Here is a 72089-nt window from a genome sequence, read left to right on the forward strand (position 1 = left end):
TTGTAAACTTACTTTTGCCCCATCCTATAAATGAAGTAAACATTGAGAGACTGAGGGAGAAATAGATTGAAACAAAATAATAGTAGGAGACTTTAATACTTCACTTTGAATAATAGAACAACCAGAAAGAAGATTAATAAGGAAAGAGAACTTCAAAACCACTATAAATCAAATGAACCTAATAGACACAACAGACCATTTCATCTAACAGCAGCAGAACATGTATACATTTTCTCATGTACACATGAGAATAATCTCAGGGTACATCACATGTGAGAATTTAAAACATAAGAAAAAAGGTAATAAAAAAAACCCCCACTGGGTTGTTTTGAAAAGATACACAAAATTAACAACCCCTTCCCTAGCTGGTTTTGCTCAATGGATAGAGCATAAACCTGCAGACTGAAGGGTCCTGGGTTCGATTCCAGTCAAGGGCACATGCCCAGATTGCTGGCTCGATCCCCAGTAGGGGGCATGTAGGATGCAGCCAATCAATAATTCTCTGTCATCATTGATGTTTCTATCTCTCTCCTTCTCCCTTCCTCTCTGAAATCAATAAAAATATCTATACTAATAATAGGGGAATATGCAAATTGTCCAGGACACCATCACAGTAACAGTAATGATCAAACAGCAGGCTGCATAGGACAACAAGGCCGGCAGGGGGGTTAGTGAGGGACGACCAAGCAACTGAAGAGCAGGCTGTGTGGGGTGACCAGCCGTCAGGGGGGTTAGTGAGGGATGACCAAACAACTGAACAGTAGGCTGTGTGGGGCGACCAGGCCAGTGGGGGTGCAGTTGGGGGTGACCAGGCTGGCAGGGGGGCAGGTGGGAGTAATCAGGCTGGCAAGGGGGGGCAGTTAGGGGAGACCAGGCCAGCGGGGGTGGGGCAGTTTGGGGCGACCAGGACGGCAGGCAGAGGTGGTTAGGGGTTATCAGGCTGGCAGGGGGTCAGTTAGGGGGCGATCAGGCAGGCAAGCAGGTGAGCAGTTAGGAGCCAGCGGTTCCAGATTGTGAGAGGGATGTCCGACTGCCAGTTTAGGGATTGGGCCTAAACTGGCAGTCAGACATTCCCTGAGGGGTCCCAGATTGGAGAAAGTGCGGGCTGGACTGAGGCACCCCCCTACCCCCATGCATGAATTTTGGGCCTCTAGTATAAATAATAAAATAAAATAAAAGAATAAAAAATAAAAAGTGATGAAGCCAATAGATTTGGCTCTCAGTTTAAAACAAAAAATTAACAAACCCTTAGCTAGAATAAGAAAAAAGAGAGAAGACAAAAAGTCTTCTTCATAAAAAATGAATGAGGGGACATTACAACATATGTTATGGGAATAAAAAGATATGAATATGAGACTATTATGAACAATCATATACTAACAAATAGTATAACAGAAAAAAATGAATACATTTCTATAAATATAAGTTATCAAGACTAAATCACAAAAAAATAAAATATCTAAGCAGACTTATAACTAATCAGTAATTAAAAAACTCTCTACTATATATGTAGTACTTTTTAAAAAAATATTTTTACTGATTTCAGAGAAGAAGGGAGAGGGAGAGAGAGATAGAAACATCAATGATGAGAGAGAATCATTCATTGGCTGCCTCCTGCATGCCCCACACTGGGGATAGAGCCCTCAACCTGGGCATGTGCCCTGACTGGGAATCAAACCCGTGACCTCCTGGTTCATAGGTAGATGCTCAATGGTTAGGCTTATATGCATGCATACAAGTTCTTTAGTTGATCTTTCCCCCTTACCCCCACCCTCCCCTACCTTCCCTCTGAGGTTTGATGTTCTGATCAATGATTCTCTGTCTCTGGATCTGTTTTTGTTCATCAGTTTATGTTGTTCATTATATTCCATAAATGAGTGAGATCATGTGATATTTATCTTTCTCTGATGGGCTTATTTCACTTAGCACAATGCTCTCCAGTTCCATCCATGCTGTTGCAAATGGTAAGAATTCCTTCTTTTTTACCACAGCGTAGTGTTCCATTGTGTAGATGTACCACAGTTTTTTAATCCATTCATCTGCTGATGAGCACTTAGGCTGTTTCCAAATCTTAGCTATGGTGAATTGTGCTGCTATGAACATAGGGGTGCATATATCCTTTCTGATTGGTGTTTCTAGTTTCTTGGGATATAGTCCTAGAAGTAGGATCACTGGGTCAAATGGGAGTTCCATTTTTAGCTTTTTGAGGAAACTCCATACAGTTCTCCACAGTGGCTGCACCAGTCTGCATTCCCACCAGCAGTGCACGAGGGTTCATTTTTCTCCACATCCTTGCTAGCACTTGTCGTTTAATAAACTTAACCAAGGAGGCAAAAGACTTGTATACAGAAAAATTAAATTATTGCTGAAGAAAATTAAAGAAGATATAAATAAATGAAAAGATAACCCATCTTCATGTATTGGAAGAGTTAATATTATTAAAATGTTCACCACTACCCCAAAGAATCTATATAGATTCAAAGAAATCCTTATCAAAATCCCAATGACATATTATATAAGAATAGAAAAAAAAATCCCATGTTGAATCTCAAGGGACCCCAAATATCCAATACTATTGAGAAAACCAACAAAGTTGGAGATCTTACACTTCATGATTTCAAAACATATTATAAAACAACAGTAATCAAAAAAGTATGGTAAAAATGGAATATTATTCAGCCATAAAAAGAGAAAATATTTCCATTTACAACAACATGGATTGACCTTGAAGGCATTATGCTAAATGAAGTCAGACAGAAAAAGCCAAATTCTGTAGGATCTGACCTACATATAGAATCTAAAGAGAGAGAGAGAAAAAGAACTACACTCATAGGGGAAAAGATCACATTTGTCATTGCTAGAGGTGGGTGGGAAATTATATAAATATAGTCAAAAAGTAAACATTTCTAGTTATAGGATGAATAAGTACTCAGGATGTAATGTGCAGCATCATGACTATAGTTAACACAGCTGCATGATATAGGGCAGTGATGGCAAACCTTTTGAGCTCGGCGTGTCAACATTTTGAAAAACCCTAACTTAACTCTGGTGCCGTGTCACATATAGAAATTTTTTGATATTTGCAACCATAGTAAAACAAAGATTTATGTTTTTGATATTTATTTTATATATTTAAATGCCATTTAACAAAGAAAAATCAACCAAAAAAATGGGTTCGTGTGTCACCTCTGACACGCGTGTCATAGGTTCGCCATCACTGATATAGGCTGCGGCAAAATTACGTTTACAGTTGTGAGTATGCAAAACACAGAGTTTATTTGTGTTATTATCTATTAATTATCACATTATTTTCTGTACAAACAACTATAAATCTTATTTTGCCATACCTTATATATCTGAAAGTTGTTAAGAAAGTTAATCCTAACCATTCTCTTTATAAGAAAAAAAGGTTTTTCCTTTTATTTTGCATCTATATGAGATAATTAATGTTGAATAAACATACTGTGGTAATCATTTCATATGTCAGTCAAATCATTTTGCTGTATTCCTTAAACTTATACAGTACTGTATGTCAACTGTATCTCAATAAAACGGGGGGAAAAACCAGTATGGTATTAATGCAATAGAATAGAGAGCCCAGAAATAAACCTTTATGTATAAAGTTAAATGATCTTCTACAAGGATGCCCCGACTCTATACAATAAGGAACGAATTGTCACTTCAACAAACTGTGTTCATAAAACTGAATATCTCTATGCAAAAGAATTAAGATGGACCCTTATTTTTCACCATATAAAAATTAACTCAAAATGGATTAAAGTCTAAAACATAAGAACCTGAAACTGGAGAAACCAAGATGGCGGCATAGGTTAACACCGGAGACTGCTGCCTCGAACAACCACTTCAGAGATATAACTAAAGGACAGAACGAACATCATCCAGAACCACAGGAAGGCTGGCTGAGTGGAAATTCTACAACTAGGAGGAAAGAGAATATCATACCCAGACTCAGAGGAGGAGCAGTGCTGAAGTGAAATACTCAGGTGCGGAGTGCGCGCGCAGAGCGGGCTGGCGGCGGAGGGGGAGGTTGTTGTTTTCAATCGGGAGGGAGTTTCAGACTCTGAGCTCCAGATCCGGGCCAGTCTTTAGGGACCCAGACTCAAACGGGAGAAGCGGGACTGTCTGGCTTCGGTCGGAACTCGAAGGCAGCTTTCTCTCCGAGGTTTGCAGCGGTTGCTGGGACTCTGAGAGGCAGAGCCTCTGCGGACTGGACTGAGAGCAGCCATAACTGCTTGTTCCGCCCACCTTGTAGATCCCCAGGGACCCGCCCCGCCCAAGCCCTGCGCAGAGCCATTTGCCGGATAGCCTCAGGCAAAGGCTAGATTAGCACCGCCCTAGAGATCCAGCACAGAAGCTCTCTCACTGCAGACACAGCTGACTCTCATAGCCAGTTAGCCTGGAGGTCAAATCACCCCTGGTATTACCGACAACAATCAAGGCTTAACTACAACAAGACTGCCCACAAAGACCACTAGGGGGTGCACCAAGAAAAGTTAAAAAAATGCGGAGACAAAGAAACAGGATGCAAATGTCAGAAATGGAAGATATAGAGCTCAAAACCACACTTTTAAGGTCTCTCAAGAACTGTCTAGAATCTGCCGATAAACTTAGTAAGGCCCTCGAAAAGACTGGTGAGACCGCCGATAAATGTAGTGAGATCCTCAAGAAATCTAATGAGACCCTCGATGTTGTGATAAAGAACCAACTAGAAATTAAGCAGACACTGACTGAAATAAAGAATATTATACAGACACCCAACAGCAGACCAGAGGAGCGCAAGAATCAAGTCAAAGATTTGAAATGTGAAGAAGCAAAAAACACCCAACCAGAAAACCAAAATGAAAAAAGAATCCGAAAATACGAAGATAGTGTAAGGAGCCTCTGGGACAACTTCAAGCGTACCAACATCAGAATTATAGGGGTGCCAGAAGAAGAGAGAGAGAAAGATATTGAAAACCTATTTGAAGAAATAATGACAGAAAACTTCCCCCACCTGGTGAAAGAAATAGACTTACAGGTCCAGGAAGCGCAGAGAACCCCAAACAAAAGGAATCCAAAGAGGACCACACCAAGACACATCATAATTAAAATGCCAAGAGCAAAAGACAAAGAGAGAATCTTAAAAGCAGCAAGAGAAAGAAACCCAGTTACCTACAAGGGAATACCCATACGACTGTCAGCTGATTTCTCAACAGAAACTTTGCAGGCCAGAAGGGAGTGGCAAGAAATATTCAAAGTGATGAATACCAAGAACCTACAACCAAGATTACTTTATCCAGCAAAGCTATCATTCAGAACTGAAGGTCAGATAAAGAGCTTCACAGATAAGGAAAAGCTAAAGGAGTTCATCACCACCAAACCAGGATTATATGAAATGCTGAAAGGTATCCTTTAAGAAGAGGAAGAAGAAGAAAAAGGTAAAGATACATATTATGAACAACAAATATGCATCTATCAACAAGTGAATCTAAGAATCAAGTGAATAAATAATCTGGTGATCATAATAGAATCAGGGACATAGAAAGGGAATGGACTGACTATTCTTGGGGGGGAAAGGGGTGTGGCAGATGCAGGAAGAGACTGGACAAAAATCGTGCACCTATGGATGAGGACAGTAGGTGGGGAGTGAGGGCGGAGGGTGGGGAGGGAACTGGGAGGAGGGGAGTTATGGGGGGAAAAAAGAGGAACAAATGTAATAATCTGAACAATAAAGATTTAATTTAAAAAAAAAAAAGAACCTGAAACTATAAAACTCTTAGAAGAAAGCATAGGGGGAAATCTTCATGACATTGGAGTTTGGCGATGATTTCTTAGGTATGATACCATAAACACAGGCAACAAAAGCGAAAATAGGCAAGTAAGACCATATCAAACTTAAAAAATTTTGATGAAGCAAAGAAACGACAGTAAAAAATCAACCTATGGAATGGGAGAAAATATTTGTAAAACATCTAGCAGATATGGGTTAGTATTCAGAATATATAAGAATTCCCACAACTCAATGAAAAAAATAAAGTAAAATAACCCAATTAAAAATGGGCATGAGCCCTAGCTGGTTTGGCTCAGTGGACAGAGCATCGGTCTGCGGACTCAAGGGTCCCAGGTTCGATTCCGGTCAAGGGCATGTACCTTGGTTGCGGGCACATACCCAGTGGGGAGTGTGCAGGAGGTAGCTGATCGATGTTTCTCTCTCATTGATGTTTCTAACTCTTTATCCCTCTCACTTCCTCTCTGTAAAAAATCAATAAAATATATATTTAAAAAAATGGGCATGAACTTGAGTAAACATTTCTCCAAAGATATAAAAACGGCCAATAAGCATATGAGAAAATTTCAACATCACCACTTACCAGGAAAATGCAAACCAAAACCACAGTGAAATATCACCTTATAGCAATTAGGATGATCATTTTTTTAAAATAGAGAGAGAAATATCAAGTGTTGGGGAGGATGTGGAGTAATTATAACCCTTGCAGACTGTTAGTGAGATTGTAAAATAGCACAGTGTCTATGTCAAACAGTATGGAATTTACTCAAAAAAATTAAAAATGGAACTACCATATGACGCAACAAGACCACCTCTTGATATATATCCAATGTAATTGAAATACTGATCTTGAACAGTATCTTTTCCACAGCCATGATCACTGAAGCATTATTCATAATAGCCACTATGTAGAAACAATATAATGTCCATCAATAGATGAATGAATAAAGAAAATGTAACATACAATACAAAAAATGAAATGTTATTCAGCCTTTAAAAAGAATATCCTGTCATATACTACAATATGGATGAAACTTGAAGACATCATGCTAAGTGAATGAAGGCAAACACAAAAGGCAAGTACTACATGATTGCACTTATATGAGATATGTAAAATAATCAAACTCAAAGAAACAGAAAGTAGGTTGGTAGTTGCTAGGGGTAGGGGAAAATGGGGAGTTAGTGTTCAGTGGGTTTCGGTCATACTGGGAAGAAAAGTTCTAGAGATCTGCGTGCATAGAACAATGTGCACATAGTTAGCAATACTGTAATGTATACTTAAAAATTTTTGAGGGTAAAAAAGGTTTTAATAATGTTGAAAATTAAATAAAAACTTGTTGATACCCACAAAAAAAGAGTAAAAAACACTGCTGTAAATATTTAGCCTTGTAAACCATTAAAAATTATTTTTCCTTAAAAATCCATAAAATATGAATTAATTTTGAGAAATTCTTGGCTTAGTTGCTTCAGAATCCTTCCTAATCACATGTTTAAGTGTTGCAAAGCAATTGATTATGATAAACAAAACTCATCCAATTTGTTAACATATGGGCCCTACATTTGTGTTCCTAAGACAGAGGGCTTTAATTTTCTTGGCACTTGTTGCTCTTTAGCTAGCAGTTCACACTGCCAGAGCTGTGTGAACATTTTCTAGGCTCTGCTGAAATAGAATTAGATAGCACTAACTTTACAAAATCCTTCTTTATTACATTCACCACAGTGAACACATATAATTGTTGCACCTTATTATACACTTCTTACTGTCTCTTATCAATTAAAGAAATTTCAATCCAGGCACTAGTTAAAAATACACTATTTTTTCCAGAGAAGGTATATGCAAATGAAGTGTCACTAAATCTAAAGTGTAATATTTAATAGACAAAACAATGAAATAGATGTATTATAGGAATAATCTCCCCTATATTCCATGACTTAAAATCATGATTACTTTCTATGTCCTTATAGTTTTATGATAGAAGTCAGACATGATGCCAAAACAACATTGAGACTAAAATATTTGATTCTGTCCCGAAGTCCATGGAAAATAGACCACTTGGGGCTGTCAAATAGGGCCCTTGAAATATCCCTTCAAGGGAATGTTCAGCAAGATATATGTTTACTCTCTATCTTCATAAACAGCAATCTATAAATATAAAAGGCTAAATGACTGGCCAAGTGGCCAGTAGGTATGATGCGCACTGACCACCAGGGGGCAGATGCTGAATGCGGGAGCTGCCAAGTGACAGCAACTTTGCAGAGTGCCCTCTCGCACTCCAGGACCCCTTGGGGGATGTTGGACTGCCGGTTTTGGCCCAATCGCTACAAGCCAGGCCGAGGGACCCTACCTGCTAGAGGGACCCCACTCACTCCACAGATGCCCTTTGAGCCCTGATGCCACCCCAGGTGTAGCTGGCCTAGGGGGGATTGCAGGAGGTTGGCTCCAGGGCATGTCCAGCTAATCTCACCCAGTCCCATCTCAACCAGTCCCACCCTGTTGGCCACCTTCTAATTAATTTACTTTCAATGTGCACGAATCTGTGCACTGGGCCTCTAGTTATAAAATAGATTGCTGTTTGAGATCCTAAGGTCAGGAGAAAAAAGATGCTGTGTACATTCCTTTGGCAAAATTACACATCTTTGATACCACTTGGCAAAAATGTTACTCTTCACACACACAGAAAAAAATTAAATTTAGAATCATGTAATAACTGCAACACTGTAGATGTTTAGCTTTGATGCAAAAGCTTCTGCAATTTTATCCTAACTACTAACTGCCATCCTTCCCAGATGCCATGCTATTCCATGATTCCTTTTAACGACTCCAAATTAACAGTCTACTACTTCACAATGCTGCTCAAAGATTCCTCCTCCATAGCTTTGTAAACTGATTTATGCCCCTTGACAGTGCTTTTCATTCAAAAATTCTTTCTCTTTCCTTCATCCCATCCCATTTAAATCCCCATTATCCTAGGTTGCAATCCCATCTAACAATGAGAAAAGCATTCCATTTTGCTAGTTCATCGAGAACGTGACCTTTCAGAATTGGGGAAGACAAAATACTTGGGAGGCCTTTTGGTGGTGACCTAAATTCAAATAATGCCACATCAGAGAGGCCTGCTACTATGATGAGCTTTGATAGTAAAATTAAGGGCTGATTCATAGCATCTATCAATTTAAGTCTCAAGGATTTGGACCTTTCTAGCTACAAACCTCTAGCTTTCTCTGGGCCTCAAATAGAACATGGCCATCCCCAATTTAATAGGAGATGAGCCATTCAATCAGTTTAACTAGTACCATAGGTCTAATAACTATGTCCTTTTGTCCTCAGTACTATACATCTCATCTGGAACTCTTGTGATTCCAAAGTTCAGAATTCAAACATGCATCAAAAAATTATTTAAGAAATCCACTCTACTGTTTTAATCATTAAATGCTGTGTTATACTGAATAACCATACTCTAAATAGAGCTGAAAGATCAAGAAGAGCTAAATCACTTACCTACTAATAATATTCATGCTTTTAGTTTGGGAGATATTATTGTCTCCTTTTACTGATGGTTCTTAAGTTGTCTATTACGTTAAGCATGTCAACCATCACCCCTAAAAACTCAGGATTGGAGTTTCTTTACTAGGTGATAAGTCTAAGGAAAACAGTCTTTTTCTTATACCAGAATTCCATTATTTGGCAATAAGGCATTGATTACAATAGAGTCTAATTTTTCTCCAAAGAGGAGTCTAGAGTACATGGTGAGGTAGATTCAGAGATATTACTGTTATAATACAAAAGAAGAAAGAAAAAAATGAATGGATATGTCAACAGATTTCTATTTTTGGTAGTAAAGAAGAAGTTACACAAACATAGGAACTGAACAAACCAGTCATTTACTGTTTAGTAGTTAATTCTAGAACCCTCCTCTGTATACAAGAGCTTTCTATGATAGCATGCTATATTCCAAATTCTATAATGATGATAACGATGCCTGTCTTTTACATTCCTAAAGAATTACATGGTGCCCGGCATATAGTAGGTGTTCAATAAATATGTATATAATGATGAAACTGAGACATAATATAATTATTTTCTTGGCATGTTCACCTCTCTTTCCAGACTCTCTGTACCAAAGGGCAATGTCTATATTCCCAGAATCCCGAAAAGTATCTGACACATGATTATTTTTTGCCCAATCAATGAACAAATGGACTTAATCACATATCCCTTGTACCTATTCAGATCCAACTCTAACTTGTTATCCAAAGTACCTATCATCCTGAATTCCATTCTGTTTTTTTTGTTTTATTTTGTTTTGTTTAATTTATTATTAATAGTACTAAAGGCCCAATGCACGAAGATTCATGCAAGAATAGGACTTCCTTCCCCTGGCTGCCCCCACCACCTTTGCTCCAGCTGGAGCCGCCTTTCTGCCTTCACTCAGGCCGGAGCTGCCTTTCCGCCTTCCCAGGCTGCCCAGAGGCCCAGAGCAGCTGGGGGCGGGATCAAACACCTGTGTCGTCGCCATGGCAATGACGCAAGTGTCTGGCCCCGCCCCCAGCCGCTCGGCATCTGCGCACATGCGTGCTTCCCACAGGCCTGCCATCTTTGTTGGGTTAATTTGCATACTCACTCCTGATTGGCTGTGGGTGTCATGAAGGGATGGTCAATTTGCATATTTGTTGTTATTAGTATAGATTACAGATCTCCCCCTTTGGCTTATTTCCCTTCTACCGCACACTTGCTCTTCCCAGGCCTTCGCCACACTATTGTCTGTATTCATGGGCTATCCACTTTGTTTTCATCTGCAGCCTTCATCAGAGCTTTGCAAGTCTTTGGTCTCTAAAGTAATAAATACCTTCAGCAAAAATATGTGGTTTTGTTTTCTTGTTGCCTCAATTTATGGAAAAAAAAATTGATTCTCTGAAGGCCCTTTCCCAGGCTTGTGTGATTCTCTGACTTTTAGACAAAGCAATACCGTGAATTCGTATTTATACTGCTTCAACTTATTTTTCAGCTAAACTCATTGCCACTTTGTCTCTTTATTAAGTTACATGTTGTTTTCTTTCTTTTCCAAGATATCTAATTCACATTTAAAAAATATATATATTTGTCTGGTTTTGCTCTGGTCTCTGTCGGGTTAGTCCCTGGCTCCTTGGCTTACCTAGTTTAGCACTCTAGAAAATGCATTTAAAAAAATATGTTTTTACTGATTTTAGACAGAGAGGAAAGGAGAGGGAGAGAAACATGGATGGCATGTTTCTTGCACGTCCCCTACAGGTGATTGAGCCTCCAACCTGAGCATGTGCTCCAATCAGGAATCAAACAGAGGACCTCTCATTGGACAGGACAATGCCCAACAAACTGAGTTACTTAGGCAGGGAGAGAAAATGCATTTTTACAGAATGTATACAATAACATAAAGTAGTCAACTTTTCTACATTTAAATTATCACCAATTATTACTTAGTTCAAATGATGCACAGCAGAATCATGGGGGAAAAAAGTGGTTCCAGATAATTTTAAGACACTTCTGATCAGTCGCTCTGAATGTGAGTGGTAGACTCATTGGCAGTGGTAGAGTGGATTAAGGAGATAAGAAGAATCCTATATAATAAAAGCCTAATATTCAAATTGACCGAATGGCAGAATGACTGGTAGCTATGACACTCACTGACCACCAGGGGGCAGACGCTCAATGCAGGAGCTACGCCCTGGTAGTCAGTGCACTCCCACTCAGCCAGAAGCTGGGCTGACGGTTGGCAAGCACAGTGGTGGTGGCGGGAGCAGTGAACCGAGCAGTAAGGAGAAGTGAGGAGGCGTGCAGTAAGGAGCGAGGGGTCCCGGACTGTGAGAGGGTGCAGGCCAAGCTGAGGGACCCTCACCCCAGTGCACAAATGTTGTGCACCGTGCCTGTAGTCTATAATAATAAAAGGGTAATATGCTAATTAGACTGGAAGTCTTGTGGACATCATTCCAGATGTCCTTCCTGACAAAGCTTGGACTGGAGGGAAGCCAGCCCAGGTCCCGGGTGCCAGAGGGAAGCCGGTGCAGGCAGCCAGGGAAAGGAAGGCCTACTCTTGCACAAATTTTCATGCACCGGGCCTCCAGTAAATCTATATGGGGCTTACAAATGCCTAGGAAATCCTAACAGCTCTAACTGGTTTGGCTCAGTGGATAGAGCATTTACCTGTGGACTGAAAGGCCCCAGGTTCAATTCTGGTCAAGGGCATGTACCTTGGCTGTGGGCAAATCCCCAGTAGGAGGTGTGCAGGAGGTAGCTGATCAATGTTTCTCTCTCATTGATGTTTCTAACTCTCTATCCCTCTCCCTTCCTCTTTGTAAAAAATCAATAAAATATATATATATATTTTTAAAAGGAAACCAAACATTGTCTGTAAATGAAATTTGTGACATGACATGGCTGGTTTCCTCATTCTGCTTCCTCATCTCACATCTGCCAAGACTTCCTCCAAACCCTTTCCTATTAAAATGGATAATTGATACACTGCTGGTAGGAGTGTGGAGTGGTACAGCAACTATGAAAAACGGTGGGGAGCTTCCTCAAAAATTTAAAAATGGAACTTCCATTTAACCCAGCAATCCCACTTCTGGGAATATATCCTAAGAAACCCAAAACACCAATCAGAAGGAACATATGCACCCTTATGTTCATAGCAGTGTTATTTACAATAGCCAAGATCTGGAAACAGCCCAAGTGCCCATAAGTAGATGAGTGGATAAAAAGCTGTGGTACATTAACACAATGGAATACTATTCAACTGTAATAAAGAAAGATCTCTTACCCTTTGCAACAGGATGTATGGACCTGGAGATTATTATGATGAGTGAAAATAAGCAAGTAAGAGAAAGACAAATATTACATGATCTCACTTATATGTGGAATCTAATGAACAAAATAAACTGACAGACAAAATAGTTCCAGAGGCATGGAGACCTGGAACAGACTGACAGATCTCAGAGGAGGTGTGGGGGGGACTGGAAGAGATTAATCAGGGAACTTAGAAGCATATATGCATAGCACATGGATATAATCATGTGGTGAAGGCCTGGGGTAGGTTGGGGGTTGGGAGGAGCAGGGAAAAGTGGGAAAAAACTGGGGGAGGGAGACATATGTAATACTGTCAACAATAAATAATAATAAAATTTTAAAAATAGCTAATTGATGAAAAGTTGAGATGTATCAACCGAAAGGATTTAGAAAGGTAGGCTATTTATTAGACTATAATCATGCCCATACATTTTAATCAGACAGGAGTCGAGGAGGCATGTCAAGATTTTACAGGACAAGCAGGATAAAGTTAGGATACCATTTAAAGGCAGATATTAGTGCTCTTCTTCAGGAGAAACTTCACTAATGGCCTTTCTGTTGGCTTATTCTACACAACCCAGAGTTCATATGGTCCTGCTTTCTCAATTGTTCATAATTTAGATTTGATTCCTAAGATCTCTGGAGAACATACTTTTATTCAGTAGTTCCCTACTGTCACTCTGAGTCCCATTCAACAATCAATGTGAGTACGCTGAATAAATATATAAGCCATTTCTATGTATTAACTGTGTTTAAAATATACGCTTTCATAGTAAATAAAACAAATTTCTTTACAAGGTTTACTAAGGTCACTACAGTTATTCATCATTGTGTATTTAGTCAATTGACATACACAAAAGCTCAATTACTATTGTGAGCTTATGAATATTTATAGTAAAAGGTGACCTAAGAAGGGAAAACAGTAGGCAATGCCTATTTTAAATTATTTCTATAGGCACAAATGAGATGTAGACCACAAATAAAAATCCCCATACTCCATTAATGCTCTACCTACGATAATAGTATTTCATACAAGCACACTCCATACAAACCATTGAACCATTCTTCATTGTTTGATATTGTAATATTTGAGCTTCATATTCAAAGAAACCAAGTATCAAGTATACAGGATATATATACTAGAGGCCCGGTGCACAAAAATTTGTGCACTCGGGGAGGGGGGGGGTAGGGGGGTTCCCTCAGCCCTGCCTGTGCCCTCTCGCAGTCTGGGACCCCTCGGGAGATAACGACCTGCTGGCTTAGGCCTGCTCCCCGGTGGCAGAGGGCAGGCCCAATCCCTAGGTGCAATCCCTGACCTCCCCTGGTCAGGCTCAGAGCAGGGCCGATTGGGGAGTTGGGGCACCGCCCCCGTCATGCACAGAGCAGGGTAGATTGGGAGGTTGTGATGCCACCCTCAGTCACGCTCAGGGTAGGGCCAATTGGGGGGTTGGGGCACCATCCCCTGTCACACTCAAGGCAGGGTCGATGGGGAGGTTGCGGCGCCACCCCCTGTCATGCACAGAGCAGGGCCAATCAGGGGGTTGGGGCGCTGCCCCCGTCACACACAGAGCAGGGCCCATCAGGGGGTTGGGGTGCTGCCCCCCGTCACACACAGAGCAGGGCCGATCAGGGGGTTGGGGCGCCGCCACTCTCACACTCAGGGCAGGGCCGATGGGGAGGTTATGGCTCTACCCCATCACACACAGAGCAGGGCCCGTGGGGGGGGGGGGGTTGGGGAGCTCCCCCCTATCAGGCACAGAGCAGGGCTGCTCAGGGGGTTGGGGCCCCACCCCCTGTCACACACAGAGCCGCAGGGCGATCAGGGGGTTTGGGCGCTGCCCCCTGTCACGCTGATCCCGGTGCCGGGAGGCATATTACCCTTTTACTATATAGGGTAGAGGCCTGGTGCATGGGTGGGGCTGGCTGGTTTGCCCTGAAGGGTGTCCTGGATCATTGTCGGGGTCCCCACTGGGGTGCCTGGCCAGTTTGGGTGAGGGGCTGAGGGCTGTTTTCAGGCTGGGAGTGACTGAAGTTCCCAACCGCTCCTTTTTTTCTTTTTTCTTTTTTTATTCTGGGCCAGCTTTACCTTGAGGTTTGGCTCCAGCTCTTAGGCCTCCGCGTGGCTGAAAGTAGGTTTCTGGCCTTTGCTTACAATGTTGCGAATCTGCTGGCTGAAGTCCTGCGGTATTTGTTACAATGTTTCTTAAACTGCCCGCTCAGAGGCCTGCAGCTGCAGGTGGGGAACGTTGGTTTCCTCCAACGATCCTCTGTCACTGAGACAAGCAAGCCTCATGTTAGTTTCAAGCTGCCTGGCCGCCGGCCGCCATCTTGGCTGACAGTTAATTTGCATATTGCCCTGATTAGCCAATGAAAAGGGTAGCGGTCGTACGCCAATTACCATGTTTCTCTTTTATTAGTGTAGATATATATCCCGGTGCATGAAATTAGTGCATGGAAGGTGGAGTTCCCTCATCCCAGCCTGCATCCACTCCAATCGGGGACCCCTTGGGGGATATCCAACTGCCAGTTTAAACCAGCGATCAGACACACCTCTCATAATCTGGGACCACTGGCTCCTAACCACTCACCTGCCTCTTTACCTGATTGTCCCTAACCCCTCTGCCTGCCTGATTGCCCCTAATTGCCTCTGCCTGCCTGCCTGTTCACCCCTAACCTCTCTGCCCGCCTGCCTGATTGCCACTAACTGCCTCTACCTTCCTGATTGCCCCTAACTGCTCTCCCCTGCTGGCCTGATCACCGCTGCCTCTGCCTGCCTGATCACCCATAACTGCCCTCCTCTGCAGGCCTGATCTCGCTCCCAACTGCCCTCCCTTGCAGGCCTGATCTCACCCCCAACTGCCATCCTCTGCTGGTCAATTTAGTTCTGATTGGTCAGTTTCTATGCCAGTCAGTGTCAAAAGCTCCGCCCCCTAGGCAGCAATTGGCTCTTCACAGTTGACCAAGATTTGGTTCTGATTGTTCAGTTTCTATGCCAGTCAGCAACAAAAGCTCTGCCTCCTAGGCAGCCATTGGCTCCTTACAGTCACCCAAATTTGGTTCTGATTAGTCAGTATCTATGCCAGTCAGTGTCAAAAGCTCCGCCCCTAGGCAGAAATTGGCTCCTCACAGTTGACCCAGATTTGGCTCTGATTGGTCAGTTTCTATGCCAGTCAGCGTCAAAAGCTCCGCCTCCTAGGCATCCATTGGCTCCTTACATTCACCCAGGTTTGGTTCTGATTGGTCAGTTTCTATGCCAGTCAGCGTCAAAAGCTCCGCCCCCTCGGCAGCCATTGGCTCCTTACATTCACCCAGGTTTGGTTCTGATTGGTCAGTTTCTATGCTAGTCAGCATCTCTGAGCCTATCAATGGGGCCTGATCAGAAGGGTGGAGCTGATCAGCAGCCCCAGTGGAGGCCTGGAGAGAAATAGAGACAGGGCTGCAGGCCAGGCCGGGAGAGAAAGAGAGGAAGTTCTGATCAATGGCTGCCACAGAGGCTATGGATCAGACCCTGCCTCTCACTCTGCAGGCCTCTCTACATGCCTGATTCGCAGCCCCCAAGGCAGTCAGTGATGGGTCAGGGTGCCCTCAGAGCCCCAGTCAGTGCTGGGTCGCCCAGCAACCCAGTACTGACTTCTGGTCTGGTTGAGCCTTTGGTGGTAACAGTCCTTACAACCATGGCTCTTTATTATATAGACTAGAGGCCTGGTGCACAATTATTTGTGCAGTCGGCAGGGGGGTTCCCTCAGCCCGTCCTGTGCCCTATCGCAGTCTGGGACCCCTTGGGGGATGACCACCTGCTGGCTTAAGCCCACTCCCTGGGGGATTGGGCCTAAGCTGGCAATCAGACATCCCTTTGGCAGCCTGGGAGCCCTCAGGGACTGTCCACTTGCCAGCAGGGAGAAGGCCTAAGCTGCAGTCGGACATCCTTAGCGCTGCTGAGGAGGTAGGAGAGGCTCCCACCACCACTGCTGTACTGGCAGCCGTCAGCCTGGCTCATGGCTGAGCAGAGCTCCCCCTGTGGGAGAGCACTGATCACCAGGGGGTAGCTTCTGCATTGAGCATCTGCCCCCTGGTGGTCAGTGTGTGTCAGAGTGACCAGTCATTTCCAGTTGTTCTGCTGTTAGGGTCAGTTTGCATATTACCCTTTTATTATATAGGATAGAGGCCTGGTGCACAGGTAGGGACGGCTGGTTTGCCCTGAAGGGTGTCCCAGATCAGGGTGGGGGTCCTGCTGGGGTGCCTGGCCAGCCTGGGTGAGGGGCTGATGGCTGTTTGCAGGCTGGTCACACCCCCTTCATGGTGGGGGTCCCCACTGGGGTGCCTGGCCACCCTGGGTGAGGGGCTGATGGCTGTTTGCAGGCTGGTCACACGCCCTTCATGGTGGGGGTCGCTACTGGGGTGCCTGGCCAGCCTGGGTGAGGGGCTGAATACTGTTTGCAGACTGGTCAAGCCCCCTCCAGTGGGAACCCTCACCCCATGGAAGTTTGGCCAGCCAGTGTGAAAGGCTGATGGCTGTTTTCAGGCTGGCCACACCCCCTTTCGGGTAGGGGTGGGGTCCCCACTGGGGTGCCTGGACAGTCTGGGTGAGGGGCTGAGGGCCGTTTTCAGGCTGGCCAAGCCCCCCAGTGACGGAAGCTCCAGCCTCTCTTTTTTTCTTTTTTATTCCGGGATTTATTTACCTTCTATAATTGAAACTTTGTTGCCTCCAGTGGAGCTCAGAGCTGGCCGTGGCAGGCAGGGAACCTTAGCTTCCTCCATCACTGGAGCAACCAAGCCTCCTGCTCGCTCCAGCTCGGTGGCTGCTGGCCGCCATCTTGGTTGGGTTAATTTGCATATAATCGCTCTGATTGGTGGTGGGCATGGCTTAAGGCGTAGCAAAGTTACAGTCAATTTGCATGTTTGTCTTTTATTAGATTAGATTCTATAGGCTTACTTTTTAAAAAAAATATGTTTTATTGATTTTACAGAGAGGAAGGGAGAGAGATAGTTAGAAACATCGATGAGAGAGAAACATCGATCAACTGCCTCCTGCACACCTCCTACTGGGGATGTGTCTGCAACCAAGGTACATGCCCTTGACCAGAATCGAACCTGGGACCCTTCATTCCACAGGCCAATGCTCTATCCAGTGAGCCAAACTGGTTATGGCAAGGCTTACTTTTACGTTATGAATGTTATAAACTAACAAACCTCTTTTGCCAAAATAATAGAATGTGCCAGTCTAGTAACTGCAAATAAATTTCATTTTGTTTGCTAACTCTAATCAAAGGCCATTTCCTACTTGGAATATCTCTCAGATGTTGACTATTTCACAGCCTATGAGATATGCAAATTATTCAAGTTAGTTTACAGTGCCACCAGAATTTGAGCTCATCCTATATATCTAATCTTGTTATCACTTCACTAGCTCATATCTTTATTCACTTATTAAAATATGTTTTATTGATTTTAGAGAGAGTGAGAGGAACATTGACCAGCCACCTGCCACACACAAACACTGACCAGGGATCCAGCCCACAACCTGAACATGTTCCCTGACCAGGAATCGAACCAGTGAGCTTTCAGTGCACCGGACAATGCTCAACTAACTGATCCACCCTGTCCAGGGCTCCAACTCATATCTTTAACATTTAGCAGTGTGATCATGAGCCTCTCTAACACATTATACTCATTATTCCCTCCATGCACTGGCTTATGCTGTTCCCTCCCATTTGGAATGAATGTCCTGTTCTCTCTATTCAACCCAATCTAATATTTCTATTCTAATTAGATCATTTATGTGGCAAAAAAAATAGCTTTTCAATTAATATCCATAAAGCATCGGGGAAAATTATTTTAAGAAAATATATCTTCCTATCTAATAATAGACAAACATGGTAATTAACCATACCTCTGACATGCTTCCCATTGGCTAATCAGGGCAATATGCAAATTAACTGCCAACCAAGATGGCGGTCGGCAGCCAGGCAGCTGAAGCGAACAGGAGACTTGCTTGCTCCAGTGATGGAGGAAGCCAAGGTTCCCCGCCTGCCGCTGCCGGCCTCTGAGCTGCACTCTAAGAAACAGTGTTGCAATTATAGAAGCTAAACAAACCCCAGAAACCTGCTTTCAGCCAGCCGGGCCTCAGAGCTGGAGCTGCAACAGTGTTTCAATTATAGAAGCCAAACAAACCCCAGAAACCTGCTTTCAGCCAGCCGGGCCTCAGAGCTGGAGCTGCAACAGTGTTTCAATTATAGAAGCCAGACAAACCCAGATACCTACTTTCAGCAGCCGAGGTCCTAGAGCTGGAGCCAAGCCTCAGAGCTAAAGCCAGCTCTCAGCTCCAGTGACAGCCATAGAAGGTAAATAAATCCCAGAATAAAAAAAGAAAAGAAAAAAAGGAGAGGTTGGGAGCTTCAGACACCCGCCAGCCTGAAAACAGCCCTCAGCCCCTCACCCAGGCTGGCCAGGCACCCCAGTGGGGACCCCCACCCTGATCTGGGACACCTTTCAGGGCAAACCAGCTGGCCCCCACCCGTGCACCAGGCCTCTATTCTATATAGTAAAAGGGTAATATGCAAACTGACCCTAAAAGCAGAAAGACTGGGAATGACTGGTCACTATGACACACACTGACCACCAGGGGGCAGATGCTCAATGCAGGAGCTGCCCTCTGGTGGTCAGGGCGCTCTCACATGGGAGGAGCTCTGCTCAGCCACAAGCCAGAATGATGGCTGCCAGTACAGTGGTGGTGGTAGGAGCCTTTCCTGCCTCCTCAGTAGCGTTAAGGATGTTTGACTGCAGTTTAGGCCTGCTCCCCGCTGCAAGTGGACATCCCCCGAGGGCTGCTGGGCTGCCAGAGCGATGTCTGATTGCCAGCTTATGCCCAATCCCCCGTGGGGCGGGCCTAAGCCAGCAGGTGGTCATCCCCTGAAGTGTCCCAGACTGTGAGAGGGCACAGGTCCTGAGGGACCCCCCCGAGTGCACAAGTTTTTGTGGACCGGGCCTCTAGTATATAATAAAAGCCTAATATGTAAATCAACCAAACGGTGGAATGACTGGCAGAATGATAGGTTGCTGTGATGTGCATTGACCACCAAGGGGCAGATGCTCAATGCAGGAGCTGCCCCCAGCCCACAGGCCCCAGGCCAGCCAAGGCTAGTGCCAGTGGGGGCTCCCCAATCTCTCCGCCAGTTGCTTTGCAGAGGGAGGCGACCTGCAGCAGCGGCGGGGGTGGAGGGTGGGGTGGAAGAGCTGGTGAGCAGGCAGCACCAGGCCAGCCAAGGTGAATGCCAGTAGGGGGCTCCCTCCATCGCCCTGCACAGTCGCCCCGCAAATTGGCCCTGATTGCCGGCCAGGCCTAGGGACCCTACCCATGCACAAATTTCGTGCATTGGGCCTCTAGTCCTATCTAATAATAGGCAAACAGGGTAATTGACCATACCTTTGCTTCACCTCCCATTGGCTAATCAGCAGGATGTGCAAATTAACCGCCAACAAAGATGGCGGTTAATTTGCATACGGCGCGAAGCAGCGGAGCGAAGACTGAAGGTGGCTCCGGCTGGAGCAGCGAAGGCTATGAAGGTGGCTCCGACCAGAGCAGCGAGGGCTTTGAAGGCAGCTCCAGCCGGAGCGAAGGCCTGGGTCCCGGGTGTTGGAGGAAAACCGGTGCCGGCAGCCAGGGGAAGGGAAGGCCTATTGCACGAATCTTTTCGTGCAACAGGCCTCTAGTATTATATAATTAAAAGCTGGCCCTCTGAAACTAAAACTAAAATTATACTTGGAAGCTACCAGTAACTGAGACAGCTCTAGAAATTGGCCATTCTCTTCATTTATCTTTTTTTTTTAAAAAAAAAAATCTTTATTTGCAGACTTCGATAACACAGATTTTCTTCCATATGTGTGTAGTACTCACCAAATTAGTTGAACACCTTAATAGAACAGACTGCCATTTGACTCAGATTACAACTTTCCCTGGGTCTCTAGTCTGCCAGCCTACCCTGCAGATTTTGGTTATCTCATTGGTTCCGTTTCTCTGAACAACCCTGACTGACACAGCAGGCAGAGTAAAATAAACAGTAACTAAGGTCTATGTTAGGATGAGAAGAATGCATTAGAGTAGGTTTTTTCACCCCTCAGAATTACATAAGTCTGACATTTGTTTTAGTTTTTTAATATACATCAGTTGCTATGTAATAAAATCATATAATCTTATGAGATTTAATGTTCAAACCAAAGAATACAACTTTATTAATGTTATATACCCCTGACATAACAAAAATGACCATATTTTCTGACTTTTACTAAGCTTACATGCAATTCCCTCAGACGTTTTCTGAGTCTTATACCATTTTCTCTGTCAATCCCAATGTGGACACATGGGGAAAGAGAAAGGACAGCAGAAAGAAGCAGCATTTGTTTTCATACATTTGTAATGCTATGTAGCCCAACTGTTTCTGAGCTTCGGGTTCAGATGTTCTTAGGTTTACATGTAATCTTTCCTTATCTATCTAATTACTCAATATCTCTGGTCAGTTCAAGTACCCAGACCATTTTCATACCTGCTACTTTTTAACTGCCATACTCATTCTATACTTGAACAGCTGTGATTGAGAAACAAATTGACGATCTTTACAAAATTGAGGATAGTTTCTAAATTTTATTTTGATAGTTTCAGTCCATGATTCTAAACTCTCATGACCTCTTGAGATCCTGAATCTTAGCTGCTACCCCTTTACATAATTGGCTACCTTGTCATGAATATCCCCCTCTAAATAATTGAGAAAAACTGCATGGAACAGAATCAATAATAGAGCCATCTTAAAGAAACTTCTCACTGTCTATGTTAATATCAACTATTTAATTAGCTTTCTTCAAAGCTAGCATTCAACTAGTTATAGACCCGCTTAAGTTACATTTTCATCTATTTCCAATACCTCCTTCCTATCCAAAAGTCTACCCAGGAAGTCTAACCAATTCTTTGCAATATTACATTTACTTATTTCTCTATACAATTATGTGAATTGTATAGAAATATATATGATACCTTGTACTAGCCTCTATTAATTCATTTCTCTTTTTCAATCAATAAATGCCATATCAATACACTGGTAAGAGAAGGAAAATCTTCACTTTAAACTCTTAAAAATAAACTAGCAACAATACTACCACTTCATATTGCAAGAGATTACAGTGCGTTGATTGAGGGAGAGGAGGTGGCAGAGGGCATAGAAGGGATAAATGGTGATAAAAAAAATAAATAAAAATTTCACTTATTTTTATGATTGTCATGATTATAATTATCTCCATTTGACACACAAATTGACACACATTTTGTTATTATTCCCATTTTCACAAAAGAGTAAACTGAAGCTCTGAACAGTAGTTGATTTATCCAGAGTCACAATGCTAATAAGTGGGGGATATAAAAACAGAGCACAGACCATCTGGCTTAGAGTTTTATTTTTATAGTATAATAAACTGCCTGACTAGACAAAAAATTTTCCAGGTGAATACATAAGAAGATTAAGAATTTAAAATGGAGACTTGACTTGTGGGTGAACACACAATACAGTGTTCAGATGATGTGTTGTGGAATCATGTACCTGAAACCTGTATAATTTTGTTAACCAGTGTCACCCCAATAAACTCAAAAAAAGGAAAAAAAAATTAAATGACAGATTAAGATGACATCAAACCATTCAAAACTAATGTACCTTTTTCAGAACTTTTACAAAACAAGGTTGACATGTATCCATTAACTCCAAAAGTTATATTAAGAAAATAGTGGTTTCCTTCAGTAGAAGAAAAACATATCAGCTGTTATTTTTGTATAAACTGGCATTATTGTGGTAAAAAAGAAGGACACATTTATTTAAAATCTTTAGAAATAATTAGCCAATGAATATCTCAATCTTGCTTTGGAGGTTAAGCTACTAAAACTTCTTATTTATTTTATTTCTCGAATTTATTTTTTTAAAATGTATCTTTATTGCTTAAAGTATTACAGATGTCACCCTTTTTTCCCCCACTGACCCTCTCCACCCAGCACCAGCCCCTCCCAAGTGTTCACCACACTATTGTCTGTATCCATGGGCTATGCATACATGCATGTTAAGTTCCCTGGTTAATCTCTCCCCACCCCCTGACCCCTGCTTTCCCTCTGAGATTCAACAGTCTGTTCCATGCTTCTATGTCTCTGGATCTATTTTATTCATCAGGTTATTTTGTTCATTAGATTCCACATATGAGTGAGATCATGTGATACTTTCTCTGATTGGCTTATTTCTCTTAGCACAATATTCTCCAGGTCCTTCCATGCTGTCTCAAAGGGTAAGAGATCCTTCTTTTTTATAGCTGCATAGTATTCCATGGTGGGAATGTACCACAGCTTTTATATGCACTCACCCAAAATATATAAGGAACTCATACAAGTCAACAAAAGGAAGACAAATAATCCAATTAAAACCTGGGCACTATAGGACTGACATAATATATTAAAAAATGCTCAAAGTCACTAATCATCAGAGAGATGCAAATTAAAACAATAATGAAGTATCACCTCATACCTATCAGAATGGCTACCATCAACAAATCAACAAATGGCAAGTGCTGGTGAGGAAGTGGAGAAAAGGGAACCCTAGTACACTGCTGGTAGGAATGCAGACTGGTGCAGCCATTATGGAAAGTAGTATGGAGTTTCCTCAAAAAATTAAAAATGAAACTGCCATTTGATCCAGTGATTCCACTTCTAATAATATATCCTAAGAAACCTGAAACACCAATCAGAAAGAATATATGCACCCCCATGTTCACAGTAGCACAATTTATAATAGCTAAGATCTAAAATGTCTTCTTAAAGACAAAAATCAATAGTTAGCAAAAAAGATTTTATATTTTTAAGGTCCAAGTGTCAACATGTGTCCTTTAGGTATGAGTCCTTAATCCAGTGATTAACTGAATTTTAATCACTGGATTAACTGAATTTTCCTTTACATTTCTGATATCAATTTAGAAATGGCCTAAGTATCACTTCTCTAATTGCTGATTGATATATTTTCAATTATCACTACTGTCATATACTAAATTATAGATCCCAGGCTCAGAATACAATTCAGGTATCTAGATCATATATCAAAAATATGGGTAATTTGGACTCCCAGGGATTGATTCATTTAAAATAATAATTTTTCTTCTGTTTGACACAGCATAGAAATAACCTTGGTTATGCCTAGAGACCAATGCCAAATCATACCACACTTTATTTCACCAAATTAGGTGAAAGCAAATGTATATGTGTCACACAGGTAAGCTTGCCAGTTCTCTGATGAGTCAAAAATCAGAGGTCTTGCCACTTTGGACTCTCCCTGAACTCTGCAAGGAAGATGGCTTGTTAAGTACGCATGAATATGCTGAGGTTAATCTGAAATGCAAAGTCAAGTTAGATAAAATGACTCCATCAAAACCACTACTATTTAAACAATAAAATAAAATAAATAAATAAATAAATAAATAAATAAATAAATAAATAAATAAAATAATAAATAAAATAAAAACACTACTACCAGCACCTTCTACTAGACCTTATTTTCTATGTTGATAATCTGTTTCTCTAATTTTCCCTCCTCCTCATTTAGGATTCCTACCTGTCTTAACTTCAATTTGGGAACATGCCTCTAACATCCTTATTTCCTGCTTACTATACTTGGATTTCTAACTTCTAAATAAGTTGGCATTTCTACTCAATACTTGATTATACTTTTTTAAAAATATTTTTTATTGATTTCAGAGAGGAAAAGAGAAGGAAAGAGATAGAAACATCAGTGAGAGAAAATCATTGATCAGCTGCCTTCTCTAGGCCCCCTGGCAGAAATGGAACCCGCAACCCAGGCATGTGCCCTGATCAGGAATCAAACTGTGACCTCCTGGATCATAGGTCAATGCTCAACCACTGAGCATCACAGAACGGGCACTTGATTACACATTTTGTTTTGTGGTTTGATCTTGATGTTCTTTATCCTAGACTAGATAGTGAGATTATGATGACTCTGCCATAGTGCCTTGGCAGAAGAATCTTACTGTGAGAGCCTGTTGTTGTGTCATGCTCTCTTGAAACTAACTGATGTTTATTAAGTAAAAAGTACATTTACCCCAGCTTGTCCAGAAAGAGGGTTGGATCGCTTGAGGGTTGCAAACTCTAACATCAGCTTCCATAATCTGGGATTGCTGCCTGTTAGCACTCTACTTTATCCCATTTACTTCAACACATGCTGTCGCAATATGAGATAAAAACATTTGAATTTGCATGCTTTATTTATCTATATAATTGATGAAGTCACCAACAAATGTTAGGCACAGAGAACAAAAGTTAATTGCAGGAAATTATTTATTGAATAGCTTTAAAATAGTTAAAGATTTATTCATCTTTTGAATAAGTATGAACTATATAGCTAGAGCAGCCGTGGGAAAACTACGGCCCGTGGGCTGGATCCGGCCCGTTTGAAATGAATAAAACTATTGAAATAAGAGACCGTACCCTTTTATGTAATGATGTTTACTTTGAATTTATATTAATTCACACAAACACTCCATCCATGCTTTTGTTCCGGCCCTCCGGTCCAGTTTAAGAACCCATTGTGGCCCTCGAGTCAAAAAGTTTGCCCACCCCTGAGCTAGAGTGAATTTACAGCATTCCAAATTTCCTTCTAGCCTTCTGGTTCTATTGTCCTATTTGCTTTGTCAATGGAAACAGTCTAGTGAATATAAATCAGATTGCCAATGCTGTCCATTTTGGTGTAACATAAGCATTATAATTCATTTATCATCAAAAATTGAAGGTGTATAGAAAAATAAAAGCAATGAAAAAAACATTCAAGCAGATCTTTCTGCTTACAGCAAGGTAAACAACCATTGTTACAAAAAACAATTTGTACCCAAGGGATTCATGCAACAAAACATAGCCAGAGTAAACTTTGGATTTTTATCGAAAACCATATGAAGTATTATCTCTATCTTCCACAGAGATAGAAAAAAATATGTTGTTTTTTTAAAAAATATAGAGTTTCTGAGACAAATATCTGATAAATGTGTCAAAGACAACTTCCTGGTCATTTTTAACTTAGCTATCTTGGGTTTTTGTCCTTTTTGTCTATTTTCAAAAATAAAATTTCTTGCATATGAATTACAATTATCTCTGTGTATAAGGCTTAAAAGTTCAAGAGCAAATAATGGTGTCATATTCATCTCTATTTTATATTATATTAAATATATGACTTAATAAATGTAATGTTTGTTGAATAAGTAATCATCCAGCTGATAAAAAATAAATTATAATCAAATCATTAATGAACTACTATATCCTCATTCCATTAGGAATCCTGGGCACTATCAAAACACTGAAAATGCTACCACCACTAAGAACTTTTCCTAGTAAGGAGGACACCTCTGTTCAGATGGGAAACTTCTATTTATCTCTGTCCATCATCAGCATTGTCTCCCTGCATTTATAGTTATTTATAGTTAGTCCTAATTTTTAAGTTTAGTCCACAATGACTCTTAATATATTTCTTTCACCCCTACTTGAGTCTACTTGGTTCTTACTTTGGCATGTTCTCTTTCACCTCATTCTAACCTAGCCATTGCTATCCTGCAGCTATGGAAGACTAAGCAGTTTTACAGCTACTGAAATTTATGAATTTTTATTGGGATTATCTTGATGTCAAGCTATGTTTCAGAAATGCATTCCTAAAGCTTAAAGTCTGTTGTGTGCTACCTTAAAGGGATCTTTCTTTCTTAAATTAGTAGGCCTATCCTTCCCTTAATTCTTCATTTGAATCCCAGTTATTTTGTTTGGTTCCTGCTTATAGATTCTGAATATCCATGTGAGATACAACCTTTCTGGGGTTTTCTAATATTTCTCTAAACCCTACCATTGACCAGCTGGCTACTTTTCCTGTCCTTTGGAAATCTCTGCCAATAATCCCCTATTCCATTTTCTTCTACCGACTCTTCTTCCTCCACAAAGAATATAAGATGGGTAGTTGTAATTGAATTTGGTCAGGACTTCTTTCCTCTCACCTGAAAGCAGGGGATTGACCTTTCCCACTCTAAAATCTATCTCTAAGCTTGTGATTCCTTCATGTATCCTTTCAGTCTTTGTGACAGTTGAAAACCGTCATATTTTTCAGGAAAACTGCAAAAGGAATGACAAAATGATGGTTACTAGGAGATGCAAATGGCTGCTTTTTCAACTCTCCTGCTTTGGAGTTTTTATCATGAGGCTAAAAGCCATAAAGACAAAGAGGACATTAATTGCACATAAAATGAGAGACATAAAAGCCAGGCTGAACTATATCTTCCAGTTCCCCCTGACCTTAGTTATGCAACATACACTTGATGCAACTGGGCTCTGTGAGCCAGAAATTAAGACAAATGTCCTGTCAAGGAGTTGGAATATTTGAAACCTTAACTGCCCCTGAAAATCCAACTCCATGAAGAATATAGGACAGGTATTATTTTCTCTATTTGTCAGGTAAGAAAATGGAAGCCTAGAAAGATTCATTGGAGGAATCCAAGGGAAAGCGTACCCCAGGTGATAGAGCCCACATGTCCTGTTTCCTAGGCTAGTGTTCTTTCAACTACACGTTCAGTCTCTGTCACCTCTGAACGGGCCTTGAAAACTGCACAGCTGATGAACTTCCAAGTCACATCTCTCCTTCAAGTGTTCATTACATTTCTAAATCAAAATGCATAATTATATTATAGAAATAATTAACATTATGTGGAAAAAATCATTACTCTCAAAGTTTCAATCAGCAGTAAATTGTGCCTCAGATAAACTTCATGAGCTGTGATATTGCTACTATACAAAGATATATTAAAAGTTGATGCAAAAGAAAAAGTTGATATAAAAATCATTTGAATAGGAAAAATTTGTGAATGGCATTTTAATATGGCAATTTATTACTTCCACCACTTTTGTACAATGTTTCACGGCCTGAATTAACTTTTTTAAAAGCTGACTTTCCTAGTTCCACTTGATGAAATTTCTTGCACCACGATAATCATCTCTACTTAACCTTATTGTGACATTTGAAAACACACACATTCTGACTATGTGAATTCCTTGCGAATTACCTTGTTGCCTAGGCAGGAGTGTGAACTGTCACGTTTTTTAAAAAGGAAGGGAGTGTTCTTGTGCAAAAGCAGTACTAATCCATCTGCAGTGCTTGACAGGACTGAACTACTAAGTGTTGACAAGGAGTCAAATGGCCAGCAAATCCTGCTGATGGTTACTTTTGATTTTGAGTGTGTGTTTTCTTGCAGTTTGTAATGGTCCAACAGTATACCCACACTCAGCCTCTGAGACAGTTATAGATTTCTCCAAGGCATCTGTAGCTGGAGTCTGGAGTGTTACTTATGGCAGTAGCACAAGGAGAAGCTAAGTGGAGCACTTCTATGAGCTTGGCCTTATTGGTACCTTGTGCCTGTGCTTACATATTATAAATGCATAGTAATCAGTATATCAGTAAAGAAGAAGAAGAACAAAGTATTCATATATATATATATATATATATGTTGATTTCAGAGAGGAAGGGAGAGGGAGAGAAAGAGACAGAAACATCAATGATGAGAGATAATCACTGATTGGCTGCCTCCTGCAAGTCCCACACTGGGGACCGAGCATGCAACCCGGGTATATGCCCTGACCGGTAATCGAACTGAGACCTAGTGATTTATAGGTTGACATTCAACTACTGAGCCATGCTGGCTGGGCCAAAGTCAATTATTTATACTGTACTTTTGTATCACATTCAGATTACAAATGACAGATGATGAAATGGTGTTAGATTAAGTAGTAACAGTAAGTGTTGATTACTATTTGGAGAAATTTATTACTGAAAGGAAGGACAATAGAAGGCAAATATTTTAAGGGAGAAGCAGAGTTCAGGGAAGATGAGGAGAATTAGGGTGGGAAACACTTAGGCATGCGTAGAGGCTAATAATGCTAATAATGGAAAGAAATCAGAGAAGTTAAAATTACAAGAGAGACAGAAATTGATAATGTCTAAGATTTTACACTTATTTTATTCTTCCAGTCTCTTCCTCTCTCCCCGTTCACTCTCATGCCACTATCTTTCCCAGCTCATAAAATTCCATCCCTCCAGCCCTAGTGGGTTTGGCTTAGTGGATAAAGCATGGGCTTGGGGACTGAAGGGTTCCGGGGTCGATTCCTGTCAAGGGCACATACTCAGGTTGTGGGCTCCATCCCCAGTGGGTGTGTGCAGGAGGCAGCCTATCAATGATGCTCTTTTATCATTGATGTTTGTATATATATATATATCTCTCCCTTCCTCTTTAAACAATAAAAATATAAATAAATAAGTAAATAAATAAATAAAATTCCATCCCTTCAGTTTCTCAAGTCAAAAATCTAGAAGTCTTGAAACCCATTAGCAAAACCTGTCAATCCATATCCACAGTAAAATCCAAAGTCAACCACTATATATGGCTACTTCCTTGCATCCAGGCTACCCACATCTCACATTTGCAATATCCTCCTAATTGGGCTATGTGTTTTTACTTCTGCATTCCTTCATAATTCATTTTCCACACTGGAACTAAAACTCTCTTTTAAAAATTACATAACTCCCATGCCTACTATTTAAAGCACTACAATGGAACTCATAGCCTATAGTCTGCAGGGCCCTGTCTGTTACAATCATTACTTACCTCTTCAACCTCATCTTACATGAGTCTCCCAAGTGTTCGCTAGACTTGAACACACTGACCTTACTTCCGTTCATGGAGTGTCAAGCTCATTTCTACTCCTGACGCATGCATCTGTGATTCCCTCAGCTTTTCCCATATCTAGCTCCTTGGGTCTCAGCTCAAATGCCATTACCAAAGACAGACCTTTCTGGACCCACATGTCTAAAATAGTCCATCACACCCAAATCACTTTCTTGTATGTCTCCTTATTTCATTTCCTTGATGATACATACCACCTCCATTAGATGGTAAGTTCCATGAGACATTGATTTTTGTGTATCTCCTTTGCTAATGTAATCTCAGCTCCTAAAACAGTGCCTAGCAACTATAAATGTCTATTGAATAAATCAGTGAATGGGAGAATAAGTGCATAAAACAAGTTAGTTGAGGAAGCCAAGACTATATCATCGATAAAATAGGAAGAATAATATCATATCTTCTGAAACATAAGAAAAAGAAGTTAGCCCTAACCAGTTTGGCTCAGTGGATAGAGCGTCAGCCTGCTGACTGAAAGGTCCCAGGTTTGATTCCGGTCAAGGGCATGTACCTTGGTTGCGGGCGCATCCCAGTAGTGGGTGTGCAAGAGGCAGCTGATGGATGTTTCTCTCCCATCGATATTTCTAACTCTCTATCCCTCTCCCTTCCTCTCTGTAAAAAATCAATAAAATATTTTTTAAAAAATGAAGTTAGTGAGCAGAGGGAAAATGAATAGGTGGAGCACAGAGGATTTTTTAGGGCCATGAAACTACGGCCCTAAAAAAATGATATGATATGAAAATGGTGGATACTTGTCATTATACATTTGTCAAAACCCATAGAAAGTGCAACAAGAGTGAACCTCGTGTAAACTATAAACTTTAGGTAATAATGGCATCTCGATGTAGGTTCATTGATTGTAACAAATATCTCACTCCGGTGAGGGATGTTGATAATGGGGAGGCTGTCTGTGGGAGGGATCAGGAGGTTATATGGGAAATCTCTGTACTTTCTGCTCAATTTTGCTGTGAATCTAAAATTATTCTAAAAATAGTCTATTTTGAAAGTTTTAGTAACTCAAAAAAGAGAGAGAGAGAGAAAAGAAATATAAGTTAGTAAGAATAAGAATAGATTTAGAGGTAGGAGATTCATACAAGTTATTTGAAGATCAGCCAAGTAGGGTACTCTGTCAATTAATTCCTTTTTGTACAGCAATACATAATATGTTCAACATTTCTCTGATTTATATTTTCTGACACAACTAATGTTGCCATCAAGTTTAACTCTAGATTCTCTTATATGAGGTTTTCCTTACCTATTAGTTACTCCATCTATCTAATATATGTGACATACTTTACACTTTGAAGAACATTCGCTTTAATGAAAAAGGTGAAAATAAGAGAGATGACATAACAGATCCTTTCTGTTATCTGCTAACATCATACCATGTCCCCCTTTTCATCTTGCATCTGTAAACAGAGGTGAGAAAACTATAAGCTTGGACTTATTTGGTACTTAACTCTCATGAAAAACCTATGCACTCATTAAACACATCCTTGATTAGATGTTACCACCATCAACTTCACCCCACATGTTCCCTTCATGTTCTCTTAATCTAAATTCCAGCATTCTCCTTTCCTCTTATTTTTCCTTGTCAATGTAAGAAACATCCAAACTGCAGAAAATTTTTATAGGCATTTATTTGAGCCAAAACTGATGACAATTGCAAGAAAGCAAGATCTCAAATGCTCCAGAGAATGAGTTTTTGACGTTTCTCTTGTGCATTTGAAATTACAGTGGGAACATAAGGAAGGTTATATGAAGGTAGGAGAAAGCAAGGTGGGGATTGGATTACAGGACTGTTAACAATATTATGTGCTCTCTTGAAGATATATTAATCTAAATGCACAGAAATAATGGCAGGGCTTGCTTAAGGCAAAGATAAGCCTTTTACTAAAGTAGTTATATGCCTGGGGTGTGACTAACCACCATGAACTGCCCAGTAAGGAATTTATGATCAGATCACTGAGAGGTTAATTTCCATAGAATCCCATTTTCTATCCAGATTTCCTTCACAAAATTTACAGTTTTCAGAATATGATACCCCATTTGAGCCATATTCCATTTTCACAGTTTCTGACCATGAGATCATACTTATCTTTTCTCTAAACTTTCTGAAAATTGCTTTGATAAATGAATAAGGCAGTATCTGAACATGGCCTATCTATCTTTTGCTTTTTATTTCAATCCTTCTATACCCAGTTTCTATCTATCACTTACACGATACTAAAATCCAGGTTTCCAGACTTCTAGTCCATTACTGTTATCATTATACCACACTTGGCAAAGCAGATTAATAGTTGTTTGAGCCCCCTCCTCTTAGATTTTCAATCTTTTGAGCATCTGTAAGAAAACTAGTTACCACATCACCACACTGTGAGTTCTCTTGGCATAAGAGAGAAAAATATATATGTATGTATAGATAGATGATAGATAGATAGATAGATAGATAGATAGATAGATAGATAGATAGATAGATAAACAGACATATCTCACATCTCAGGGTTTCCATGGCTACCCACTTAATCCCATGTGACTCAATGTAAAGTTAGACTCATGGCTAAGATTTATTACAACAAAGGATACAGAGCAAGAACAGCAGGAAAATGATATCCCTAGGTAAAGGGTAGAGAGATGAAAAATAAGCTTCTTGTTCTCTCTCTCTGTGGGGGTTGCATGAATGCTTATTAAAAACATCTCCAACTGCAAAGTGCAGGGATGTGTGAGAGATGTCCTTGCCCAGCGAAGCCCAAATGAGTCTAGGAGTTCACAGTTCTTAAAGGAGCTGTTCTTGTAGGCATGTACCTGCCATGGGGTCAGCCATGGTGTGGACCCCAAAGCAGTCACCAGGTGCACGTCATGAATCTTCATATTTGCTTTAAGCATGCTGACAGACGGCTCATCCACTGCCTAAGGAATACAGATAACATTAGCCTGTTACTTTGTAAATATTCCAGTAGTTTCGTTCTCAGAGTCATTGCCATGGTTACAAAAATAAGTAAGATTTTGAATAAAACAGATCTGAGTTTTACACACACACACACACACACACACACACACACACACACACACTGAGCTCTATGTATGAGCATATTCTTTAATCTTCAAAATAATCCTAGAAATGGGTATGACAGTTTCCCCAGTTTATAGGTGGGGAAACTAAGATATAGACAGGTTAAACATGAATAAGTAATCGTTAAAGGATAAGTAACCAAGTCACACAGCTAGTACACTTTAAAGCTGAAATCTGAGCTCCTGCTCTTCTCACTGAGCCATACTTTAAGGTCAGCTGAGCTGAGAACAAGTGAATGAGGACCTGACAGATTGAAACAAAGGCATTCAGAAGCCTCTCTGAATCCAAAGTGTTTGTAGAAGTTCAAGATGGCCCCTGAAGTTCAACTGATGTTGAGTGAAATGCTCTTCTGGGTCACTTATAAAGGAATGAGTTTGTTCTCCCACCAGACACCTAGTGTGTTTTTTATCCCTCGAGTAATGTGGTTCCTCCAGGAACAACTCAAACTTTGGCATCCCTTTTTTCAAGAGTTGCAGAGTTCCCACTACAGTTCACTATTCTATATGCAGCTTTCTAAAACCTCCTTTAGGCTATGAAGCAAGACCAGTGGGTGAAGGAGGAAGGGAGATTTAATTTAAGGCTTGTTTGCTCATCTAAAAACAAATGACTGGGTTATACATTGAATGTGTCATCTGTTTAAAGCAAATTATCCCCAGTCCTTTGGTTTAAAGCAGAAGTCACCTCGCTACAGACAGGGCTAAATCTCAACACAGCCTGTTTTAGTAAATAAAGTTTTATTGGAACACAGCTGTAACCATTTTTTAATGTATTGTCTATGACTGCTTTCATGACACAACAGGAGATTTGAAATGTTGGGATAAAAAGCATATGTCCCACAAAGTCTAAAATATTGACTATCTGAACTTTTATAGGAAAAGGTTAGTCCCTAATTTAAGGAAGAAAATCTCTCTGCCTATGGAGCTCTATGGGACTGTCTCCTGAGGCCCTCAGCCCATAAATCACTTTTTAGAGGTTTCTTCTTGGCAACAAAACATGTGCTTTGTATTTGGCTGGCAAATTCTCTTAATTATCTCAGTTTGCCTAGACTCGGTTCTCAACCTTGGCTGCACATTAGAATCACCTGGGAATCTTTTTAAAATCCTGATTTCTGGGCCTCATCCTCCGGAAATTCTGTTTATTTGTTATGGGGTGGGGCCACAACATTAGTAACAAAGAAACAGAATTTCTGGAGGATGAGGCCCAGAAATCAGGATTTTAAAAAGAGTCCCAGGTGATTCTAATGTGCAGCCAAGGTTGAGAACCACTGGCCTAGAGAGCCTTTGCTAAAGGGTCCTTAGTGATTTAACCTACTGATAAAGAATGTACTTTTATTTACTTTGCCTTTATAAAGTTCATTTGCAATTTTAGAATTAAACTTTGCTTTTCTCTTATTGCTTTTTAAAAAATACTTTCATTTCAGAGAGGAAGGGAGAGGGAGAGAGAGAAATAGAAACATTGATTGGCTGCCTCCAGCACACCACCTACTGGGGATCGAGCCTGCAACCTGGGCATGTGCCCTTGACTGGAATCGAACCCAGGATCCTTCAATCCACAGGCCGACTCTCTATCCACTGAGCAAACTGGCTAGGGCATCTGTACCTTTTTATAAGATTAAATGAAAGGAAGCCCAATGGGGCACCAAAATAAAGAATCTGAGACATAGCTAATTTAATTGATTTACTTTATATTAAGAGAAGTTTTCAAAAGGCTTTTCTCAGTATTCAATTATTTCTAAATTGCTTCTCCTATCATAAAAAAAAATCAAGAAGAAATTAGCTAAGGTTGGCGTTCTTTCTAATTAAGTCTAATTATCTTTGTGATAGAGGTGGTCAGCCTTGTCAAATTATCTCTTTAAAAAAGATAGTTAATTCCCACCCTAACACATAACCTACAAAAATCCCAGAGGCCCTCAAAAACAAGTAAACTCACCCTGCCTGTATTGAGCTAAATTATCCTTGGAGAAGCCTCATTGGTACCAGGAGCCAAATAAATCTTGAGACTGAGCTTATCTATAGCTAGATAAATTCCATTCAACAATTGGCCATCTAAGAAACAAACTGCTCCTAACTGAGTACCAGAATCAATTCAAATAACCACTACCATACTGGCCAGTTTAATACAATTAATCTTTCTCTTGACCTCAGAACTAGTTTCTGCAAAAATACTTATTCCTACTCAGGGAAACAAAAGGTTTCCGGATTTTCATAGTCTGAGTTGTTAAGCAACTACCTACACATTCTTCTCCACTTAAAGCAACCAGAGTCCCGTTATTAACAGCCACCATGAGTACTTTTCATTTATGGAAGCACAACCAGTGTCTTGGAGTGACTATGTTAAAGTGATATACAAATCTAATATCTTGTCCTAACACATTCAGAAAATCTGCTTTCTGTCCTTGTATATCAAATCAAATACAAAAACAAACACAAGAAATGAGTACATTCTCTATTTCTATAGCAGCCAAGCAAAACAAAGTCATACAAAATTATAATGCCAAGATAAGAGAGATAAACGTATAAAGGACTTAAGAAAGAAAAGATTAATTTTGAAAATGATTAAAATAAAACTATAATCACATCTCATTTTATTCCTCTACATCTTTTGTTTAACATCTAAAATGTGCAACACAAAAGCCCATTTCAATGTTCAAACTAATAAAAGACAAACCAATTTTAAATATTTCTACTGACTAGTGGTAATTTAAACTGTAACATAGAGAAAACTATAAGAAAAATATATGAAATTTCTAATATCAGCTTGATGTTTTGCTATTAAGGATGTGTCTAGTTAATGTGAATAATACTTAAAGAATTTCATATTATCATAACTATATAAATGCATTGTAAGTTCATAGACTCCCATAAATTCTTATAACCTAAATATGTGACTATGGCATCTTTACTAACAAAAGGGTAATATGCTAATTAGACCAGATAGACCAGACATCTTCTGGACATCCTTCCAGACAAAGCCACAGTGGCAGAGGCCAAGGCAGAGGTGGTTAGGGGTGATCAGGCAGGTAGGCAGAGCAGTTAGGGGCGATCAGGATGGCAGGGGAGAGCAGTTAGGGGCGATCAGGCCAGCAGGGGAGCAGTTAGGGGCATCAGGTAGGCAGCAGAGGCAGTTAGGAGCCTATGGTCCCAGATTGCAAGAGGGTGCAGGCTGGGCTCAGAGACACCCCCCCATGCATAAATTTTGTGCACCAGGCCTCTAGTATAAAATAAGTAAGCACTTGAGTTGTGTGCATGTGTGTGTGTATGTGTGTGTGTGTGTGTGTGTGTGTGTGTGTGTACAAGTGAACAACGATGGGTGGCTGTGCCAGATCAAAAAAATAAGGTCTTCCTTTTCAAGAAAAAACTATTTGGAGTGTGAAAATATATACACATGAAGGAGTTAATGATACACATTTAAGTTAATAGTACCCTCATGTTAATCCATATGCACTAAAGTCAACTGAATTTTCAGGGACAGTTATGATCTTGATAAGCAGAGAGGCAGAAATGAGCATTGTATGTTTAAGGGACAATAAGGTCTTAGAGCAAGTGATTAGAAATCTTTCAATCAAATGGAACTAAAATGAAAGACAGGTGTGTACTTATTTACAAACTAAAGGCCTGATGCACGAAATTAGTACAAGAGTAAGCCTTCCTTCTCCCAGCTGCATACACCAGCTTCCCCCCTGGCATCCAGGTCCTGGGCTTCCCTCCAACTGCCAGCACCTGGAACCTTGGCTCTCCTTGCAGAGGGAGGCCCCGCCCACCCACCACAACATGCTGGTCGGTGGCCTAGGCCTCCCTCTGCAGGGCAATTATGGGGCTATGGCTGGGCCCCAACCAATTGCATCGCACCTGCCTTGGCTGACCTGGCGCTAGGGGTATCATAGGTGGTCCCAGATGGTCGTCCAGATGGTCATCCAGATGATTGTCCCGCTGTTTGGCCATTCGATCAATTTGCATATTACACTTTTATTATATAAGACTAGAGGCCCGGTGCATGAAATTTGTGTATGGAGGGGGCGTCCTTCAGCCGAGCCTACACCCTCTACAATCTGGGACCCCTTGGGGGATTGGGCCTAAACCGGCAGTTGGACATTCCTCTCACAATCCGGGACTACTGGCTCCTAACCACTCGCCTGCCTGCCTGCCTGATTTCCCCTAACCATCCCCTGCTGGCCTGATTGACGCCTAACTGCTCCCTGCCAGCCCGATCATCCCCAACTGCCCTCCCCTGCTGGCCCAATTGCTCCCAACTGCACTCCCCTGCCAGCCTGATCACCCCCAACTGCCCTCCCCTGACGGCCATTTTGTGGTGGCCATCTTGTGATGACATCACACGAGGGCATGACACCACCTGGGCTTTTATTATATAGGATGTTAAATTAAAAGGAAAAGAATAAGATTTTTTCATAAACACACTTCTAATAGGTATAAAGAGTCTTTGAGACAACAGTTGCAATCTTCTTTGTTGTTCTCTTTTAAAGGGAACCCAATTCCAGCTCTGACATTCTGATTCTCCTTCTAGTGAGATAAGTTCTTCCATATCACCAAAGGATACTCTTAGAGGACACAGCTGACAGGGACTTAATTCTTAAGAGTAAATATGGGCTAAATCTTGTTCAAAATTCACTGTAATGGCAAATCTCTGAAATCGAATCAGAAAGTTGGAAGTTTACCACAAACTTTCATTGCATTTCTCAATGATGGAGATATGTGAAGATTGTAAATAATTCATTTAGCACATTGCTCTTTCTTTATTCATAATTTTGATAATATGTTACAATATATAGTGCTGGGTTCAAGAGCAGGTCTACCTAGTGCAATCCCTTGGTTTACACCATATGTGATTTCTATAGACACCACTGATTTTACAACTTAGAGAAGCAATAAATAATAAATTTAATAAACCCTTTATTAAAATATAATATATTGGATTTATACTTACAATGAAGAAAATTGCAAAACGCTATTATTCCTACTTCAACAATGTGAACAATCCAAGGAACCTGTGAAATCATAACTTTTGAAATTCTTCAGAGAGCTCAGAACACAAATAAAACAAAATTAAATAATATCCATAAAGTGAGAAGTACTTCCAAGTTAAGATGGAGCTCATGACTACTTTTATTTTTAGCAGGCAGGGTAGGCAGACAGTCAGACATAGATTAGGAAGGAGAAGACAGCAAGAGTGTTTTTTAAAGTGTTTTGATGACAAAATATAGGCAGACATGATAGATCATCTAGAAGCAACAAATAGAGTAAATGTGGCATCATGTCCTGCCCAACCATCAACTCTGCCATGGGCTTTTACTGAGAAAGTATGCTAAAGGCAGGCCAAGGTGAGAGAGCTGAGATAAACCATTCTGATAAACTCTAGCCCTTACTGAGTGTACTCCAGCTCTCTTCAGGCTGGCAGCAGTTCAGCCACATTGAGATTCCCCTTAGTACTGGGTGCAAGGGGTAGGCATTTATAAGGCAAAGAGAACAACCTGCAGATCCAAAGACTGTTAACAAAGTTGTCAAGTAATAAAAGAACTTCAGAGCCACACCACTGCTCAAATTTCCAGAAAAACATAATCTCATCCTGAAAAACAATTTAATCCATTGGTAAACAGAATCTAAATAAAATTGAAGCAAAGCCAAAATAGTTAAGAAAAACAAATGGGAAAATGGCCAAGTTGTTGAAATTAACAAAAAGCACCTCTAAAAATTATATAATGTTGAAGGATCTAGTGGAAAATCATAGACAACATACATTAACGGGGTGGTGGGGGATTTCATTTGATAAATTGAAAATGGAAACATAAAATAAAATAAATGGGAATGTTTACAGTGAAAACTACAATATTAAAGCGGAAGTATAAATTTGATGAGCCTTAGAGCAGGTGAACACAGCAAAGTAAAATATAATTGAATTTGAATAAAGGTTAAAGAAAAGCAAACCAAGCAAATGAGATCTGTGGGATAATATTATATGATATAACATGTGTAATTAGAGGCCCAGAGAGAAGCAAAGAAAGAATAAGGCAGAAGAAATATTTGACAGGAAAGCAGCTGGAACTTTTTAAAATGAGAAATGGTATCAAACCATAGAACTAAGAACCTCAGCTACACTCACCCTACCTAATAATAGACAAACATGGTAATTGACCATACCTTTGCTACGCCTCCCATTGGCTAACCAGCATGATATGCAAATTAACTGCTAACAAATATGGTGGCTAATTTGCATACTGCAGGCAGGGCGGGACAGCGTGAGCAGCCAGCATGCCGCCATACAGGGCAGCCCCAGAAGACCAAGAAGCCAGCCTGCTTTGCCACCGGGGACATGATCAGGTCCCCTGCGGCAAGGCAGGGCGGAACCCAGAAGACCCAGAAGCCACCTGATATGGTAGTAACTCTATCATTAAGCACTCTGAAAGTCAGTGGCATAAGTGCACCAATTAAAGGACAGACTATGAGGGTGAATCAAAAACAAAACCCATTTTAAATATAAAGACACATATAGATTAAAAGTAAATGAATTAAGCTGCAGCCTGTTTTGCTCAGTGGATAGAGCATTAGCTCATGGACTGAAGGGTCCCAGGTTCGATTCCAGTCAAGGGCATGTACCTCAGTTGCTGGCTTGATCCCCAGTCCCTATCAAAGCATGTGCAGGAGGCAACCAATCAATGTGTCTCTCCCTTTCCCTTCACTCTCTCTAAAATTCAATGGAAAAATATCCTTGGGTGAAGATCAACAAAAACAAAGTAAATGGATTAACATTAAAGAGATTATAAGAAAAATATATTCCAAATTTTGTTAGTTGTATAATGGTTAAGTTTACATTATTAACATGAAAGAAATTGGGTGAAGGGTACATATAATATGCTGTAGTATTTTATAGTTTTTTTTACATGTATGAGATTATTTCAAATTAAAATATTAAAAAATTAAAAATTAATAAAATATTAATTGAAATGTGTATGCATTACATGAAAAATCTACTAATGGCTTCTAGAATAATTTATTAAATTGTGCTAAAATTTACAAGGGTTCAATTAAAAAATATCTTAATTCTAAATGACATAATAGAAAATATACAATAGTGCAGTTATAAGCACTTATCTGAAAATACAAATTTAAAGAAGTGAATTGAAAGAAGGGATTAGCCAAAGAAAATATATGCACAACCCATGGACACAGACAACAGAATGGTGATGGCCAGAGTGAAGTGGGGGGCAAGAGCTGGGTAGAGGGGGAAAAAGGGGGAAATAGGGACATCCTATATAATAATAATAAAAGGCTAATGTGCACATTTACCGATTGCTATGATGCGCACTGGCCACCAGGGGGCAGACACTCAATGCAGGAGCTGCCTCCTGGTGGTCAGTGCACTTCCATGTGGGGAGTGCCACTCAGCCAGAAGCTGGCTCATGACTGGCCAGTGGTGGCAGGAGCCTCTCCCACCTCCTTGGCAGCACTAAGAATGTCCAACTAATGGTTTAGACCTGATCCCTTGGGGGCCTAAGCCTTTAGTCGGACATCCCCCGAGGGCTCCCTGGCTGCCAGAAGGATGTCTGACTGCAAGCTTAGGCCTGTTCTCCCAGGGAGTGGGCCTAAGTTGACAGGTGGACATCCCCCAAGGGGTCCTGGACTGTGAATGGGCGCAGGCCAGGCTGAGGGACCACCCCCCCACACCCCCGAGTGCACAAATTTTTGTGCACCGGGCCTCTATTCTCTTCTATAAAAGGCCCATGGCTATCACACCATAACACCGTCACAACTAAACAAGCAGCAGCTCTCGCTGTGAGTTGGGTGGGGTGCAAGCTTCTACTGGTGGAGAGCTACTAGCAGCAGAGAACTACAAGCAGCAGAGGGCTAAGAGCAGTGGAGGGCTATGAGCGGCAGAGAACTACAAGCGGTGAAGGGTGGGGCAGCCAGCTGAGGCAAGCAGAAGCAAGCTACTCATGCATGATTCCATGCACACTGGACCTCTAGTTTAGAATAAACACAAAGGAGCCCACACTTGAAGCACTTTATAGCGAAATTATTTAAAACCAAAGATAAAAAGTTCTTAACAGCCATCAAAGTAGGGGAAAAGGCACATTGTATAAAGGGATACAATGACAAGAATGCTCACTGAATTCTTGATACAAATGACCCAGCACAGAACAAAATGGAGCAATTTATGTACCTGTCGAGTCCTGAGGAGGAAAAACTGCCAACCAAGAATTCTATAGTCAGCAAAACCATCCTTCGGGACAAATGCATTTTTAGATAGACAAAAGCTAAGATAATTCATCTTGACCAGATATATAATAAAAGAAATGCTAAAAGAAGCTATTCAGCCTTAATGGAAATGCAATTTGTTGGAAATGCAGATATGCAGGAAGAAATGGAAAATAGCTGAAAGAGTAAACTTGGATAATTACAAAAAACAACTTTTAATTTTTTTCTGGGTTATATAGGTGTGTTTTACATTTCTTTAAAAGGTGATTAACTTATTAAAATGAAAAAAGTAACTATGTGTTGGCAGCTTATAAATAGAGCATAAATAAATAAAATACATTTGTAAAAATCATGACTTTGAGGACACAAAGGGAAGAAAGGTCTAAGTGGAATTATCCTATTATAAGATACAATTTTCATAAAAATGGTACAAAATTATTTGAAAGTATCTTATAATAAGGTAAAGATAAATAGCACAATCTCTCTAGCAACCAGTAAAATAATGAAAAGCCACAAAATTAAGGAAATAGAGGAGGTAAAATAAAATATTATTTAAACATTTGAGAAATGGCAAAGAAGAAAGGAATGATGAGAACAAAGAGCAAACGTGTTAAATAAAAACAAATAGCACATAGTAGACTAAAACATGAACAGAATGATTGTATTAAGTGTTAATTAAACCCTGCAATTCAAAAGAGACTATGAGATTCACTAAAAAAGTGGGCCCTAACTATATGAAATTTACAGAAGCACCCTTGATCTATAAAAATAGACAGAATCAAATTAAAAGGCTGGGAAATTTACAGCATACAAACTTGAAGCATAAGAAAGCTAGAAATGAGATCACTGCATCAAATGGGAGTGATCCCACTTCTAGGAATATATCCCAAGAAACTAGAAACACCAATCAGAAAGGATATATGCACCCCATGTTCATAGCAGCACAGTTTACCATAGCTAAGATTTGGAAACAGCCTAAGTGCCCATAAGCAGATGAGTGGATTAGAAAAATGTGGTACATCTACACAGTGGAATACTACACTGTGGTAAAAAAGGAGTTCTTACCATTTGCAACAGCATGGATGGACCTGGAGAGCATTATGCTAAGCGAAATAAGCCAGTCAGAGAAAGATAAATATCATGTGATCTCACTCATTTGTGGAATACAATGAACAACATAAACTGATGAACAAAAACAGATCCAGAAACAGAGAAGCATCGATCAGACTCTCAAACCCAGACTCTCAAACCTCCGCGGGAAAGCAGGGGACGGGAGGGGTAAGGAGGAGAGATCAACCAAATGACTTGGATGCATGCATATAAGCCTAACCATGGACACAGACCCAGGGCGGGTTAAGGGCATGAGTGGGGGTGCGGGTTGGAGGTATAAGGACTTATGTAGTACCTTAATCAATAAAGAAAATTTTTTAAAAAAAGAAAGCTAGAGCACTAAGTGAATATCAGAGAAAATACCCTTCAAGAGCAATAGCATTGCTAGAAATAAAAAAAAAAAAAACACACATTTCAAAATGTTAAAATAGTCAAATGATCAAGAACACGTAATTATAAATGTGTATATACCTAATATCAAACAAGGCTTCAATATATGAAGCAAAAATGAACAGAACAAAGTAAAAAAATTAGATGAATCAGAATCATAAGGACTTTGACATTCCTTTTTCATAAATTGATATGATTAGCTAAAGTTAGTAATAATATAGATATTTTAATAACAATACTAACAAACTGAAACAATTGGCCTCAAAAAAACATTAGAACTGATTATAAACTGTCAAATTTGTCAACTATCAATAGTATGCCCACGCAAACATATCATATGATAGCCATAAATTAATTCTCAATAATATTAGTATTGAAAGCATAAAGAGTAAGTTCTAGGATCACAAACAAAGTTAAAAATCGATAGATTGGGGTGATATTAGCAGGAAAGGAGAGTAAGGATCCCTAGAAATTCTCTCCTTATATAAACAACAAGAACATTGGAAAAAATGCATAAATAAAAATAATATATTTTTTAAATTGTCAAAATTAACATTTTCAAAAGTTTGGAAATTAATAAAAGGCTTGCAAAAATCCAGAGTATTTATTGAAGAGAAGCAGCTAAATCTCTGTAAGAACAGCAAGCCCGGAGGCATTTTAATCTGCCTTAGTCATTTCCCCGCTTACAGAACAATCTGACATTCACATACCAAAAAGAGCCTTGAGTCATACCTTGCACTGGATATAAAATTTACTCAAAATGGAATCATAGATATCAAACAACAACTATTGCAGAATAGAATATAGGGGGAAATATTTTTTACCTGGGGTTAGGAAAAAATCTCTTAAGTACCATACAAGAGTCCATTGAAATATGAATGGATAAAGAAAATGTGGTATATACATAAAATGGAATATTATTCATCCTTAGAAAGTATATCCTGCCATATGTGACAACATAAATGAATCTGGAGGTCATTATACTAACTGAAATAAGCCAGTAAAAGAAAGGCAAATACTGTTTGATTCCACTTATATGAGGTACCTAAAAAGTCAAATTCATAGACGCAGAGAGTAGAATGGTGATTGCTATGGGGTCAGGGCAGAGGGCAATGAGGAGTTGTTATTCAATGGGTATTACATTTCAGTTATATAAGATGAACAAGTTATAGAGATCTGCTGTATAACATAGTGCCTATACCAGTAGTTAACAATACTATATTGTACACTTAATTTATTAAGAGGATAAATATCATGTTAAGTATTTTTACCACAATAAGAAAAGATTAACTCATGTAAATTATCTATAAAGGATTGGAGAGGCCAAGTGTCATAGGATAAATGATCTTTACTTTGAGATTAAAAAAGCATTACGATTCTCTGGATTTACATTTAAATTTATTTCCCCTTGATGGGAACTAAGTGGTATAATATTTTCCCCTTCCCTTTTTAGATACCTACCTTAATGTGTTTAGTAACTTAGTAGATCACCAAGATCTTGATTGGTCTGGTATTCCTTATCTGGACCTGTTCCATCTTACCAGTACCCTGGCTCCAACTTCCATCGCTCCTCAAGTACCATTCTTCTAATCAAAAATTCCCTGTTCAGTGCCCTGTGGTGGTGAGTGAAGAAGGGGGAGTTAAGAAAAAATATTTTTTTGGGGGGTGGGTATTGTTTTTGTTGTTTTCTTTATTGAGATCAAGGTGAGACCAGTTCTTAACAAAGGAATCCTGACAATATTATGTTGCAAAACCTCAAAGAAACCCTCAATGGCTTACCATTAACTATCTACCCACCTTTCTGACTCCTTAATATTTCATGTAAATTCATCTACAATGTACTCCAACTCACCTTTCTAGCAGGAATACTATTTCTCCAATTCACAAAGGTTTCTGTCTCAGCGACTCTATTTCACACATTGTGTACTCAATACATTCAAGTTCTTCCTCACTCCTTACAGCTCACTCCATCCTAACATTGCTACTTCTTCCAAGAAGTCTTCCCAGCCGCATCAGCGCACTTGGATATGTTCAGCCACTGAACTTGCATATGTAATACCACACACATATCCCCTTAAGTTAATACATATATGGCACATTTTAACCATTTTCTCTCTCTCTAATGACACTTTAATGTTTTTGAAATAAGCATTTTTTGTCCTCCTATGTTGCAAACAATCTGTTGGACATATAAAAAGAGCTTAGTGAATATGCATTGGATTAAACTAGTATTCTACTGCCATCATAAATGTTTTCTACAGCTATGTCATTGTAATTCTTGACTTTAAACAGATGCAGATGACTATTTTGACCAAAGTTACAATTGCAAGGTTTCTTTTATTTGGGTTCTGCCATGGAACAGACTAACAGCTGCCAGAGGGGAGGGGGGGGTGGTGGGGAACTGGATGAAAGAAGCTGAATGGATTAGCCAAAGAACATATATGCTTAACCCATAGATACAGACAGCAGTGTGGTGATGGCCAGAGGGAAGGGGGGCAGGGGCTGATGGAGGTGGGCAAATGGGGGAGGGGGATAGGGACATCTGTAATAGTGTCAACAATGTAAATAAAGCTAAAAAACACAATTAAATTAATTTTTTTAAAAAGAGTAAAGATCCAGTCAGATTTTATTAACACATAAGTGATATCTATTCTCACACCTATATACTCTTATTCTTCCTCTGAAGAAAATAGAGAAACCTGATTTAACTTTACGGTAAGAAAAATAGACCTATTCAATGCCGATTTCTTAATTGCTCACCCATATGGAAGTTCAAATTGAATACCATATTTTGATTTGATGAAAATAGAGAAAAGCACCTGGAAAATAATATATCCTTAACTGGCACAATGAAAGAGACTTGTATCATTTAATTTGGTATTAGAGCTCTGCAAAATATAGCCATCTAAAAACCTTTATGGATTTTATAAATGTGCTAAAGCCTTGATACAGTACTGAATCAGTTACCATGCATGAATTTTCTTTTCTTTTCTTTTTTTAAAATATATTTTATTGATTTTTTACAAAGAGGAAGGAAGAGGGATAGAGAGTTAGAATCATCAATGAGAGAGAAACATCGATCAGCTGCCTTCTGCACGCCCCCCACTGGGGATGTGCCCGCAACCCAGTTACATGCCCTTGACCGGAATTGAACCTGGGACCCTTCAGTCTGCAGGCCGATGCTCTATCCACTGAGCAAAACCGGCTACGGCGAATTTTATTTTCTTACTAGAGGCCCGGTGCACAACATTCACAGCTGGGACCCCTTGCAGCCGTGGGCAAACTTCGGCCTGCGGGCCAGATCCGGCCCATTTGAAATGAATAAAACTATTGAAAAAAAAGAACGTACCCTTTAATGTAATGATGTTTACTTTGAATTTATATTAGTTCACACAAACACTCCATCCATGCTTTTGTTCCGGCCTTCTGGTCCAGTTTAAGAACCCATTGTGGCCCTCGAGTCAAAAAGTTTGCCCACCCCTGCCTTAGGGGATGTCAGACTGCTGGCTTAGACCCGATCCCCACTGTGCTCACAGCTGGCAAGTGCAGCAGCCATGGTGGGAGCCTCTCCTGCTTCCGATGTAGCGTTAAGAAGCAGTGAGCCTGGCTTCTGGCTGAGCAGTGCTCCCCCTGTGGGAGTGCACTGACCACCAGGGGGCAGCTCTGCATTGAGTGTCTGCCCCCTGGTGGTCAGTGCATGTCATAGCTACCGGTTGTTCCACTGTTTGGTCGATTTGCATATTAGGGTCTTATTATATAGGATTTTTATTTCAATGAATAATTTCCATTGAGTAGTAACTAATGAAATTCTAAAGACAGGCCATTAGACATTGGTTTCAACAAATGGCATTTGATGTAATAGACTTCTGAACACATTGGCATGGAATACTGTTGTTTCTAATAAATACTAACATGAGTTGTTCTAGTAATCAAAAAGATCTGGTATATGCATGGAGCACCACAGCTTCAAAGACGCTTAGTGTATGATAATAACTTCAAATGGTATGAGAAGTAGGTTTTAAAATCTACCTTCTTTTGTGAATTTTAAAGATAAATTTTGTGTACTTTTTGCTATCTAAAATAAATAAAGATACTATTTGCCCATTGAATTTTATAACAAGTTTTGGTGGCTCTATGAGGATGAAATATATAATTAAATAGGATGAAACTATCATTTCTACTTATGATCATGTAACAACTATGTTACATTTAGATGAAAATATGGAAGAAATTAAAGCAATGTATTTATAGTCAAAATAAAATGTATGATTAGTGAAATAGCCTAAGTAACCAACAACAGAGCCAACCCACTTTGACTTATACACATTCAGATAATTCTGGAAAAAAAACATAATTTGCTTAATTTCCCCAATAAGTGTCACTTAAATTAACAAAATATAAACCTTAGTATGGCTTTCACACTATGACAGGGGCCAGGAATACCAAAAAGGTATACTTCCTCCTCCCCACCTAAAAGGAGCACATAGTTTAGCAGAAGAGAAATGTTTAAAGAAATTTTGCAGTGTAAGTTATAGATATCAGTTCATTTTCAGGCAAAATAGCAAATTATATAAATTTAAATTTCTCCCTCTACAAATCACTTGGAGATTTAGGTAAAGTATAACAAAGAGAACTTTCAAGAATTTTTTAAAGATGTTTATCTTCAGATTAGACAAATATCAAGTTTTAATCAATGTTTAGAATGGAGAAAGTAGGTATGGAGGGATCATAGTGAAGCTAAAGAAAATCAAAGACAAAGATATATTAAAAACAATTAATGAATAAAGGTTTATTAATTTCAAAACATTGTTAGTCAGACTGATAGCACTCTTCTGGTCAGCAAGAATTGAATCCAGAGGACAGGGATCTCTTAATATTGTAATAAAATGTTGAAAAATACATGGGAATAATAAACATCCAATTTCTAGTAGTGGCTCTCTCTGAGAGAAAAATGAGAGAGTCCACTAAAGAGAGAACACAGGGTGTTTCAAAGGTTTTGGTAATGTTTTCTGTCTTGAGCTCAATATTAGGTATCCTGGTGCTCACTCGTTTTTCTTTAATATATTTTAAATATTTATTTTAGAATATCCTTTTAAAAAAGAAAAAGGAGCAGATAAAAAAGACTGACAGAGTTCCAAAAGTTAGTCAGAAAAATGAAAAAGAGAAGTTTTACAAAATACGAGAAAAAAAGAAAATTTCGAAGATTTAAGGGTCAATAATGTCAAATACCGATCATAGCAATGAAGTCACAGAAATTAAGAATTAGGAAATAATTTTAGTGGAGTAGTTGTAGTGGAAGCCTAATTTAAACAAGTCAAAAATGAATGGGGGGCAACCTACACACTGAACTAACAATACCTTCCCTTTACAGAACTAGAAATGTTGCATGGATTGTCACACAAAAAATAGACATGCTAGCTGAGTTCAAAAAAAACACAAAGGGAAATTCCCATGTGGCAGAAGCTTACTTGTAGGATAGTGAGCTATTGCTTTAGTAGTGTGAACAATCTTAAGACACAGATATACACCTTAACAGTTAGAAATAATGTTTTTATGTCAACACATGGGCTTTCTGGGATAGGGAGTTTTTATGAGTATTTTTTAAAATATGCTTTTATTGGTTTTTTAGAGAAAGAGGAAAAGGGATAGAGAAATAGAAACATTGATGAAAGAGAAACATCATAGATCGGCTGCCACCTGCATGCACTCCACTGGGGATCGAGAGTGCTACCTGGGTAAGTGCCCTGACGAGGAATCAAACCAGTGACCTCTTGGTTCCTGAGTCAAAGCTCAACCACTGAACCACACTGGCCAGGCCTGAGATAGGGAGTTTTAAGCAAAGTCACTGAATGAAGGGAAAGGGAAAGGGGAGATTCCATTCATATGTACATAGAGGTAATAAGGTAAACTATCATATATGAGATTCTAGATTTTAAAAAGGTATGTGACACATCACAATATCAGGTGTGGGAAATGGATAGTCTGAACTTAAAATATGTAGGTTGTGCAAGAAATACAAAAGTAGAGACTTTTTAAATTTGTATTGAATTTATTGGGGTGACATTTATTAATAAAATTATAGTTTTCAAGTATAAAATTCTATAATACATCATCTGTACATTGTATTATTTGTTCACCACCCAAAGTGTAGTCTCATTCCATCATTATGTATTCCCACTTTATCCTCTTCTACCTCTCCCCACCCCCTTTTTTCTGTGGCAGTAACCATACTGTTGTCTGTCCATAAGGGATTAATATAAATTTGTTTCCAAGATAAGTGAAATTCTTGAGAAACCTGTAGGATGCAAATATGTTGGCTTTCTAAAAACTTTTCTAAAATTTAGAGCTCATGGAGAGTCGACAAGATGGTGGCGGTATAGGCAGACGCATCCCAGGTCGTGTCCCGGAGCAAATGGAGTAAGCAGCTGAAACTAATAACACCCACCCAGAATTGGCGAAATTACTCAGCTGGTGAGACGGTTTGCAGCAGGGAAGGGCAGAGCTCCCCTGGAAAGGTAAAAAACCAGGGATCTGGGCAGGAAAGTTTGCCAGACCTCTGAGCCCAGAGGGTCAAAGGGAGACAGCCGAGTCCCTTGGGACAGGCACATCCCATGACGGGGGAAAGGAGAAACGAGGGATTCCTGGCACCAGGGGATTTCAGATCTGGGTTCTGTGATCACGGAGGACTGAGCCTAAAGGGGGCAGGCAGCCTGAAGAGCTGACCAGACCATGCAGTGCCGGTAAGAGAAGAGCTTACAGAAACTCAGCCTTCCCCGTTTCCGCGGCCGGCGTTTGTTTGTTTGTTTTTACTGAATCCTGTTCATAAGACATTTCGGATACAGACACTCACCTGTGCTGAAGAGAGGGAGAAGGTGCGGAGGAGTGGAATCTGGGGAGAGACTGAGGAGAGAGGGGGGCCGGGGAGAGGTGGCAGCGAATTGAGTGCTGAGACACCCCTGGGCCCAGGATCGGGACAGCCATTCTCTCCGGAGGGTGGGACTCCTCCACCTAGCCCCCAGGCAAGGAGCACAGCCACACCCAGATTGCACCCTGAAAGAGATCAAGGATTAAAATAACCTGATCAGTCCCTGGGAGTTAACAGGGTCTGGCCTATAGAGGGATTTTCAATCCAAGCAACAACACAGAGCAAGGTAACGATTAAAGAACCAGCTCTGGATAGGACTAAGGAGAACCAGACTGACGAGTAGAAGAACCTAAGGGCCTTCACTACTGCAAATTTTTTTTTTTCGTTTTTCACCTTTTAACTAAAAAACCAATATTTTTTTCTTCTTTTTCTATCACCTGATTTTACCCTTTTAATTACTACATTTTTATTTTTAATCAGTATAATTACTGCTATCATTTTACCATTTTTTAAAGTGCCATTTTATTTTCTCTTTATTTTATTTTGGGATTAGTGTTCTCCATTCTATTTCCATCATTCCTTTAGCATCAATTTTCCCCACATCAATTTTACCTCTATGCTAAAACCCTCTCCCTCACTTTTCCCCTTTTGTTGTCCTGTTTCTCTTACCCTATTCCTGCTTTAGATTTTCACTATTCCTTCTGTTTACCTTCTGTCAAAATTTCACCCTACTTATATATCCTATTTCCAATCCATTGCTCTAAATCCTTATACACATATCCCTTATCTTTCTTCACTATCAAAAATTTTTTTTCTTCTTCTTTTATCTTTCTATTGTTTTGTTGCTGTTTGCTTGATTGTTGAGTATATTGTTTCTGTTGTTGTTTGTTTGTTTGTTTGTTTGTTTGTTTTGTGTCTGTGTGTGTGTTTTTTAGGACTGGTTGTGAGGCTATTTGTCTTTTTCTTTTTCATTTTTTCTGCTGGTTTTTCCCTTCCCTCCACCCGCCCCCCCCCCCCCCCGCCCCTGCCCCAGTTACTTTTGTGCTTCTGTTTTCCCTTGCCTCTCTTGATATTATTGGTTGTTTCTAGTTTGCATTCATCTCCAGGGAACTGTTGCTGGAATTTGTTGGGACTAGTTGTGGTTCTACAGGAGTTTTCTCCTCATATAAATAGTCTCCACCACTCTTCTACTTCAGTCTCTCTTTTGGCTCTTTTTTTTTTCCTTTTTTCTTTCTTTTTTCCCCCCATCCTTTTTCCCAATTTCATTTTTGGACCCTTTTTTTCCCCCTACTTTTCTTTTCTTTTCTTTGTTTCTCTTTTATCTTTTTCTCTTCTTTCTTCCTTATCCCCTAATTCTCTTAATTCGGGAGGTCACCTTTATGTGGGGTTATTAATATCATGAATATATTTGTGTTTAGTGCCTGGTACGTGGTGCCTTGTTGTGTTGTATTTTGTGCCTTTAAAACAACGCAGCAGATCCAAGCAATAGCAGCCTCCTGAGCACCACACCCTCTGTCTGAGGAACAGCAGCTGTATGTGAAGCCAACCCCCACCAGCCAGAAGAGCCACCACAGCTGTAAACAGCGCCCACCAGAGGAGCTGCTGCCAACTGAGGAGCAGCTGCTACCACAACTGCCCGAATAGCAACCACAGCCCAAGGAGCCACTGCCACCCAGGGAGCAGCCACTAAATGACTCAACGTCTAGATATGTCAGTGAGATCAAACATGGGTAGACAAAGAAACCCCCAAAGGAAAGAAAAGGAGGACTCGCCAGAAAAGCAGCTAAGTGATACAGAGGAATGCAACATGACAGAAAAAGAATTCAGAGTAAGGGTCCTAGAGTGCATAAACCGGATGGAGGAAAAAATCAATAACATATGCAAGAAGATAGAAGAAACAGATGAAAAAGCCAACAACTTAAGTAAGACCCAAGAAGAAATGAAGAGCGATATAGCTGCAATAAAAAAACACCATGGAAAGTATCAACAGTAGACTAGGAGAAGCGGAGGGCCGAATTAGTGATTTAGAAGACAAGGAAGCAAAACACACCCAAACTGTACTGCAATTGGAGAAAAAAATTAAAAGACAGGAGGAGAGCCTAAGGGACCTCTGGGACAACATGAAACGAAACAACATACAAATAGTAGGGGTGCCAGAACAACAGAAAGATGAACAAGGATTAGAAAACCTATTCGAAGAAATAATATCAGAAAACTTCCCTGAGGAGGGGAAGAAAAAAGTCACACAAGCCCAGAGAGTCCCAAACAAGGTGAACTCGAAAAGACCCACACCAAGACACATCATAATTACCATGGCAAATGTTCACGACAAAGAGAGAATCTTACAGGCTGCAAGAGAGAGACGGAAAGTTATATACAAGGGATCTCCCATTATATTATCAAATTATTTCTCAACAGAAACACACCAGGCCAGAAAAGAATGGATGGAAATTTACAAAGTGATGCAAAGCAAAGGACTGAATCCAAGAATACTCTATGCAGCAAGGCTATCATTCAAAATTGAAGGGGAAATAAGAAGCTTCACAGACAGAAAAAGGCTAAGGGAGTTTATCACCACCAAGCCAGCCATGAAGAAATGCTAATGAGACTGGTATAAAAAGAATAAATAAAAAGTTCAAAAAGAAAACAGCCACACACAAAAAAGAAATGGCTACAAACAAGTACCTTTCAATAATAACTTTAAACGTAAACGGACTAAATGCTCCAACCATAAGACATCGAGTGGCTAAATGGATAAAAAAACATGACCCATACATCTGCTGTCTACAAGAGACCCACCTCATGAGAAGGGACTCACACAGACTGAAAGTGAAAGGATGGAAAAATATCTTTCAGGCAAATGGAAAGGAAAAGAAAGCTGGGGTAGCAATACTTATATCGGACAAAATAGACCTCAAAGTGAAGGCCATAACAAGATAAGGAAGGCCACTTCATAATACTAAAGGTATCAATACAACAAGAAGATATAACCCTGGTAAACATATATGCACCCAATGCAGGAGCACCCAAATTCATAAAAAAAATCCTGGAAGATATCAAAGGAGAGATCGACAACAATACAATCATAGTAGGGGACTTTAATACACCACTGACATCACTGGATAAATCCTATAGACAAACAATCAGCAAAGAAATAGCAATCCTAAATGACTCACTAGATCAGATGGACTTAATTGACATCTTCAGAACACTTCACCCCAATGCTACGGAATATACATTCTACTCAAAGGCTCATGGGACAGATTCAAAAATAGATCACATATTGGGTCACAAACAAAGTATCCCCAAATTCAAGAAGATTGAAATCATACCAAGCCTCTTCTCAGACCACGATGGGATAATATTAGAAATAAACTACAATAAAAACAACCCAAAATACTCAAACACCTGGAAGCTGAATAGCATGTTATTAAATATTGAATGGGTTACCAATGAGATCAAAGAATAAATTAAAAACATCCTGGAAACTAATGACAATGAAAACACAACAATCCAAAACCTATGGACACAATGAAAGCAGTCCTGAGACGGAAGTTTATAGCTCTACAGGCCTATCTCAAAAAACAAGAAAAAATGGTAGTAAATCATCTAACTCTACAACTCAAAGAATTATAAATAGAGCAACAAGAAAACCTCAGAGTGAGCAGAAGGAAGGAGATAATAAAGATTAGAGCAGAAATAAATGACACAGAGACCAAAAAGCAATACAGAAAATCAATGAAACCAAGAGCTGGTTCTTTGAAAGGATAAACAAGATTGGCAAACCTCTAGCCAGACTCACCAAGAAGCAAAGAGAGAGGACCCAAATAAACAAAATCAGAAACGATAGAGGCGAAATAACAACAGACCCCACAGAAATACAAATGATTGTTAAAAAATACTATGGACAGCTCTATTCCAACAAACTAGACAACCTGGAGGAAATGGACAAATTCCTAGAAAAATACAACATTCCAAAACTCAATCAGGAAGAATCTAAAAATCTCAACAGACCAATAACTATGGAAGAAATTGAAGCAGTCATCAAAAAGCTTCCATCAAACAAAAGCCCAGGACCAGATGGCTTCACAGGGGAGTTTTACCAAACATTCAAGGAAGAACTAAAACCTATGCTCCTCAGACTACTACAAAAAATTCAAGAGGAAGGAACACTTCCAAGCTCATTCTATGAAGCCAGCATCACCCTCATACCAAAATGAGGTAAAGACAACACAATGAAAGAGAATTACAGGCCAATATCCCTCATGAACATAGATGCCAAAATCCTCAACAAAACCTTAGCAAATCGGATCCAGCAGTACATCAGAAAGATCATACACCATGACCAAGTAGGATTTATCCCAGGGATGCAAGGAGGGTACAATATCCGCAAATCAATAAATGTGATACATCACATAAACAAATTGAAAGAAAAAAACCACATGGTCATATCAATTGATGCAGAAAAAGCATTTGACAAAATCCAACACCCATTTTTGATAAAAACTCTCAGCAAGGCGGGAGTAGAAGGATCATACCTCAACATAATAAAAGCCATATATGACAGGCCCACAGCCAAAATCATACTCAATGGACAAAAACTAACACCATTTCCCCTAAGAACAGGAACAAGACAAGTATGCCCACTCTCACCACTCGTGTTCATCACAGTGCTGGCAGTATTAGCCATTGAAATTAGGCAAGAATAAATAAAAGGCATCCAAATTGGAAAAGAGGAAGTAAAACTGTCCTTATTTGCAGACGACATGATATTATACATACAAAACCCTAGAGACTCCATCAAAAAGCTGCTAGACTTAATACATGAATTTGGCAATGTAGCAGGATACAAAATTAACCCCAAGAAATCTGAGGCATTTCTATACACCAATAGTGAACTTTCAGAAAGAGAGATTATAAATACAATCCCATTTACCATCGCACCAAAAAAATTAAGCTACCTAGGAATAAACTTAACTAAAGAGGTAAAAGACCTCTACTCAGAAAACTACAGGATATTGAAAAAAGAGATAGAGGAAGACATATACAGATGGAAGAACATACCGTGTTCATGGATTGGTAGAATCAACATCATTAAAATGTCCATACTACCCAAAGCAATCTATAAATTCAACGCACTTCCCATTAAAATACCAACGGCATACTTCACAGATCTAGAACGAACTCTCCAAAAATTCATCTGGAATAAAAAAAGACCCCGAATAGCTGCAGCGATCCTGAGAAAGAACAAAGTAGGTGGGATCTCAATACCAGATATCAAGATGTATTACAAAGCCACTGTGCTCAAAACTGCCTGGTACTGGCACAAGAACAGACATAGAGATCAATGGAATAGAATAGAGAGCCCAGAAATCGGCCCAAACCAATATGCTCAATTAATATTTGACAAAGGAAGCAAGAACATACAATGGAGCCAAGATAGTCTCTTCAATAAATGGTGTTGGGAAAATTGGACAGATATATGCAAGAAAATGAAACTAGATCACCAACTCACACCATACACAAAAATTAACTCAAAATGGATAAAGGACTTAAATGTATGACAGGAAACCATAAAAATTCTAGAAGAATCCAAAGGCAACAAAATCTCTTCACTGAGAGAAGCAATTTCTTCACTGATACAGCTCCTAGGGCACTTGAAACTAAAGAGAAAATGAACAAATGGGACTACATCAAAATAAAAAGTTTCTGCACAGCAAAAGAAACCATCAACAAAACAACGAGAAAACCCACTGTGTGGGAAAACATATTTGCCAATGTCATATCTGATAAGGGCCTAATCTCCAAAATTTATAGGGAACTCATACAACTTAACAAAAAGAAGATAAACAATTCAATCAAAAAATGGGCAAAGGACCTAAATAGACACCTTTCAAAAGAAGACATTCAGAAAGCCAAGAGACATATGAAAACATGCTCAAAGTCATTAATCATCCGAGAGATGCAAATCAAAACAACAATGAGGTATCATCTCACACCTGTCAGACTGGCTATCATCAACAAATCAACAAATGATAAGTGCTGGAGAGGATGTGGAGAAAAAGGAACACTTGTGCACTGCTAGTGGGAATGCAGACCGGTGCGGCCACTATGGAAGACAGTTTGGAATTTCCTCAAAAAACTAAAAATGGAACTCCCATTTGACCCTGTGATCCCACTTCTAGGAATATATCCCAAGAAATCAGAAACACCAATCAGAAAGGATATATGCACCCCTATGTTCATAGCAGCACAATTCACCATAGCTAAGATCTGGAAACAGCCTAAGTGCCCAGCAGTAGATGAATGGATTAGAAAACAGTGGTACATCTACACGATGGAATACTATGCTTCTGTAAAAAAGAAGGAACTCTTACCATTTGCAATGGCATGGATGGAGCTGGAGAGCATTACGCTAAGTGAAATAAGGCAGTCAATGAAGGAAAAATACCACATGATCTCACTCATTCACAGATAATAGAGACCATTATCAACTTTTGAACAATAGATACAGAGGCAGAGCTGCCCCAAACAGATTGTCAAACTGCAGCAGGAAGCCCGGGGAGGGTTGGGGGGAAGGAGGGATGGGGATAAGAGATCAACCGAAGGACTTTTATGCATGCATATAAGCATAACCAACGGACATAAGACACTGGAGGGTAGGGGCGGCCAGGGGATTGTTAAGGGCGGGGGGAAAAAAAGGACACATATGTAATACCCTTTGTAATACTTTTAGCAATTAAAAAAAAAAGAAAATAACAAAAAATAAAATAAAATAAAATAGAACATGAAACAAAAATAAAATAAAATAAAATTTAGGGCTCATAGACACCAACTATAAAAGACTTTCTGAATATAGCTCATAAAAATAAAAACACATGAAAAGAATGGCCCACTGTAATGGACCCAGAAAATAGCAGAATAAGATTTTAAATACATTGAGCAAATAGAACATAGATAAGTTATAAAATAACTATAATTAAAAGATAAAATAGGAGAGAGAAATATATAACCTATGAAGAAAGAAAACAATACAATTAGAAAAGGAAGAACAAGAACAGATAAATTGGTAGCAGATTCTAATAAAATTTTTGGAAATTATATATTGGCATTGTAATAAGAAATGACAACAGATGGGTAAATGGGTAATTAGACAAAGATAAAGTAAAAATTTTAAATTGGAAAATAATTTTGGGAAAAACACACCCAAACACAATATTAACAGGTGAAGAAATAAAAAAGTTTAAAGAGAATTGACAATATACACATTACAGAATGAAAACATATCATATTTTAATTAGGTTTTCTGGAAGAATACTATAAAAAAAAACACCAAAGGAAATTGAAAATCATACAAATAAGTGGAAGCCTATACTGTAATCATGAATAGGAAGAATTAACCACTAAAATGCCCATTCTACCCCACATAATCTATAAGCAAATCCTATTAAGATACCAATGTTGTATTACACAGAAATAGAGCAAATATTCCATAAATTTGTATGAAACCACAAAAGACTCAGAATAGCCATAGCAATCTTGAGAAAGAAGAACAAAGTTGAAAGAATTACACTACCTGATTTTAAACTATATAATCAAAACAGCATAATAATGACATAAAAACAGACATATAGATCAATGGGACAAAATAAAGAACCCCAAAATAAACCCACATCTTTATGGTCAATTAATATTCTATAATGGAGGCAAGATCATACAATGGAGTAAAGATAGTCTATCGAATAAATGATTCTGGGAAAATTGAAGAGATACATGCAAATAAATAAAATTGGACTGCCTTTGTACACGATACACAAGAATAAACTCAAAATGCATTAAAGACTTAAATGTAGACTTAAAATTATAAAACTCCTAGAAGGAAACATAAGCAGTAAAGTCTCGGGCATTTCACATAGCAATATTTTTTCCTGATAAGTCTTCTGGGGCAAGGAAAGCAAAAGAAAAGAATGAATGAATGGGAATTAATTAAACAAAAAAAAAATTTGCACAGCAAAGACAACCATCAACAAAATCAAGACAACCCATTGAAAGGCAGAATATATTCACCAATGATACATCTGATAAAGGATTCATATTAAAATTTATAATTTATACAACTCAATACCAAAAACCAACAATCCATTTCTGTGTTGCAAATTAAAACCAAAATGAGATATCATCTCACACTCTAGTACACTGCTGGTGGGAATTCAAGACTGGTGCAACCATTATGGAAAACAGTGTGGAGTTTCCTCAAAAAATTAAATATGGTACTGCCATTTGACCCAGTGATATCACTTCTGGGAATATATCCTAAGAAACCTGAAACACCAATCAGAAAGAATGTATGCACCCCTATGTTCACAGCAGCACTATTTACAATGGCTAAGATCTGGAAACAGCCCAAGTGCCCATCAGTAGATGAGTGGATAAAAAAGCTGTGGTACATTTATACCATGGAATACTATCCATCAGTAAAAAAGAATAATATCTTACCCTTTTGTGACAGCATGGAGGGACCTACAGAGTATCATGCTAAGTAAAATAAGTCAGTCAGAGAAAGACAAGTATCACATGATCACACTCACAAGTGGAATCTAAGTAACAAAAATAAATTGATGAACAGAGTGGATCCAGAGACATGGAAGCGTGGAACAGAGTGCAGAATCTCAGAGGGAAGGTGGGGGAGGGTGGGTGGGAGGGAGGTAATCAACCAAAGATCTTGTATGCATATATGCATAACCCATGGACACAGAAAATAGGGTTCTGAAGGCCTGGGGTGGGGGGACGCGCAGGGGTGGAAAAAGGGGACATATGTATTACTTTCAGCAATAAAGAATTATTAAAAAATAAATTAACAAAATGTGACACACACACAAAATCTATCAATTATGCACACATACCTATGTAAGTCTTAAAACTAAAATAAAAGGCAAAAATTCTTCAAAAAAATAAAAGAAATAAAAAAGTTGTGGTACAATTACATGATGGAATACTACTTGGGCATAAGAAAGAAGAAAATCTGGTGTGGCTCAGTGGTTGAGCTTTGATTTATGAACCAGGAGGTCAGAGTTCGATCCCCAGTCAGGCCATGTGCCCTGGTTGTGGGCTCGATCCCCAGTGTGAGGCATGCAGGAGGCAGCTGATCAATGATTCTTTCTCATCATTGATTTTTCTATCTCTCTCCCCCTTTCCCTTCCTCTCTGAAATAAATAAAAATTTTAAAAAATAAGAAAAATTTACCCTTTGCAAATAGCATGGAGGGACCTCTAGTGCATTATTCTAAGTGAAATAAGCCAGTCAGAGAAAGCCAAGTACCATATAATTTCACACATCTGTGGAATCTAAGGCAGAAAATAAAGTAATAGACAAAATAGAGACAGACCCATAGAGAACAGACTGACAACTATCAGAGGGGAGCTAAATTTTCATCCTGAGTGAAAAAGTTGAAGGGATTAAGCAAGAAAAGAAACTCATAGAAACAGACAACAGTATGGTTTTTATCAGAGGTAAAGGGGGTAGGAAAAGGTAGGAGAGGGCATAAAGGGGGTAAATGGTGATGCGAAGGAGACTTGACTTGGGATGGTTAACATGCAATACAGATGATGTATTACAGAAGTGTACACTTGAAACCTATGCAATTTTATTAACCAATGTCACCACAACAAATTCAATTTAAAAATCCAGTTAAAACATGGGCAGATGCTGGGGTCCAGCCCCAGCGGGTCCAGGGGTCCCCAAAGGTGTGGACAGAGTCGGCGAAGAAGGAAAGACTCGGAGGCAGTGTTCAGTTGATCAGCAGCCTAGCCAGGATCTCTAGCCAGGATCTCCAGCCAAGTTCTGGTCTGGATCTCCAGCGAAGTTCTGCTTAGGATCTCCAGCCAGGTTCTGTGTCCATGTTGTCTTGCTAGGTTCTCCAGCCAGGTTCTGTCCAGGTTCTCCAGCCAGGTTCAGTAACCAGGTTCTAGTCAGGTTCTTTTGTCAATTTCTGTAGTCAGGTTCAGTCCAGGATCTTTTGCCATGTTCTCTCCCTAGGTTCTGTCTCTAGGTTCTGAGGCCAGTTTCTGTCCAGGAACTTTTGCCATGTTCTCTCCAGCGAAGTTCTTCTGTCTCTAGAGAACGTTCTGTGTAGGTTCTGTGCCTAGGTTCTGTCTCTCTTAGTTCTGTGCCTAAGTTCTGTATTCTAAGTTCTGAGTCTTGCTGTCTTGTTGCATCTGTATTTATACCAGTTGATTCAATCCTATCAATCTCTATTACAAAGGTTAGGGCGTTTCTTATCTTCATTCCAGGGAGTAAAGATTATGTAGCTTAAGCACGATTGTTCGTAGTTAAAGTGATTAATTACCCGCCTGGCACTTAGTTGAGGAGTTTTATTCCCTCCCTAACTTCAGGGGAAAATCCCTACCTGGGGAAACAACCTTTCTCAGAGACCTTGGTTAAAACACATAGTGCCAAGAAGGTGAGCAAACATATTAAGAACAGTATGCCATATATGCCAGGTCCCTTGAACTGCAAGGATGGACCGGCTCCCGGCAAATTCCCCCTTTTTTATTTTTTAAAAGCAGGCATTAAAAAGAAAAACCCCAAATGCTCTCTTGTATCCATTTTAAGAGTAGGATTGGCGCTTTCCGCTATTACCTGAGTCCTGATCTATCACCCCAGGGAGAACTTGCCAATCCTGCACTTTCCCGGGGTGGAAAGGCTGCAGTGGGGTTAAGAATAAGGCTCCGTGGGCCTACCTTCTCCCATGCCTCTACATTTACCTTTCGGGCACCTTTCCTTCCTCAGAAAAGCATGGACGTATTTCTTGTATAAAATGTTCCATCTGACTGGGAGTAACCTTAATTCCTCTGCTAGCAAGCATATGTGTTAAAAGATCAATACAGAGTCTTCTTTCTTTGGACTCAGTATGGCACATCTTCTCAATCTAAGAATAAATACAGAGTCTTCTTTCTTTGGACTCAGTATGGCACATCTTCTCAATTTAAGTTCTGTACTATCCACCTACTTACCCTACTTATCCTCTGTAGGGGGGTCTGCAGTACCCTGGTGGAGTCCTATCCATCCCGAGTGTGGGGTTCTCAATGGGGGGGGCTTACCTAGGGGAATCCTGTTCCAGGGGTTCCCAAAGGTGTGGACGGAGTTGGCGAAGACTATCCACCCTCTTCCTACGGTGGAGTCCTATCCATCCCGAGAGTGGGGCTTACCTAGGGGTCCCTGTTCGGGCGCCATATGCTGGGGTCCAGCCCCAGCGGGTCCAGGGGTCCCCAAAGGTGTGAACGGAGTCGGCGAAGAAGGAAAGACTCGGAGGCAGTGTTCAGTTGATCAGCAGCCTAGCCAGGATCTCTAGCCAGGATCTCCAGCCAAGTTCTGGTCTGAGAGACAGAACCTAGGCACAGAACCTACACAGAACGTTCTCTAGAGACAGAAGAACTTCGCTGGAGAGAACATGGCAAAAGTTCCTGGACAGAAACTGGCCTCAGAACCTAGAGACAGAACCTAGGGAGAGAACATGGCAAAAGATCCTGGACTGAACCTGACTACAGAAATTGACAAAAGAACCTGACTAGAACCTGGTTACTGAACCTGGCTGGAGAACCTGGACAGAACCTGGCTGGAGAACCTAGCAAGACAACATGGACACAGAACCTGGCTGGAGATCCTAAGCAGGCAGAGACCCTGAATAGACAGTTCTCCAAAGAGGACCTACAGATGGTTAACAGACATATGAAAAAATGCTCACTGTCACAAATAATCAGAAAAATGAAAATTAAAACCATAAGGAGGTAGCATCTCACACCTGTCAATAAGTCAACAAACAAGTGTTGGTGAGGATGTGGAGAAAAGGGAACCCTCATGCGCTGTTGGTGGGAATGCAGATGGGTGCTGCCACTTTAGAAAACAGTATGGAGTTTCCTCAAAAGATTAAAAACGGATCTTCCTTATGACCTAGTGAATCTATTTCTGGGGATTTAACTTAAAGAACACAAAACACTAGTTCAAAAGAATATATGCACCTTTTTTCACATGGCAGCATTATTTACAATAGTCAAGGCAGGGAAGCAACTGAAGTGCTCATCAATAGATGAGTGGATAAAAAGGCTGTGGTACATACACAATGTAATATTACTTGGCTATAGAAAAGAATGAAACCTTACCATTTGCAACAGCATGGATAGACCTAAAGGGTATTGTGCTCAGTGAAATAAGTCAGTCAGAGAAAAACAAATACCATATGACTTCACGTATATGTGGAATGTTAAGAACAAAATAAATAAAACAAATTGAAGCAGACTCATAGATACAGACAGAGATCTGGTGGTTGTTAGTGGGGGGGGGGGGGTTCAGGCACTGGGTGAAAGAGGTGAAAGGACTTAAAAGCACAAATTGATAATTACAGATTAGTTACGGGGAAGTGAAGCATAGGAAATATACTCAATATTGTGATAACTATGTATGATGCCAGGTGGGGAATATTGAGGGGAACACTATGTATATGATTCTCTAACCACTAAGCTGTGCACCCAAAACCAATATATAATAAAAATATTAAATAGATTAAAATAGAAAAAAATAGGATGTGTATACATATAATTAAATATTAATCGAATAAAAAATAACAGTATTTTATCAGGGAAGTAACCATCATTCACTGCTGGTCAGAATGTAAACTGGTACATCCACTATAGAAAACAGTATGGAGGCTCCTCAAAATATTAAGAATAGAGCTACCATATGATCCAGCAGCCCCTCTTCTGGTATATACTCAAAACATTTGAAAACATTTCTGCACAAAGATACATGCACCCCTATGTTCATTATAGCATTATTCATAGTGGCCAAGACATGGAAACAACCTAAGTGTTCTTCGATAGATGATTAGATGAGAAAGATATGCTACATATATAATGGAATATTACTCGGCCACAAGAAAAGATGAAATACTGCCATTTGCAACAACATGGATAAATCTTCAGAATACCATGCTAAGAGAAATAAATCAGACGGAGAAAGTAAAAAACCATATGATTTCACTCCTATGTGCAATGCAAAACTAAAAGAAACAAATTAATGCATAAGAAAAACAAACAAAAACTCATAGACACAGATAACAAACAGGAGTGGGGTTGGGAGGTATTAAAGGATAAAGGGGGTTAAATATATGGTGACCGAAGATTTGATTTTTGGTGGTGGTCACATAATACAATATATAGATTGTATATCATAGAATTACACACTTGAAACCTATATAATTTTATTAACCAATGTCACTCCAAGAAATTTTAAAAAATAAAGTAAAAACAAGATAAAATTAAAATATGGGACAGTAGTAACTTGTAAGATGGAGATCGAGTGATGAGTCAAAAGATTTCTCATCTTTAGATTGTTCAAGAGAAGCCTAGAAATAGTGACTAACTTAAGATTACACTAAGTATGCATCTTAAATTTTTAATGATAACCACTCAAAGAATGGCAATAGTGTTTCCTCCTATATTGTTAGAAGGAGCATGAAAAATGTATAAAGGAAGTGATAAATTCCTGGCCATCTGGTTAAGAGGCTGGAAGTAAAAGGACTGGAAAATCACAGGCAAAGAGGTCTGGAATAGAGGCATATGAACATATTGGAGTGGGCATTAAAAAAAAATGTAAAGATTTTTGGTATTACATTAATGCCCAGAAGAATGCACCCACCATGGAAGAGGCATTGGACAAACGTAGAAAATAACTCAGCCAGGTATAATTAGCCTACCTTTGTCATTGATCACCATGGAAACGGCACAATGGGCACATGAACAGAGTGGCCAGATAGAGACTGTATGTTGGCCTACCAGCATAGCCTTCCACTTTCCAAGGCTAGGTCAGCTAGTGTTCCATGTGAATCTCTAACCTGTCAGCAACAGAGACCAATACTGAGCTCCTGCTATGGATCTATACCTCAAGGAGAGCAGCCAGCCACTTGGCAGAAAGTCATCTATATTGGGTCCCATCTATCCAAGCAAGTCCATGGTTTGTCCTCAGAGCAATGATATATAGCCAATCCAGGTACAAATTTTCCTTTCCTGTCTGAAAGCCTAAGCCAACACTACCATCCAGGGGCTTAAGGAAGGCCCAATCCATGGACATGGCATCCTCTACAACATAGCATCTGACATCTGACCAAGGTATACACTTCAAAACAAAGCAGGTGCAGGAATGGCCCCACGACCATGGTATCCAGAGTTGATATCACATACTGCACTATCCAGAAGCAACTAGCTTCATAGAACATTGGAGTAGCCTTTCAAGGGCGCAGCTAAAGCAAAAGCTTAGATGTGATGCTCTGCAAAGAAAGAGTATCTGCCTCCAAAAAGCAGTAAAATGCATTAAATTGAGACCTCTATATAGCATTGTGTCCCCAAGAGGAGTACTACATGAATCCACGAACCAGGAAGTATAAGTTATCTCTTCCCATCACTTCCAATGAGGAGGACTTTGAGTTTTCTATCTTCACAATTCTAGGTTCTTTATGGTTAGAAGTCCTGGTCACCAAAGGGAGTGAAATCTTATCACCGAACACTTCTTTTTGCACTTTTTAAAACAACAATATTAAGCCAGGCTGGTGTGTTTCAGTGGTTGAGCATCAACCTATGAACCAGGAGGTCATGCTTCGATTCCCCATCAGGGCACATGCCTGGGTTGTGGGCTCTATCTCCAGTGTGGGGCATGCAGGAGGCAGCTGATCAATGTTTCCATCTCTTTCTTCCTCTCTTCCTCTCTCTCTCAAATCAATAAAAACATATTTTTTATTTTCTTTATTAATTAAGGCATTACATATGTAACATATTTTTAAAAAACAGCTATGTTGAAATGTAATTGACATACAACAGACTTCACATGTTTAAAGTGTACAATTTGAGACGTTTTGATATACCTATACAAGCATGAAGCCTTTGCTCCAATCGAGTTAATGAATACATCTACCTCCCTCAATTATTTCCTTGTGTCTCTTGGCAATCTCTCTATTTTTCCTCTCCTAATGCTCCCCAACAAGCAAACATTAATCTGTATTCTGTCACTATAAATGTGTTTTCCTTTTCTGGAACTTTATATAAATGAAATCATATAGTATAAGCTCTTTTCTGACTGAATGAATTATCATGGTACCTTTCTTGAAAATCACTTTTGCATACATATGTATTAGACTATTTCTGAACTCTTTATTTTTTTGTTTCATTGAGCTATTTGGGTATCTTCACAACAATACCACACTGATTTGATTATTAAAATTTTATAATAAGACTTGAAAAACAGATAATGCTAATCTTCTAACTTTTGTTTTTCCTTACAAAAGTTGTTTTGGTTACTTTAGGTCCTATGCATTGCCATACGAATTTTAGAATTAGTTTGTCAATTTCTACAGAAAAAGCCTACTGCCACTTTGGTAAGCTTTGAGTTGAAACTATGGATCAATTTTTGGAAAACTAATATTTTAACAATTTTGAGTTCTCCTACCCATAAATTCTGGCCACCAAGAAATGTGCTGCCTAAATCGCCTGCTTCATGGAGCTTAGTTGACAACAGCTTCAGCTGTGACCTTTCTGGATCCACCAAAAAATTTTGTAAAGACCACACTCTTACCATGCTGCACCTAACAGAAATTTAAGCATGGGAGGGAAACATATGCAGGCTATTCCTGCAAGACAGGGTCTGCTCTAATGGGAAAATTTGGGTCAAAAAATACCCATCAGGGAGGCCAAAACTTTCTCAGAACAGCACCACAGTCTGAGATTCTGCCTACCTAAACCTTTCTTTATTTCCTTCCTTTGCATACTCCTGGAGGGGCCATGCTTGCACTGTCTGAAGATGCTACCGGCTTACAAATTGCTTTCTTTAGTCTTAAATAGGCAGTTTTATGAATCTCTTACATGTCTAATCCTGTCTTAGCATCTGCTTCTCGGAGAATCTGAACTAATACGTGATGAAGATCTGTGGTCAGTGCTTCTGCATAGTCAGAGCTGGACAGTGAGACTATAGTGCGGAGAGGAATTGAGCAGCAGAATCACTTTAGTAGTAGAAAGACTAAGTTGTCAAATCCTTCTACTCATATGGTATGAATGCAATAGATTGTTGCATAACAAAGTTTAATTTCAGAATAGTGCTCAGCATCCATTTTTTTGCTTTTCTTCCTGAGACAATTTATTGTTCCTGAGAAACTCACAAATCCAGCAATTGCACATGTTGGCTGAGGAATATTTTGCATTATTAAACAATTCATATTATTCCTAAAGGTCTATACATCTGTCCAGGCATGACATTGGTAAAATATAATACCAATTCCTTTTTTATGGTTATAAATGCATGTCAAACTAAAAATATGTGAATAATTTTATTTTACATAAATATTTAATGAAGTTTATATTTTTTAGAATATTAAATAAAATATGTAAACTTTACAGTATTTTGATTTAAAAGGCTGATTTTCATTCTGCTTATTTTTATTAATTTATTTTATAAGAAAAATAACTTTAAAACATGAAAAATAGCCCTGGCCTGTGACTCAGTTGATTGGAGTGTCATCCTGTACAACACACATGTTGTGGGTTTGATTCTTTGTCAGGGCACAAACCTAGGTTGCAGATTTGATCCCTGGTCAGGGAGTGTATGGGAGGCAACTGATCAATGTTTCTATCTCTTCCCCTTCCTCTCTCTCTCAAATCAATTTATAAAATTTTAAAAACACATTAAAAATTATTTTTAATTTATTTTAACTTTCAATTTATATAAAATAGTCAAATTTTTTAAATTTTGAAAACATTTACTTATAGTCCTTCAAATCAGAACTACAAATAGAGTACAGATTATGTAAAAATCTTGATTATAAAGAAGTAAGAAAAAGTTAATGAAACAAATATATACTTACTTATGAATTATGTATGTATTTATTTTGTTACTCCCTGAAAGACAACCAGACTATACACAAAAATTCAGATATGCAAAATAATAATTTAATTCAATAGTTCTTGGCATTTTACTAACTTTAAGCATATGAAAATCATAGTTATACATATATGTTTTTATTTTATTAGTATGAAGGTATAGTAGTCAAGGTAGGAGATAAAATATTTCATTTAAGCTATTTTTAGCCCTATGTGCAACTTTGCAATAGGTATAAATATGGCTCACAAGTTTCTGTTAGCATGCTGCTGTAGACTCTATGAATCTGGGGAATAGGCCTGACTTTCAGTATGAATGTGTGTGAGTGTGAGTGTGAGTGTGAGTGTGGAAGTATCAAACAGAGGTCTTGTTAAGAGCTCCTGGAACTGGGGCCTCCTCTTTGGTCCCTGATGAAGGTGAGAGAGAGAGAGAGAGAGAGAGAGAGATAAACTTCCAGGAGCCCAGAGTTCAAGGGCTCCCTTTCCACTCATACCTGTGATAATTTGGAGACCAGGAAAGAGGTGGACCAAGTAGATATTCAGCTTTATAAAAGCTAAGCTGGCCCTAGCCAGTTTGGCTCAGTGGATAGAGTGTGGGCTTGCTGGCTGAAGAGTCCTGGGTTCGATTCCAGTCAAGGGTACATGCCTGGGTTGCGGGCTCGATCCCCAATGTGGGGTGTGCAGGAGGCAGCCGATCAATGATTCTCTCTCATCATTGATGTTTCTATCTCTCTTTTCCTCTCCCTGCCTCTCTGAAATCAATAAAAATAAAAAATAAAATAAAAATAAATAAAAAAGCTAAGTTGCCCTGGGTTTTATCATCTTTTCAAAATCAGAAAACCTCCACCTGATTTCCTGATTTCACACTGTGAATTAACCTCTGCCCCTCCGCATATGCAATGCATTTGGCACTTTTCTTCCAGATAAGTCAAATTTTCAGTAACTTCTGACTGTATCTAAAACTAGAACGCTGTTATATCTGTGGTTTCCTGGCTATGTCTCTCATCTATTTCTTATCCACAGAGTAGTTTATCTTTTTGAGCATAATTTTATTTATTTATTTTATTTTTTTATAATTTTATATTTTTATTATCATTTTTTGTGTCTCAACTGGGGGACAGGGAAGATAAGGCATAAACTCATCATGCATTTTTTCCTATAACATTTTTACTAGTAAAAACAGTCCTTTGTCTTTACCAGTAAAATACATTTATTTGTATTCATATTTATTCTTTTGTGAATTTTGGCTCATAGCCCTTGCCCATTTTTTTAAAATATATATTTTATTGATTTTTTTACAGAGAGGAAGGGAGAGGGATAGTTAGAAACATCGATGAGAGAGAAACATTGATCAGCTGCCTCTTGAACACTCCCCACTGGGGATGTGCCCGCAACCAAGGTACATGTCCTTGACCGGAATCGAACCTGGGACCCTTGAGTCCGCAGGTCGATGCTCTATCCACTGAGCCAAACCAGTTAGGGCCCTTGCCTATTTTTATTGCGATGTTATTATGTGTGTACTAGTAACCCAGTGCATGAAATTCGTGCACATTAGAAGGGAATTAATTGCCCTAACCAGTTTGGATCAGTGGATAGAGCATTGGCCTGCGGACTCAAGGGTCTCGGGTTCGATTCTGGTCAAGGGCATGTACCTTGGTTGTGGGCACATCCCCAGTGGCGAGTGTGCAGGAGGTAGCTGATCGATGTTTCTAACTCTCTATCCCTCTCCCTTCCTCTCTGTAAAAAATCAATACAATATATTTTTTTAAAAAAGGGAATTAATTAGCAGAGATATTTTAACATTGCTATTTGCCCTTTCTCTATAATAGAAATATGAGAGATGAAAGGAAATTAGTAAAATGTATATGAAAATAATATATAAATTTATTAATAAATAAACAGTAACAAAAGGATATAACAACAACAGAGGCATGATATAAAAACATTCACTTTGATATAAAAATATTCACTTTGAATATTTCTTGCCACTCCCTTCTGGCCTGCAAAGTTTCTGTTGAGAAATCAGCTGACAGTCGTATGGGTACTCCCTTGTAGGTAACTGTTTTTCTCTTGCTGCTTTTAAGATTCTCTCTTTGTCTTTTGCTCTTGGCATTTTAATTATGATGTGTCTTGGTGTGGTCCTCTTGGGATTCCTTTTGTTTGGGGTTCTCTGCGCTTCCTGGACTTGTAAGTCTATTTCTTTCACCAGGTGGGGGAAGTTTTCTGTCATTATTTCTTCAAATAGGTTTTCAGTATCTTGCTCTCTCTCATCTTCTGGCACCCCTATAATTCTGATGTTGGTACGCTTGAAGCTGTCCCAGAGGCTCCTTACACTATCTTCGTATTTTCGGATTCTTTTTTCATTTTGCTTTTCCAGTTGGGTGTTTTTTGCTTCTTCGCGTTTTGAATCTTTGACTTGATTCTTGCGCTCCTCAGATCTGCTGTTGGGTGTCTGTATAATATTCTTTATTTCAGTCAGTGTCTGCTTAATTTCTAGTTGGTTCTTTATCACAACATCGAGGGTCTCATTAGATTTCTTGAGGATCTCACTACATTTATCGGCGGTCTCACCAGTCTTTTCGAGGGCCTTACTAAGTTTATCGGCAGCTTCTAGACAGTTCTTGAGAGACCTTAAAAGTGTGGTTTTGAGCTCTATATCTTCCATTTCTGACATTTGCATCCTGTTTCTTTGTCTCCGCATTTTTTTATCGTTTCTTGGTGCACCCCCTAGTGGTCTTTGTGCGCAGTCTTGTAGTTAAGCCTTGATTGTTGTCGGTAATACCAGGGGTGATTTGACCTCCAGGCTAACTGGCTATGAGAGTCAGCTGTGTCTGCAGTGGGAGAGCTTCTGTGCTGGATCTCTAGGGCGGTGCTAATCTAGCCTTTGCCTGAGGCTATCCGGCAAATGGTTCTGCGCTGGGCTTGGGCGGGGCGGGTCCCTGGGGATCTACAGGGCGGGCGGAGCGAGCAGTTATGGCTGCTCTCAGTTCCGTCCCTAGGGGCTCTGCCTCTCAGAGTCCCAGCAACTGCTGCAAACCTTGGAGAGAAAGCTGCCTTCGAGTTCCGACCTAAGCCAGACAGTCCCGCTTCTCCCGTTTGAGTCTGGGTCCCCAGAGACTCGCCCGGATCTGGAGCTCAGAGTCTGAAACTCCCTCCCGATTGAAAACAACAACCGCGCCCTCCGCCACCAGCCCGCTCCGCGCAGGCACTCCACACCTGAGTATTTCACTTCAGCACTGCGCCTCCTCTGAGTCTGGGTATGATATTCTCTTTCCTCCTAGTTGTAGAATTTCCACTCAGCCAGCCTTCCTGTGGTTCTGGATGATGTCTGTTCTGTCCTTTAGTTATATCTCTGAAGTGGTTATTCGAGGCAGCAATCTCCGGCGTTAACCTATGCCGCCATCTTGGTGAAACCCAGGAGAATGTTTGTAAACATCTTAGTCATGCCCTTATTTTGCCTCGTGGTGGTATCTGCTATAAAATAAAGGCATGGCTGTGGGCATGGTCGCTGTCTCTCAGAGAAGCAGCATCCCACCGAGACCCAGCTTTCATTCTTTTGTCTGTCCTTTCTAAGCCTTTCAGCCGCCCCACTCAGGTTCACCCCGTGCTGGCGGGGCACACTTTAGAAAGATCTGCCTCCACGCTCCCAGGGCAGGTTCCTGCCTCAAACTCCACCCTTACAGGAAACTGCTCCAGGAAACAGCTTGGGGGAGGGGGCAGCCGTTGCCAAGACAACCCCTGTAGGACTGACTTCCTTCCGCTTGGTAGCTGTTTGTCTGTATGTGATGAACACCACCCATGGTTTTTATATAAGTAGATATTTTAACAGTCACAGATCTGCAAAATTCTTTACCTATTATATGCATTGCTGCTTTGTTTGCCATATATTTGCAAAAATTTTACCCCAGATTGTCATTTGCCATTAAATATTCTTTACATGAACAAAATTTTCAATTGTATGCATTTTTTTATTGTAAGTAGTCAAATTACAGTATTTCCTTTGTAATTATCTAAATGTATACCCTATAAATTCAATATATTCTATAACGGCCATATATCTTCTCTTAATGTTCCCTTGTGAATGTTGACTTCTTTGTTTGAAAGGTTTTTGATGCCTACATTTCCTTTAAATAGTGTCAATAACCTAAAAAAAAAACACTGTCAATTTCTACCCACAGTGAATGTGCAAAGACTCTATGTATAATGCAGCTACATTATTCTGATTCTCTACTTTATGACTAATTGAATTTTACATGAAAAAGACATTTTACACAACAGCTAGAGAATTAAAATATTAAACTCCCACTTCTGATTGCTAATTATTTTCTTTCTTTTTACATGACAGAACTAAAGTTGTCAGAATGCAATAGCAAAGTACATTATAAGTAGAAATCACATTACTGTGAATTCAATTTGCACACATCTTTATTTAAAAAAGACACTAATCATAACTTTCCAAAGAAAATACTGTTGCCTGAATCATTGGTATTTAATCCTTCTCAATGCTAAGAACCTAGTAATGCTCTGAAGTTTTAATAAAGTGCTCTCCCCAGGCAAAAGTTAGCACATACCTATTAGTTTGATTCCATGTGGATTCTTCACTAAAAATGAACCATGTTATTGAGATAATTCAATGGTCCTCTCTCAGATTGTTGAATTCTCAACTGTGTTATCATATCTACCATTGAAAATGTTATTTCTGTTTTGTTCCCAGGTTTCTTTTCCTTTTCATAGAGTATAATTGAAAAAACACACTGGACTTAGAATTAAGAATCAAGCATTAGAATCCAAAACTATTTATTTCCAGCTGTGGGACCTTAGTCTAGTTACATAATTCTTCTGAGCGCTAGTGTTATCATCATAATTAGCTAATACTAATAATAGAAAGAGAACAAAGGGAAGGCCAGGCATTATAAGCATGGTCATCTGAGTAGCTTCACCAGGAAACTACAAGTTCAAGCTCCACAGGGCACCACCACTGTTCCATTCCCTGAAGATCACTAGGGGAAGGGACAGAACAAAGTGGGAGATGGGAACATGCTCAGTGAAGCCAGGGTAATGTAGGGAATGTGCTTACCTATCAATCTAGTCTGGGGAACAACAGATTGCCTCAGGGATCAATCCCATCAGAAGCATGTGACATCTTGCAAAGTTCCTGGCTAACATTCCCAAAGAGTTCCCTCTCCCTTTTCTTTCTTGTTCTGTGACCCCACTCACCCATGTGCTTGCCTATTCTCTCTTCATACATATGTGGCTTTAAGCAGCCGCACATGCAAAGGACTGCAACTGAGAACACAAGCTAAGCTAGCCAGATACTGGACTGGACTGGACTAGACTGGACTCTAATATGGAAGAGAAATTCTGGGCAGTGGCCTTAATTCTGGCCCCACTGAAGACAAGATTGGACTTCTTCCATGGCGAAACGGACAGAGATGGGTCCTTAGAGGGGTCTCTCCTTAATTTTACACCATTAATAAAGCTTTCACCCTGGCCAGTATGGCTCAGTTGATTGAGCATCATCCTTTGCACCAAAAGGTCACCAGTTCGATTCCTGGTCAGGGCACATACCCAGATTGTGGGTTTAATTCCTGGTAGGTGGCCAATTGGTATTACTCTCTCACATCAATATTTTTTCCCTCTCCCTTCCTCTCTATTTAAAACCAATAAAAATATATTTAAAATCATAAATAAAGTTTTGCAAAAAAAACTAATCCTCCCATGGGGGCCTCAGAAATATTTTTTTTCCTTTTGGCACCCTAAGAATTCCACTTCTACCAATAATAGTAGTATCATCACAAAGCTGTTATAATTACATGAGAACACATATGTAAAAACACCCTACCACACAGTGATTAATTACTAAATGGTATTGAATTCAAATCTGAATTTACCCATTGATTTTGGGAAGGCACCATGATGCAGTCCTAAGCTCTTTATTCTTTTTCTCCTAAATTCACCCTCTTCCACGTAATACCTCCTTCGAAGTCTAACTGGCACCCATCAGATCCTTTCCTTTATTGCTCCCATCAGTGTGGCCCACTTTACTACAAAATCAACCTGCATTTGTTGATAAATTGCTTTTAAAATGTTTCTCATTGTGTATGTTCAACTGCATCACGTAGATGATAACTTTTTGAG

This window comes from Myotis myotis, unplaced genomic scaffold, assembly GCF_014108235.1.
Source record: "Myotis myotis isolate mMyoMyo1 unplaced genomic scaffold, mMyoMyo1.p scaffold_m19_p_4, whole genome shotgun sequence".
Lineage (NCBI taxonomy): Eukaryota > Metazoa > Chordata > Mammalia > Chiroptera > Vespertilionidae > Myotis > Myotis myotis.